At 44.6% G+C, this 70864-nt stretch overlaps 4 protein-coding genes across 17 annotated transcripts in view; 2 read left to right on the plus strand and 2 right to left on the minus strand.

Moving 5' to 3' along the window:
* Positions 1–1909: 1909 nt before the first annotated feature.
* Positions 1910–28525, minus strand: kif26bb (kinesin family member 26Bb). 4 transcript variants are annotated; one of them, XM_082505755.1, is made up of 15 exons: positions 28300–28525; positions 27766–28110; positions 25479–25928; positions 23144–23265; positions 22863–23034; positions 14841–15050; positions 14403–14496; positions 11691–11962; positions 10819–10996; positions 10569–10707; positions 10079–10238; positions 6871–9958; positions 5816–5985; positions 4131–4281; positions 1910–2366 (listed from the first exon to the last, which is right to left on the minus strand). In XM_082505755.1, exons 1-15 carry the CDS (start codon positions 28360–28362, stop codon positions 2167–2169), a joined length of 5814 nt encoding a protein of 1937 aa, XP_082361881.1. In that variant the 5' UTR covers positions 28363–28525; the 3' UTR covers positions 1910–2166. The 4 variants fall into 4 exon arrangements, with proteins under 4 accessions (XP_082361881.1, XP_082361880.1, XP_082361883.1 ...); XM_082505754.1 differs by having other exon boundaries at positions 6871–9961; XM_082505756.1 differs by having other exon boundaries at positions 2225–2366; positions 5830–5985; positions 6871–9961.
* Positions 28526–32904: 4379 nt separating this feature from the next.
* Positions 32905–42211, plus strand: hnrnpub (heterogeneous nuclear ribonucleoprotein Ub). The gene is made up of 14 exons (XM_082504567.1): positions 32905–33512; positions 34743–34857; positions 36572–36651; positions 37221–37360; positions 37452–37551; positions 38028–38140; positions 38330–38593; positions 38699–38818; positions 38909–39037; positions 39117–39285; positions 39394–39675; positions 39758–40029; positions 40123–40236; positions 40317–42211. The coding sequence occupies exons 1-14, from the start codon at positions 33065–33067 to the stop codon at positions 40365–40367; spliced, it is 2397 nt and encodes a 798-aa protein (XP_082360693.1). The 5' UTR covers positions 32905–33064; the 3' UTR covers positions 40368–42211.
* Positions 42212–48198: 5987 nt separating this feature from the next.
* Positions 48199–50455, minus strand: lft1 (lefty1). The gene is made up of 4 exons (XM_082506501.1): positions 50098–50455; positions 49640–49886; positions 49272–49511; positions 48199–48856 (listed from the first exon to the last, which is right to left on the minus strand). Exons 1-4 carry the CDS (start codon positions 50360–50362, stop codon positions 48535–48537), a joined length of 1074 nt encoding a protein of 357 aa, XP_082362627.1. The 5' UTR covers positions 50363–50455; the 3' UTR covers positions 48199–48534.
* Positions 50456–57513: 7058 nt separating this feature from the next.
* The window catches only part of cdc42bpab (CDC42 binding protein kinase alpha (DMPK-like) b), a 72440-nt gene continuing 59089 nt past the window's right edge, over positions 57514–70864 (plus strand). For 2 of the 11 annotated variants that reach the window (XM_082504562.1, XM_082504563.1), the window contains exon 1: positions 58084–59408. In XM_082504562.1, coding sequence (XP_082360688.1) covers positions 59231–59408 — 178 coding nt within the window. In that variant the 5' untranslated portion in view covers positions 58084–59230. Of the gene's footprint in view, positions 57700–57763; positions 57952–58083; positions 59409–70864 lie in introns of those variants that run through there. The other 9 variants (XM_082504564.1, XM_082504566.1, XM_082504565.1 and 6 more) reach the window with 7 other exon arrangements.

The raw sequence follows: 70864 nt of genomic DNA on the forward strand, positions 1-70864 counted from the left end.
ACACACACATGCACTCACACACGCACTCACACACGCACTCACACATGCACACACACATGCACACACACACGCACTCACACACGCACTCACACACGCACTCACACATGCACACACACATGCACACACACACGCACTCACACACGCACTCACACACGCACACATGCACACACACATGCACTCACACACGCACTCACACACGCACTCACACACGCACACATGCACACACACATGCACTCACACACGCACTCACACACGCACTCACACACGCACACACACACACACGCACTCACACATGCACTCACACACGCACTCACACATGCACTCACACATGCACACACACATGCACTCACACACGCACACACACATGCACTCACACATGCACTCACACATGCACACACACATGCACTCACACACGCACTCACACATGCACTCACACATTCACACTTAAAAACAGGCTCTGGTGACCAGTAAGGACAAGATCCCAGATGTGATGGCAGCAGGAGCAGCACAGCACTTTTAATTTTTGCAAATCAAAGGATGCACAGTCTCTGCACACATGAAACATAATGGAGTGCTGTGCTCATTTATTCACAGTGACAACAACATGCTGATTAATACGATTCACAACAACAAACATCCAGCGTGTGTGCGTGTGTGCGATTCCCGTATATTTAAACGCATCGACCCAGGTAGACATCCCAGCACTGCTCACCGATCACTTTGGGTCGTGGCTCGGAGCCACAGGGCTCTTCAGACACCGTGACGTTATTCCTTTAAAGTAATTACTCCTCCATTACACTGTCAGTAGAATCTGCATTCTTTTATTCTACTTCCAATCACTTACTAATGTGTTTTACAGTCAGTGTATTGATCACCGACCTCTCTGTTGGTGTAACTTACACAAACACTACCGTTGTTCCCTTATGGCTCATTCAACAGTTCACTGAGATCCCTGCTAAACATTTACTTATTTACATTAGTTACAAATAAGGAAATGCACTACTTTTGTAGTTTTAGCACCAAAATCTATTTACACAATGGCATCATTGGTGGCATAATATTCCCTTTTTGTGAAAGCTGCACCGCCTTCTGCTCTACGATGGCTGATCACGTTGCTACTCAAAGACATCGTGTTGGCTGAGTACATGATTGGTTTGACCAATCAAATCAAGAAGAACAGCAAAGCACATGAAACTTGAAGAACATAATCGTCACGTTCAGTTGCATTTCCCTCGCTTTGCTCTGTTTGTTGTAGAAGGACAGTTTGAGGTATTGTAAATGTTTGCATCCAGTGGAACAGCTGTGGCTCAGGAGGTAGAGAGGCCAGTCCACTAATCGGACGATCATTGGAGCCTTGACTCCAGTCAGCATGTCAAAGCGTGCGATAGACAAAGACAATTGGAATAAAGCTTTGTGTGAAAATGGCTTTAAGAAAAGCACAATTTGGATCGTCCACTTATCACAGTTTCTCATTAATTGCTTAGCAGAGTACAAAAGTGCTTCATTTGGAGCTGTAGTTGCCTCCTGAGCCGTTTTGCACAGATGTGTAGATGGTATTCACATAAATGATATTGCTGAGCCTAAAGACTTCCCAGAGAACCAGGATCTAATCCCTCATTTCTACGGTCGCAGAGCCTTTTGAGAACCAGAGCACATTTTGACAGGTTTGAGTGCCAGTTGTTGTGTAGTGTTATTATCAGACGTGGAGTCATTTCTTTGAGAACCATGGCAGACACAGACTTTGGACTGCTTCTGTTTCATTACACATGATAGGCTCTCCCGTTGTCCAACATTGGAGCCAGCAGTTTTGTGGTACCGAGCTCGTTAGCACCAAAATATTTTAGCATTAGATGCTGCTTGAACGTGATGGCTTTAAATATACTGCCAAATGCTAAAAAAGTGCATAAACACACATCTTTATAGGTTATTTAACTGCAACTACTGTCTGGAAAACATGAAGTAAAGGTTAGTTGGATTTTTTTGAAAGTCTAAAATGCCGCAGAGGAATTCCCACCAGGGGACCGGAGGCAGTGTGCTACTTCAAAACATAACAAGTGTATACATGAGGTGATCTCACCTCTGTGTCTTGAGTGCCGAGATAACTTCATGGATAATCAACAAGTTCTACATAATAGTCTAAAAGAAACATATATGTCAGCCAGTAGGTCAGTATCTCTCTGTGAATCTATGATCTGCCGTTTTTCGCCGTCTCTTCTTACGCCGTCTCCCGGCGACACCATCAAAGCAGGTGACCATCATGACGTTGGCCTTGCAGAGGCTGACCTTGCGCTCCAGCCGCGCCGTCACCAACTCAAGTGCTTCCAGATGCTCCAGGGAGTCCACCTCGAACGTCTGCCATAGGTCGACTGGGGAAGGACAATAAGGGTCAGTGTGCCGCGTATACTTCTGTGTGTTACTGTATGAGCAAAAAGGAGGATGAATGAAATCGTGGAGGTCAAAGTTCACATGGTAGATTTTTCTCAGACCCACAAAAGTCATCATTGCATTACAAAACATTCTCATACTGTAAGAACTGCTTTGCCAGCAGGGCAGTTTGTTGGTGTGACAGCCTCTTATTCCTTAACAGCATCACGTGCTCTGTGATTAAAGCATAATATAAAATGTCACATGCTGGTGAGGGTATTACTAATGGTGCTAATGAGAAGTGTGGATGCTGCTCCTGTAAAAGGAGGCTACAGCCTGCTGCATATAACAAGCTGATTACTTGCTTATTCACTGAAGTGCGAGCTCAGATGATTAGTCATTGAACCAGTTAATCAGCTGATTGCTCATGTTTTAATCATTTCAGTCACCTTTCAAGCAAAATCACCCAGTTACAGAATTATGTCTTCATATTTATTTTATGGCTAAACTATACAGAAATGTTACAACAGGTCCTACAAAACGATACGATATGAGATGAGATGAGATGAGATGAGATGAGATGCTCTCCATCTGTGTGCAAGCCTAGTACGAGCCAGAACAGTAAAGTACATTTGTATTGTAGCCTGTGTTTTATAGCCTATAATGGCTGAGAGACCAGTGTATAAGCTGTGTACCAGTATGTCAGTATGTTGGCACCAGATTTGCCAGATACACATTGCATAGCTACGCTAGAGTTAGCTCGCTAACCAGCCCGGGTGTTTATTATGGTGTGAACACAGACTGTACATAAAAGATGAACATAGCTTCTGAGTCTAAAAAATGAAGCCATTGAGGAAGTGCCTTAAACCTGTATTACCTATCACGGCCAGCAGAGGCGTCCCTGTGGGTACATACATGTTATAATGAAGTCTTCTCTGTTCTCTTGCTCTAACACCATTAAATGTATTCTCCTGTTAATTATATGGACTCAGTTGCTACCAACAAGTCTTGATGACTTTAACACTATGGTCCTTCTCAGAGTCAGAAAGTAAAGTCCAGTGACTCAGGGTAAGCCCGGAGGCTAGCCTGAGTGTGCAGCGCTCCTCGATTTCACGGTCAGGTCGGCCACGCATAGCTTCTGGTTTCAAAAGTTAAGATGAAGGTAGTGAAAGGTTAAGGTTCACAACAGGACTTCATTGATACTGAGCGACTGCTGATGGATATGTCCGTGTTTTTATATCGCCTGTGTGAAGTTTTGCTACCTAACACCGTGGCTAGCTGGTTAAGCTCAGGACGCTTGCTCATTATCAGTGTCACTGGCAAAGTACTATGCAAAGATATATATACAGTCCTTAAACTGAAACGAGCTGTTTTACACCTGGAAAAAACCCAAAACAGAAATCAAAGTTCCAAACATGAACTCAGTGATGACGATGGCTCCACCGTAGTTGTTGATCACGCCAAAAATTGCCTGTTTCAGTTTGTTTTTAATGAACTTAATGCCCATTTCCTCCTCTTGCTTGTTGCCATTTTTCAACTGGTCTTAAGCTTTTGGGACTGTATATATTTGCTGGTGACCAGTGGACTCGTTTCTGTTAGATATTGTTGCTCATTGATGTCGCTGGAACTGAGAGAGACATTAATGGAAGGCAGGGAGAAGTGTGGAAGCCAAAGGCTGTTCGAGGAAGCTAAATCTAGATGACGACTACTCTTTTCAGATATTAGCAATAACAGTTACAGTTAGTTTTTAAAGAAACTCCACTGACACTCGTGGTTCCACGTGGCGGGCTCCAGCATGAGGCGGCGTTTGGCCAGCTCCAGCTCTCTCCTCAGGTTGTTGTATTTGGCTCGGACTTCGGAGATCCTCTGCTGACGGTGCTCCAGGAGCTTCAGCTTGGCGCTGAAGCATGTGGGCCCCTGAAAGCAGAAACACAACCCTTTTCACTTTTTTTATTTATTCAAAGATTTTTAAAACACAGCTGAAATTAAGTAAATTTAATTTACTCTCACCATTTAAACAATGAGCCCTGGAATACTGTATGTGAGTACTTTGTAGGTTTTAATGAAAAACAGCATCCACCTCTCAGCTGCTCTTCATATAAACATCATGTTAGGGCAGAGATGGGGGGAGCATGGCAGTCGTTTGGGGGTGGGGGGAGGGGGGGTCAATAAATCCATATTTACAGTTTTTAAAATCTGGTGTTTTACCTCCATTCTGCTCTGCTTGTTCTACGTCTTTGTTCGCCGCTGCAGCACTGACCCAGTTTACCCCATGTGGTCATTAAAATTGTATCAAAGTTGCCTGAGACTGGTGGAGACAGGGAGGCGTCTCACGGGGCCAGACCTCTCGTTGTGGGACATTACGTCACCACATGGACCCTGTTTTGCTATCAAGCGCATTTTAAATGCCAGACGGTCTTTTATGCGAGGTTTACACAGTCAGCTTATCAAGCATGCTCTTCTTCTGCAGCATCGTGCAAAAATACTCCCACGAGTGGGAGATGTTTGGTCTCCTAAGACATTTCTGTCTATGATTTACTCACGACGGACTCCTTTTGTATTTCTCTCCCATTTAATATGTTTACTGGATTCATATTCTTCGGACTACGTTGCAGAAGGAAAAAATGTGCCACATTTATCATCAATCATATAAGAAAACAAAGTTTTATGAGACACACATTACATTTAAAATGGGTGGAAATGAATATATGTTAAAGGTATGAAGACCTTGTAGCTGCTCAGTACAAACACAGGGTTAAATTGTGATTTGCTCAATAACTCGACTTCCAGTTTTTGGAATATAATTTTCATGAGTTAATCTATGACCTCGAGACACTGGAGGCACCTCATTATTACTGTCAGTAGTGCGTCGTTGTTGTTTTTAAGCACTTTTTGCTGTTTAAAAATACTGTAAAGTATTTGTGTTTCTTATGTTGTAAATTTGCTCGGGACTCTTATTCCTTGTTTATTCTAAGCTTTGTGGGAACCTGCACGCTGTCTGTCACTTTGCTGCTGTAACGCGTGAATTTCCCCAGTGAGGGACAATAAAGGATATTTCTATTTTATTTATCTTATTCTACTCTTATTCGCTGTGGTCTGTTAAGTTGACACCATAGCTGAGGTTTCTCGCCTCACAATATCTGCGGCGTCTCCTCAAATCTCTGCAACAGAGACGGCAGATCATTTCAATTTATTCCATTTAATATATCAAAAAATGATATTGTGGCAGCATTAACGCCGGTCCTTTTATTCCATAACAAAAAATGGTTACTTACCATTTCGAATACAAAAAGAGAACTAACTGAGTTCTACGTCACAAACAAAACAACAACCACAATCCTGTTTTTGTGGCTGTTCTCGCTCGTTGCTTGCAGAGGTTATAAAGGTCATACTGTTTATTATGTAATGCCCTTTAACCTCCAACAAAAAAAAATCAAAATAAACCCAGCACCTGTTTGCCAGCACCTGCTCTTTCCTGCATCCTCTGTACATTGTCGATCTCATAGACCTTGATCTCGTAGGCCTCTGGGATTCCTTGATCCATCCAGCGAGACCGCAGACCGCTAGCCGAGCGTCTCAGGGTCAGAGGTGAATCATGGGAAAGGTGGCGCTGCTGAGTACCTGGAGCCAAGAGCGCCAACACATGTAAGGCAGAAGCACATGTTAGTGGACTTTTCTTGGTTCTTAATGTGAGTGTTGAGCATTAAATAGAAAAGTCACAGTGAGTCACACATTTACAGACGAGGCAGCTACAGCAGGAAACGATTCATGAGCTGCCGTATGTGGTTCCTGCTGGAACAACAGTTTGCCTCGGGCCAAAGTGCAGCCGCAGAGCTGCCAGAAGTCAAGACCGGAGACACAATTACTGCAACTCTCAGTTTGAGTCAGTCTGCCAGTGCAGGAAAAGATAGTGAGTGCTTTATGTTTTCAAACTGTAGCTTTTAGTTACAGAAGAGGACACATGAGGACAAACTGAGCGCACGCACAAAAAGCAGTTAACAGTGTATTATTTCAGGGGACTATTTAAGAGTCATATACTTATTCAAGTCGTGTCTCCTCTGCTGTTCCATCATCATCACAACAGTGAGTGTGTTTGCAACATAACTCTGTTAGCGTGCATAATCACGCACACACCCCTCTGTGTAACACAACCACACAAACGTTTTCTGTTTCCATCAGTGAGAATCCTTCCTGGGTTCATGTATTAATGATGCGACTTCCTACACAATCTGGCTTTTAATGCCAGCGAGGAAACTGGGTCTGGCTGCGTCCAGCACACATGTCGTCTTTCATTAATGTCACATTAATATGTTATGCAGTCAGATTATGAGCCAGCCATGTCACCATGAAGCTGGCGTTGGCGAACAGCGGCGCTAACGTTTGCATAAGAACGTCTGCTTTGAGCTTCTGTTGGTTTGTTTTTGTTTGCTTTATAAATCAAACTTGAAAACTTTCCAAAAGTGAAAGTCATTTAATTCATTACATAAAAATCGTAGGCGCTCTCACCTGTACCACCTCGTCTCCGAGACGGCCGGCCGCTGCGAGCCGCGCTGAGGAGGGAGCCGCTCCTGTCGCTGACTGAGTCTCTGGCTGAGGTGCTGCTGCCTGTGGCCTCGCTGTCCCTCACCATGCTGTCATAGCCACTGCTCACCAAACTGTTTCTGTTAGAAAAATGCAGGGATGTCTTCCCCATAGCTGGTGGTAAATCGCCGCTCAACACGCTGGTGGTGTCACTTGCGTGCCCACTCAGGTGATCGGGCATGCGGGGAGATGTCAGTTGACTGTACGGGGAGGGCAGTGAGGTCGTTTGGTCCGATCCTCCTGTAGTGGGACTGGGGGCCCTCTCCTTGAGAAAGTCTGAGAGGCGACCGTTAACAAATCCCTGAATGGCAGATTTTGTGGATGAGGATGTGGAGCTCTGGCTTGGAGTCCGGCTGATAGAGCGATGAGACCGTGGAGGGGAAGAGGGGAAAAAGGAGGATGTGCGTTCGTGGCTGACTGTTTTACTGTCTGGAGACAGACTGGCACTATGATTGATGGAGTCCTGCAGGGTTTTGTGGGAGACGCCGGGGTTCTTGATGCTAGGAGCTGACGATCGACGGACTTTGGGGCTAGACGTCTTGAGCTTTCCCACAGCAGAAAGCTTGGAGTGGATATGCCTAGAAGACTGAGTCGCAGGGTTTTCAGACGGGAAAAAATGATGTTCAGACCGAGGATTTTTCCTCGGGCTCCTGCTGGCCCTCGGAAAGGTACAATCTCCCTCAAAATTGCCTTTATAGCCAGACTTACAAGCTCCTTCAGTACTTCCCCTGGAGCTTCCCCTGGAGCTCACAGAAGCGTTGCTGCCGCCTCTTTCTAGGGCTGGAAAGTCTCTTGGGATCCGCCCGAGAGAGCTCGTCCGTCTAGCCAGCTGCTGTAGTTTGGCACTGAAAAGCCTGCCACTCTCCTCCATCGGTGACCTGAGCCTCCTGCTTGTATTATCACGTTTTACTGCTGAAGTGGATTTATCAATCACAGATCCAATACCCTTCCTGAAAGTAGCACCAGGATCCTGTTTGAAGTCTGTTCCATATCTTTGAGGAGAGGAAATATAGAGGTTGTGGTTAGTAGGGGAGTGCTGCCTCGCCTTCCTCCTCTCGAGAGTTACCCTTGGGCTGCAGGGAGTGGATGATGTCAGCCCCCTTGAGTCTACGAGGTGGGCATCCTGGTGTTTGGCACTTTGCCATGCTCGAGGTAAGCTACCTGTTGAATAGGAGCAAAGGATGGTTTCTTGGCAACCAGGTGACTCACCAGTCCTCTTGGGTGTATCTCTGCATGTGATCTCAGTCCCCTCTGAAAGCTCTGCAGTGTTCGAGGAGTAAACATGCCCACGGTCTCTGGGGTGGGCCTTGTCTGTGTTTGTCTGCTCACACGTTTTGTTGTCTGGAGGTTTATTACAAAAACTCAAATGTTCTAAGACGACTGGCTCATAAGACATTTGGCTACAAGACTTGTCAGTCTTTTTGACATGTTTCTGAGAAGCCACAGGTGCACACTTCTCCTGAAGGACCTCCCTGTGTTCTGAACATCGAGCTGTATTTCTAATGGACTCTGATTCTGACCTGACTCCTGCTAAAGTTTCACAGTGACTTTCGTTGTCTTTGGCACAATCCAAGTCACAATCCAAGTCTGTATTAATCAACATGGGGTTAATAAATGAAGGCAACACCCTTTTCTCCCTTCTGACTTGATGCTGGGACTTTTCAGTGCCAGCAGGATGAGCAGCAGAGCTTTCGGGAGCACCAGAGGAGCCTGGAGCTGCAGATTCCTCGCTGACGTTGCTGATTATCTGGATTGGCTGAGAACTAGCCGAGTCTTCAGCGTGTGCCTGTGAATGAGCTCCGTCTCTGATGCAAATAATATTTCCACCTGTCCTTGCTCTGTCGTACGCTCCACTGATGGTCACCTCTTCTACCATAGAGAAAACCAGCTCATCTTGACCTTTTAAGTCCAGCGGCTGCTGAACGGTCACTGTGATCGTGGCTTTCATTTCCTTAACATCCTGTTTGGGGTGACTGTTTAGGACGTCTCCGAGTACAACACTTTTAGCCAGGGAGTGTGAAGAGGAGCACGTAGAAGAAGGAGATATGGGGGAGCTTTTGCCAACTGGTGAGGTCCTTTTGTCTGTTTTGAACCAATCAGCAGTTTCAGCTCTGTCCTGTTTGTGTGAAGGTTCAAGTGCAAGAGAACTGGCCCCTGCCGTGACCTTTGCATCCACATTAAAGCGCTTGGAAGAAACCCCATTACCTGACTTAAGAGTCCTGGTGTTAGAAGGCTCAGAGCGGCAGGTCGCGTTCAGACCCAGAGTTTGATTGAGCAGTTCCTCGCTGGAACTGGTGGCACTACACTCCTCACAGTCGTACAAACCCGAATCTTCTCTCTGAAAACTGTCTCCAGCACCGTCTGTTTGCTTTTCTCCAGCAGAGGTCTGACTGCAGCTCAGCCCCTTATTCAGCAGTGTCTGTGGAGCTTCAGTGTCTGCGCGTTTTACAGATTCCTCCGGGTGCTGTGACTTAACAGTGACATTATTTAAACAGGCACCTTTTAAGGAAGATCTGAGCACATCCATGGTCATTTCACTTCCATCGATGCACCCCAGACGTTCTTGAAGTTGAGCAAACGTGTCACATTTGAGACAGTCCCTCTCTGGTTGCTTCCTTTCTCCTTTCAAAACGTCGGTTTGCCCCAGAAGAGCTGACTCTGTCGTCTTTTCTACTTGCAGCTGAGGAATTCTCAGAAGCTCCTGGAGGAGAGCAGCAAACTCTGGGTCGTCCAAGTCCGCCTTGTTAGGGTGCAAAGACGGTATGATTGGTACAAACTCGGGCTGCGCCTGCCTCGGGGCTGATCTGGGGTGGACTGAGCCGTCTGAGTCTATCTGGATGACTGTGTCGCAAGACTGTTCACTACTGGAGCGTTCATCCAGTTCATCACGCAGGCGAAAAGGACGGATGTCGACGTCTACCTCATCGGTAGAGTGGAACGCCCGCAGGGAGAACGACTGCAGCCCTTTTTTTTCTCTAGTCAGACTCCTCGCACAAGGAGAACATGAGGTAGACTGCTGTCGGATGAAGGTGGATGATGCTATTAGATAAGTCTTATAAATCCAAAGCAACATTCAACAATTTTGGGGTGCTAGATAAAGAGTGACATGATTAGACTCTGTCATTTATACTACCTTCGTCCTCTTCTGTGTCCTGCGAAAACGAGAAGCAAGCTGGATGGTAGAGAAGTTCTCTTGAAGGTGTGTCAAAGAATCCATGATTTGAGCAATTACTGTAGTGTGGCAATTTGTGTGGCCCAGGGACTCTCGAAGGAGCAACGTCAACTTCCCAATCCTGCAGAAACAGTGCAACGTCATGTGAGTGTCTGTGGTCGCAGGTTTAACTGCACCAAAGTCAGAGTAAACTTTATTGTCATCTCTGCAAATCCAGTGCAGCATACGAGCCGACGAGGCTCCGGTTACATCAGCGCACAAAAAAAAAGCTAATAAATCGACATAAAAAGAGAAGAAAATAAATAAATATCAGAGCTCCAATAAGAATTTGCAGTTTGGGGTGGTTTACAGTGGCCTGTGTTGCAGCTTGTAAACCCGGAGTATAAATAGGTTAAAGAAAACAAAGTTTTTAATGAACAAACAATTTTCCTCCTTTGTTTTAGATTCTTACTTGTTTGCGGTGCTTTTCTGTCCACTTAGAAGAGACAGGACGATTGGGCCCAGCTCAGAATGGGGGGGTTTATTTTTGTTGACACCCCTCATACCACTACACACGTCTATCATGGTCAACTTGGTGGCGCCGCGGGAACCTACGGAAACGATACAGTTGGACTTTAGAGGAGGTAATGCAAAAAGATTAAAAGATGCAAATCATAAAATATCGAAATTCTAGAATCAGTTTCTGAATATTTCACTGCAACCTTTTCCAATGGTGCTGCTCTCTGTACGTGGAGGCTGCACGTGAAGGGTGAAGAACATGATGGAGCTGTCACACAGGTACGTAATAAAGTCACTGTGCCGACGTGCTGCGACGGCTGCATCCAGGAGGGAAGCAGCCCGCTCGGCAGTGGGGGCCTTCACCCGGTTGTGCTTGTGTAGCTGAAGGAGAGAAGAAGCAGATGCACATTTGCTGTAAAATCAGCCCTTTCATCTGTTACATTTATCCCACTGTTGCTGATCACTGTTCATTTTGAAACAGGTTCAATATTGTTAGAATGAATCTTGTGTCATTCGTCTCAGCAGCAAAACATTCGGGCTTCAGTCATTCTTCAAGTGTTGACTGAAAGAACAGAGAGGATGTGGCGCCCACACACAGACACAGTGTAATCAGATATAATGTGCTGTGCAGCATAATAGGTTTCCCTCCCAGCACCATTATCTTTTCCAACACAGTGCGGACCATTATTGTCTAAATAAAGATGAATAAAAGTTTCTCACATCCAGAGGGCACACACTCACGCCAGCTCGCAAGCACCACAGACAACTAATCTAACTAATCTAGTTGGCATGAACGTGTAACGTGAGAATACTGTCTCTTTTGAAACAATTAGAATAACTTTAAAAGGGGTTTTTGCTGCTGCTGTCTCCTATCTGCAGTAAACAGTATCACCTTTGCTCCCTGTTGTCTACTTTGGGTTTGTGTTTATGAAGATTTATTAGACTTTTATGCCAACAACAGTAACTCCACTACTACAGATGTGGGTCACTGGGCCACAGCGTGCCGATGCAGAGGTAAGGGAGGCACAGGAGTTTAACAATCCCTTCTCTTAATGGTAAAAACCTTCAGTTCTACCTGGACTCCGTAGACTGGGTCCTCCTGGAGTTTAATGTGGGCTTTCGGGCTGTCGTGGATGCTGCCTAATGATGGAACAACTTCCCCCAGCAGATCCCTCAGCGTGTCCTCCTCTCCGCAGCACAGTTCGATAGCAGACACTGACACACTGAGATCGGTCCACGTCCTCTCTCTGCGGCGCTCGATGGCGCTGTACAGCCAGGAGATGGCACAAGGAATCAAGCCGAGCTTCCCAATGTTCTCACCACTGCCCACCATGCTGGACCAGGACCCTGAGGTGGAAGGGGAACACATAGATGCACAGATTTTCTATATATAAAAATGAAGTTTTTGCAAGACTCGATTCGGTCTTATGAAAAATGAAGTGCACCCCAAGATTCGATGGCTTGCAGCTATTATAGACCATAATCATTCATTTAAACCAATTGATTTCTGTATGAGTGTATCAGCCTTCAATGTTGTGTAACAATTTTTGTCTTTACAACATTGCTTAAGTTCATTGAACTTTGCAGGCATTTGTTTATAAGTTCTACTGTGGGTCACCTTGACTGTTGGGGGTCATTGCCTGCTGCATGACACAGCTTTAGCTGGCTGAGCCTCACATTTGTCTCTAGGTTAGTTTGGAGTTTATGGTGATTATTTGACTACTCGGTTCCCAGGTGACTGCATAAGCCCAAATCCTCATACCTCCACCACCGTGCCTGACACTTGGTATCAGGTGTTTATACTGATCTGTTGTGTTTGTTTGGGTTTTGGCTCAAATGTTGCTGTGTGTTACAGCCAAGCACCAACATTTTGCTGTTGTCTGTTCAAAGGACACTGATCCTGAAAGCTAAGCCACGCTGCCATCCAAACAAGCTATATGTTTTCAGTCTTTCTAGCAGTGCCTTAATGAACTTTAACTTTAACATGCTAACTGAGGCTAACTGAAATGTAGCTCTTATGCACCGTCTAAGCATGGGTTACACACATTTGGGTGACCTTCTGTTAACCACACCTGAATGCTCCAAACCAGCAAACTGTCAAAATGTGCTCACACCTGCAGATCATCAATGAATCAGCTGCAACTGACTAACAGCACCTTCTTGCTAATTAGGGATCCCTCTGTGATTCTTTGGTGTGCACTTATTAAGAGTGTACTTAGTTGGACTGTGGGCCGCCTTGAGTCCTTTGAAAACCCTACTACATATGACATACATGAAGGTATGCATCCACACAATATATACTACATTCACAAATACACAGTCTGAGTGGCACAATCAGTTTTTATATTATTTATGTCTGAAAAATATACTAACCATATCAATGCAACGTGTTGCTGTCAGAAACAGTTTTTCTGGGCTGTTTAATAAATAAAATCACAGCTTCTGCTGTTCACGTGTGTAACAGGAGATACAAGTCGTTTATTCCACTTAGCAAGGGAACTATTTTTTTAATTTTCCAAAAAAAAGCATCATCAGCCAGAGTTAGTTTTTGGGTAGCTCAGCTAAAAATGATTGTACGTCTGGCTTCTGCACGTGTGCTACCAAACACAACGGGGCCATAGTCGTAGCTGAGGCCATGGGCTCAAAATAGTACACGCCAAATAATGAACATCGAACTGTAACATCTTAACACTGAAATAAAGGCAGGGGAGGAGGCGTGCTGAAAACAGCACATCACAGAGCACACGTTCACTTTCAATGCACTGCAGGCAGAAATGACTGAATAATAAAAGATTTCATATCAGTCATAAAAAATATCTGCAAGATTTTATATATGGATATATAGATAATCAGATTTATAGCAAAGTCTTGAAATGGGGCTAATTGCAGGAAAGCATTGGCACGAACAAAACACATCATATATAATCTCACAAGAATAGACAAATAAATGTTTTTATGGACCGATGCCATATTGTGTCTCTTTCTAGTGCACTTTTGCTCCACATTACTCTTGAGTTATGCGCTTGTTTCACCCTATCTCGTCTTATCCAAACTCTAATTGAATGAGGATAAGAGAATTGGTTTACTCCAATTAAAGGCCGAGCGGCCGTTATTCAGAGAGAATAGTATTCTGTGGAGGAGATTGATGCCCCCCTGGCCGTGGGCCACATGTAGTCTGTACTGGCCAACTAATTCAATCAGATTTACGGAGAGTGGCGTCATGTGAAAAAGCAGGTCCAAGGAGACCCTGTCCTTACCCTGTGTGTGTGTGTGTGTGTGTGTGTGTGTGTGTGTGTGTGTGTGTGTGTGTGCTACAAATCTATTAAACCCCTTTACCGCTAAGTGCAGGGCTCCATCTCTCTAATAGCAACATATCACAGTCCACTTTGTTTGCAGGCCCTTCTGCTCAGCGCTTCAGCAAAATGAAGTGAAATATTTGCCTAAAACGTCAAACAATGGGAAGCTTTTACAAACACATGCATGCTGTATAACTGATGATCAGGCTTTTATTTATAAAGTAACAGGTGAAGGATGAATAACTTAAAGGGAAATGTTTGTTTGTTGGTTTTTTTAAAGAGCAAAAAAGAGAAAACTGACTGGGAGAGGAGACAAAAGACACGAGGAGGCTGGAGATTTGTATCGAGAGGACAGAGGGAGTTTGAAGTGATAAAGAAAGGCTGAAAGATTGCAATGGGATAGAGGAGGAGGTGGGGCGGGGATGATAAAAGCATCCCATTCCCATCTTGAGATTTTAACCCATGGCCTCTCACAAGGACCGATTACTCACCCACATCAGCACAACCCAAGCCCAGGACACAGGCATCACTGCCGCTGAGCACACAGCGGATGACATCAGCCAAGACGCCTGCACACACCTCGGCCTGGTCGAGAGAACAAAGGACAGCGAGCAGCTTGTGAAGAAGCGCACTCGGTACAGAGCAAGAGCAAAGCAGAACGGGGATGCAGACTGATTCCCTTGGGCTCAGATACTGTAAGCAGAGCTTGGATAAGGCTGAATGTAATTGATGGACTGTGTAATTGTGGTGGCTATCCAGGGCCTATCAGTTTTCAGGTCATCAGACAGAGAGAGGGAACTAACAGTGTAGGATAAAGAGGAGGGAATATGTGCTGTATACATGTAATGCTACACAATCCACTGTCTGCCAACCTGATCACCATAGAAACAACTAAAGTCATATTTAAATGCTTTGCAACAGAGCCACACCTGGCTTGACTCCTGAGGATATGCACTGTCAAAGGTGAAGGTCTTCAGCTGACTTTTGCCATCCCTGCCCAGTGTCATGGTAGCACGCTGATGGCTTTTGGTGACCGGCTCCACTATGGTTACTCTCTTCTTGGACGGGTCGATCCGGAGAACAGGTGGTTGGCCTTGGCTCTCTGACAGCGATGGGTTCACCCTCAGCACGACTTTCACCTGTTCGCCAAAGGAAATGGAAACAGAGTCGTGATGAAATTTAGACACAGTACAGAACAAAATATCTGTCCAACTGAAAAATACTGTATGAAAAAATAACAGTAAGAACAGCTGTCATGAGATTGCAAAGAGCATGAGCTTAATCTCAAATTATTATTTACCCAAAAATGCAGTTTCCATCAGCTTTAGCTGCGCTCTGTGTTTGCTGTATGAACTGTACGCCCTGCTGTTTGTGGGAAATTATCAAATATCAGAGGAAGGTTGGACATACCCACTGCAGCATCAGCACCAACCCATTCTCACTCCCAGCTCATCAGATATGGGTGCTTTGTCAGAAAAGCCTTCCCATTCAATTATAGGAGGTTACACAGACTCAAATCACAGAGCAGAATTTAGAGTCATTTAACTGCTTTTATTTTACTTTCATTTTTAACCTGAGTTTGGGGGGAAACAGCCATTCGTGTAATGCTGCTTTGAAGTTTCCATTAATCAGGGAATCTATAATACCCGAGTAAGACTTCTAACCAGCCATCAGTACTGCATGTGAGAGCTTGTTGTAGCATTGTGAATATGGTAGCACGCTCTTGTTAATATTTGGTAAAGCAACACTACGGATGAGCAAGGCTTCATAGATCCTCTAGCTGTTTGTAGCGTAGTCTTGTTTACAACCTGATGGACTGAGCATAACGTCCAGGCTGGTCTTAGCCACAATTACAGCTAATTAACTAAAAGCCACATCACCTTGTGTTGTAGCTGATACAGTATGCCCCATGCCTAGCACAACGATTGCTGGTCACCTGCAGCCAATTTAGTATTTCCCGTGAACCTAACCTCAACAAGCATTTCTTTGGACTGTGGGTTTAAAAAACAACAACAAAAAGAGGTCTTTCTTGCTGCAGTGCTAGCCACCATATCATCATGGCATGACGCTACAGGCAAACTGTAAAATGTCTGTATTGTTTAATATTTAATGCTTTAACCTCATTATAATGGCATTATAATGTATTTGTTGCTACTGTCCAGTCTAAGCTAAAAAGCTGAACGCTAACATGATGCTAGCATGTAAATATACAGCGCTAAATGCTAGCAGGTACCAACAAAATGAGATCTTAATCTAAACGCCAATGAGGCAAGACTGAGCAGTACTATGTCGCACATGGAGCCTTTAGGAAAGAGTCAGACTGTTTTATCTGAAAACTCTACAGTTTATTAAATGCATAAAGGGACTAGATACTCTGCTTTTACTGTACAGCGTGTATGTATGCTAGCTGATTTATGTGCAGACCACAGACAGCAAACAGCAGCGATATGGTGTCTGTTCTGTTTATGCATTCATTTTTTTTTAAACGTATGATTACCAACAGAGGTTTTTGACTCCAAAAACAGCTGCTGAAGAGTAAAGGAAAAGTCAGACTTGTGCTCTGAGCCCCTGCTGTTCAACAACAGGCGGCTGAAATACTGTCTAAATCCTCAGCTGGAAAAGAGAAAACCTGGGCAGAACAAAGTGATAAATGTCAAAGAGTATTAGGGCATCTTTGAGATCCTGAAGCAATGGAGGTGAACTTTGTTGAGCTAAACAGACAAACTGTCTTTGGACAACCAGTCGCCTGTTTTGTAAGGACATCAAATATAAATGAACTGACAACCAAGAATAAAATGGTGAATTGAAACAAAAGCATATTACCTTTAGGCTGCAACACACCACATGATTCAGTCAGTGCAGCAACTACACAACCGCCTCATACATCATACATCAGCTGCATGACAATGCATTCCTCCTGCCGTATCTCTGCATGTCGTGACATTAATTCCTTAATGCACATCTCTGGAGGAAGTCTGAGATTTAGCGGCTTTAAGCTCTTAAATCGAGTTATATCCTGATTCTGACAGGCTCCTAACAAGGCTCACAGGTCTTGGTCTGCAGGAAAACAAGGCAGCATATACCAGACAGCGCACCCTATTAGGGCTTATAAGCCAATTATAAAATTGTTTTTTCTGAATTCAGGTCTGCAAGACTGCAAGTAGATGTATGTTCTGACACCCACTCAAATGTGGTTTTCCTGAAAATGCACAGGACTGCATTACACCATGATGAGATCATCCTACATTGACTGAATTTGAAAAGCCATTTTCCATCTGCCACATGAAGGATTTTTTTCCCTTCCTCATGATTTTAATACCTTACGCAAGAAGTGGTTTCTTAACCATATTGAACACCTGTCAAACTCTTTTTATGAGGGTTAAATTATTCAGGAGAACCATTTGCAAGCTGAGAAAATCCTCCTCGACTCGCACACGCATGCATATTCTTGCACGTTTAGATGTACAAAGCTGAGTGCTCAAGCAGGTGTGGCCGGCGGTGTGGTCTATTTGAGCCCTTATCTGTAACTCTAGACTACACCCAGGAGTCCATCTATGAGACGAGGGCAGGGCCCCCAGCCATATTGATCTCCCCGAGTTTCTCTCCCTGAGGAGGTGAGGAGAAGGGAGGAGGAGAACAAGATGGAGACATTAGCACCACATTACAGTGTATCACAACGGACGGGTGATATAGGATCTCGTCCAAATTGACTGAGATCTCCTTACCCCACAACACGGATGGTCAAAACACTTCCAAGATGGTGCCTGTGGGCTCTTTGTCAATCAGTCACCAGTCCAGGTTTATTCTATATATTTATACCTCACAATACAGGACACGTAGTTGCCCAGTGGCGTATTTCATAGTGAAACCTATATATATTTTCAATTCAATTTTTCAATTCAATTTTATTTATATAGCGCCAAATCACAACAAAAGTCGCCTCAAGGCGCTTCATAGATACAGAGAAAAACCCAACAATCATATGACCCCCTATGAGCAAGCACTTTGGCGACAGTGGGAAGGAAAAACTCCCTTTTAACAGGAAGAAACCTCCGGCAGAACCAGGCTCAGGGAGGGGCGGCCATCTGCTGCGACCGGTTGGGGTGAGAGAAGGAAGACAGGATAAAGACATGCTGTGGAAGAGAGACAGAGGTTAATAACAGATATGATTCAATGCAGAGAGGTCTATTAATACATAGTGAGTGAGAAAGGTGACTGGAAAGGAAAAACTCAATGCATCATGGGAATCCCCGGCAGCCTACATCTATTGCAGCATAACAAAGGGAGGATTCAGGGTCACCTGGTCCAGCCCTAACTATATGCTTTAGAAAAAAGGAAAGTTTTAAGCCTAATCTTAAAAGTAGAGATAGTGTCTGTCTCCCGAATCCAAACTGGAAGCTGGTTCCACAGAAGAGGGGCCTGAAAACTGAAGGCTCTCCCTCCCATTCTACTTTTAAATACTCTAGGAACAACAAGTAGGCCTGCAGAGCGAGAGCGGAGCGCTCTAATAGGGTGATATGGTACTACAAGGTCATTAAGATAAGATGGGGCCTGATTATTTAAGACCTTGTATGTGAGGAGCAGGATTTTGAATTCAATTCTGGATTTAACAGGAAGCCAATGAAGGGAAGCCAAAACAGGAGAAATATGCTCTCTCTTTCTAGTCCCTGTCAGGACTCTTGCTGCAGCATTTTGGATTAGCTGAAGGCTTTTCAGTGAGTTTTTTGGACATCCTGATAATAATGAATTACAGTAGTCCAGCCTGGAAGTAATAAATGCATGAACTAGTTTTTCAGCGTCACTCTGAGACAGGATATTTCTAATTTTAGAGATGTTGCACAAATGGAAGAAAGCAGTCTTACATATTTGTTTAATATGTGCATTGAAGGACATGTCCTGGTCAAAAATGACTCCAAGGTTCCTCACCGCGTTACTGGAGGCCAAGGTAATGCCATCCAGAGTAAGAATCTGATTAGATACCATATTTCTAAGATTTTCAGGGCCGAGTACAATAACCTCAGTTTTATCTGAATTAAGAAGCAGAAAGTTAGCGGCCATCCAGGTCTTTATGTCTTTAAGACATTCCTGCAGTTTAACTCATTGGTGTGTGTTATCTGGCTTCATGGACAGATAGAGCTGGGTGTCATCTGCATAGCAGTGTAAATGTATGCTATGTCTTCTAATGATACTGCCTAAGGGAAGCATGTATAATGTAAACAGAATTGGTCCTAGCACTGAACCCTGTGGAACTCCATAATTAACCTCAGTGTGTGAAGAGGACTCTCCATTTACATGCACGAATTGGAGTCTATTAGATAGATATGATACAAACCACTGCAGTGCAGTACTTGTAATACCTACAGCATGTTCTAATCGCTCTAATAGGATATTATGATCAACAGTATCGAACGCTGCACTGAGGTCTAGCAGGACAAGCACAGAGATGAGTCCACTGTCAGAGGCCATAAGAAGATCATTTGTAACCTTCACTAAAGCTGTTTCTGTGCTGTGCTGAGCTCTGAAACCTGACTGAAACTCTTCAAATAAACCATTCCTCTGCAGATGATCTGTTAGCTGTTTGACAACTACTCTTTCAAGGATTTTTGATATGAAAGGAAGGTTGGAGATTGGCCTATAATTAGCTAAGACTGCTGGGTCTAGAGATGGCTTTTTGAGTAAAGGTTTAACTACAGCCAGCTTGAAGGCCTGTGGTACATAGCCGATTATTAGAGATAGGTTGATCATATTTAAGATCGAAGAATTAATTAATGGCAGGACTTCTTTGAGCAGTTTTGTAGGAATGGGGTCTAAAAGACACGTTGAGGGTTTGGAGGAAGTAATTATTGAAGTTAACTCAGAAAGATCAATTGGAGAAAAAGAGTCTAACTTAATATCAATGGTACTAAGAGTAGCTGTAGATAATATTACATCTGTGGGATGATTATTGGTAATTTTTTCTCTAATGATAAAAATTTTATTTGTGAAGAAGTTCATGAAGTCATTACTAGTTAACGTTAAAGGGATGGTTGGCTCAAAAGAGCTCTGACTGTTTGTCAGCCTGGCTACAGAGCTGAAGAGAAACCTGGGGTTGTTCTTATTTTCTTCAATCAGTGATGAATAGTAAGATGTTCTGGCTTTGCAGAGGGCTTTCTTATAAAGCAGCAAACTATTTCTCCAGGCTAAATGATGATCCTCTAGATTTGTGACACGCCATTTCCTCTCCAGATTACGAGTCATCTGCTTTAGGGTACGTGTTTCAGAATTATACCACGGAGTCAGGTACTTCTGATTTGAGGCCTTAGTTTTCACAGGAGCTACAGTATCCAGAGTCGTACGTAGTGAGGAGGTGAAATTATTAACAAGATAATCGACCTCTGTTGGGGTAGCGTTCAGATAGCTGCTTTGCTCTGTGTTGGTACAGGGCATTGGAGATGATAACAGTGGGTGGATTATATTCTTAAACTTAGTTACAGCGCTTTCAGAAAGACATCTACTTTGATAAACGTCTACTCTTCACCGCTGTGTAATCAATTATTGTAAAAGCATGCATTATTTTCCTTTTTAAATAATGCATGCAGGATGTCTGTGTGTATTATAAAGCAGTCAGTAGATGCTGCACATTATATCCAGTGGTGGCCGTCAGTTGATTTATAGCACTGCATTAAATCCATCATGTTAGCCTGATGTGCAGAATTCTAAGTACACATTATAGCAAAGCAGAGCACAATTTTTGTGATTGATCCTATTGCTAGTAATATGCCATGAAAACACTGTACACTGATCAGGATAACACTTGAGTGAGCGAAAAATCTTATTGACTGTAATTGTAGCTTGCTTAAAATGATGAGCCAGTATTCTGCCAGTGATCCATGTATGATGACTAACCCTTACTGTGCACTTCACATGTTACACCTCGTCGGTAGTGGGTTGGACCCCCTTTTCCCTTCAGAACTGCCTTAATTCTTCCTTGTAGATTTAATAAAGTGCTGGAAATACTTTGGTCCATAATACCAGGATAGATAGGCTCTATTAAGTTGATAGCTGGAGACTGTTGAGGCCATCTGAGTGAGCTCATGGTCAAGAAACCAGCTTTAGATTATTTGAGTGCGCTATCCTGCTGAGGATACTGCAGGGATGGACGTGGTCAGCAACGATACGTGTGTCGCCCGTAGTGTTCAGACAATGGTCACTTGGTGCTATTTGGACAGAGAGTTGAAGAGAATATCCCCCACAGCACGGACTGAACCACTGATACAAGGCAGGACAGATCCATGCTTTCGTGTTGTTTATGCCAAATTCAGACCCTACCATGCGACTGCTGGAGCAGACACTGAGACTCATCAGACTGGACAATATTTGTCCAATCTTCTGTTAAGGAACATCACTGATTCCATGTGAACTGTAGTCTCAGTTTCCTATTCTTAGCTGACAGGAGTGGCACCCAGTCTGCTGCTTTAGCTCGTCTGCTCAAAGGTACATTGTTAGTTACTGTTCTTACTGTCTTGGAGCAACTGTGACCACGTCATTTCCTCTGGGATTAAAAATATATTCTGATGTTGTAGGTTCAGAGAGGATTTTCAACCATTGCAACCAAGATATCGAAGATATCGAAGATATCTTGGTTGCTGAGGTACTGTTACCGTTCTATCCACTCTGTGCAACTGAAATGCCACTGGTTGGATATTTTCTCTTTTTGGGACCATTTCCTGTAAACCCAGATATGTTTGTGAGGGAAACTCCCAGCAGAGTTTCTGAAATACTCAGACAAGCCCGTCTGGCGCCAACGACAATGTCCGAAATCGCCAACATTGCCTAAGTCATCTTTCTCGCCCGTTCTGATGTTCACTTTGAACTTCACCAAGTTGACCTCACCGTGTTTACATGCCTGAATGCATTAGCTGCTGGAATGTGATTGGCTGACTAGATATTTCCGTTAGTGATCAACTAAACAAATGAAGTTCCCGGAGACTTTAGACTGTTTTCCAGTCTTTCTCCCTTCGCAGTGCTGATGCAACTGTTGTTCAACGAGATTACCTCAGTTTGACATATTGTGACGGAACAACGCAGACACATCGAAGCATAAATGCAAACAATGACATCGACCACTACGGCGTAGGCTGCTCCACTCCATTAATAATAATAATAATGGAGTGGATTTATATAGCGCTTTTCAAGGCACCCAAATCACTTTACAATGCCACTATTCATTCACTCTCACATTCACACACTGGTGGAGGCAGCTACAGTCGTAGCCACAGCTGCCCTGGGGCAGACTGACAGAAGCGAGGCTGCCATATCGCGCCATCGGCCCCTCTGGCCAACACCAGTAGGTTCTTGCCCAAGGACACAACGACTAGGACAGAGGACCCGGGGATCAAACCGGTGACCTTCCGGTTACAGATGCGCTTCCCGACCCCCTGAGCCACGGTTAAGATAAGGACTATAAATTAAGCATGGCTACTGCTCTGACAACCACACCGCCAGTGCTGAAGCCTTTTGGTGGTCTATACTAGAACAACAGCGGTTGTTAGCAGAACATTACGGTTGGGGAACCTTTTATCTAAGGCTCACACATGTACACATTTAAATTCTGATTCTCTTGTGAACTTTCTTTTTTAGCAACAATTAATGAGTGGCTGGTTACAGTTTTACATTTTTTAGTCAGACCTGCATAAGCAAATTATAAAATGCATTTAGGCCTGCAGCAGCGTGTCATCGAGGGAAAATAAATAAATAGGCAGGCGTGCATTTTTATCCAACCCCAGTGTAAGTAATGGTCTCCAGCCTGGTGATCACTAAAATTTCTGCTTTGTTTTTGCTTCATGACACATTTTAGTAAGTGCCTAAATTATGTTCTCTCCTCCAAGTATCATAATTGATGGGATTTCTGAGCAGTTAATGTGTTTCAGTGTAGTACAGATCAATTTGATGTGCTAGAATTTGAAGTCTACCTTGCCAACGCTGGGCGAGTCCTTGGTTCTAGTGGCAGCTTGCAGCAGGCAGGTGGGGACGGGCGGTGGGTTTTTCTGGATGATTTCCCTGAAGCAGGTGGAGAGTTGAGAGGGAGCTGGATCAGAAGCATGGCCCTTTTTCCTCAGTGTCAGGCTGAGCTTCTCAGCTGCCCTACGGGAAAGAAGTGAGGGGGTGTGTCATTGCACGGAAACTCCTGGTGCAGCCAGTACAGATCCTTTTCAAACACTTGCCGTTATTTGGTGTGCATATATTGGCTTACCTAGTCAGAAAGGACATAGCTGCAGTGTTGGCGATGGACACCACTCTGGATATGTGCGGGATCTTAGAGGTGGTCTGTACAGCCCCGACATCCCTGCAGCTCTGATAGGCATCATCTGTAGCCTGCAGGGGGAAAAAGCTCATTAAAAAATCCAAATGTGTAATTGCACTGCAGCACCCACTCCAAAAGGGGCTATTATCACGGGAATTACTCTGGGGAGGAACATGAGGTGGGCGTCTGTGTAAGTAGGGCACGCAGGCTGAGAGGAGCACGCTGGGTTAACATACACCGTTAGTCATATTACAGATGCAGCCAACTGCATTTGGAGTGTGAAGGATAGTTTGTGAAGGCTGCAGTGACTGCAAAACGTGATTCAGATGTGACACATAGTCACATCATCACTCAAGCAGCCTTACACGAACATATTCCAACACTCCAACGCTCCAGCGTGGGCGTTTAGGGTTCATTCATGAGTTCACAGTGTGTGTGTGAGCGGCGTGGTCGACTCTGCACGCAGCTCGATGTGAACTCGTGCTGCAGGCCTCTGAGCCAGCAGCGGCTCAGCTCGTTCTTAAGGCAAGATAACAAAGTCAACTTTTGTTAGCATCACAAACGCAAAGTGCCAATTAGTGCCAGAGGAAATTGTCGGGAATGAGGAAGCCAGAGATAATATGGATAATGCACACTTCCCCGAACCCTCCTGCTTTCTGCTTTTTGACTCGCGTCTTCTGTCGTAATCTTTTTTTTATCGCTTCACTTTCCCTTGCTCCAATTCCTCATGCGGTCTTTTATGATGTCTTGTTTTCCCCTCTCCTTCCTCGTTGCCCTTCCTTCCCTTCAACCCTTTCATTCCTTGCCTCCAATCTTGCACACTTCATTTCCTTCTCTCCTCTTCTTCCTTTCTCCCTCTGCCCTTCTTTGCGTCTCCTCACTTCTCGTCCTACGCTTTCGCTTTCACCGAAGCTGTAAAAACCTCAGTTGATCTGCTCTCAAACTGAAACACGTACGAATCATTTCTTCCACAGCCGTGCACAGTACAGGAGCGCTGTTATTGTCACATTTGATTAGACGTGCCTTCAAAATAACAGTTTTTAAAAGAATCTCTGAAGACTCCTTTGGTCCATTTAAGCACTCCTTAGTATTCTCACATAGTGATAACACGGGCTGATAAATTGAAATTCTCAGTCATTTTTCAAACAATGGCTCTGTTATTTCAGACAAAAGTACACAAAGCAGACTTTCTTCCTGGATGGTGACTGCCACTTTTGACAACTGCTGCTAGCAGATTTTTATCAGCTAGCTAACTCCGGTAGTGCTAACTCTCAGAGTTGAGTGAAAATGCAATCTAGAGCTGACTCCGTTTTTTAAAATGGTAAATCTTTTAAAAGGACCTTACACAGATGCTTATGATGTTAAGAAGGATTCTAAAAATGTGTGCTATCAGCATGTAAGATCACACTTTATTTTATGCTAACATTATACTCAGATCCTTAAAAGCTCAAGCTGCCCCGTGTCTGCAGTTCACTAAGTATATATCAAGAGCTTATTATCAGTACCAGAAGCAGGACTAAGTTTAGATTTTACGATTAGTGAATGGAAATCAATTTTTAGCTTTGGCAGAGACAAAGCGTGACAGGGATGCTAATGTTAGGAATAGCTCCTTTAGTGAATATGCTAGCATGAAATTGTCCTTGTCCCTGAGCTGTTTGAGAGAGCTCCCGGTAAACCTCCACCCTTGAAGCAATTTTACACTGTAGACACCCTCCTAAGATATATCTATATGCAGTTTACAATAACATTGTGGTTCAGCAAAATGAAAACTGTGATGCCTACACATATTATCTGTCAACCAGGTCAAATATAGTCCTAGAATCTGTCACTAACTACATTAAATGAAGGATTTGGGGTATTTTTAGTTGTTGGCTTACAGAGAAGATGAGCCAACTGAGTAAAGAAAAGTCAGTTCTCAGTCACCTTGTACAGGTTTATAATCTTTTTTTATTGGGGACTTGGGAAGGACACGCTCAACCACCTTCTATCACACTAATGCATATTTCGCCAGCCGCAGTGTTTAATACGACCGTCGCTCTATTGATCACAAGTGCTTTTCGACCGGCCGGCTCTTGCGACAGAGGTAAATCATGACCCAATTCCATTCCATTAGCAAAAGTACTTTTGAACAACACACTCAGCCACGGGATCGAAATAGGCTCTGATTAGGCCCTATGAATCACTGGCTCGCTGACACGTGCACCCGTAAAGGCACACATTACCCATATAGCTCGTTAGGAGGGTATGTGAGATTCAATGCTAAGAAAAGGGCTCATAGTGGTACCTGACGGTAAGGGTTTGTGGTGACACCATTAGCTCTGGATGCAGATTTAGAAGCCACCAGCTGCTGCTGCTCCTCCACCCAGCGGCCCATATCAGGGTTGGGGAGCTTGGGCCCCCTTCGTCTGAGGGTCTGTGGGGTCCTTTGAGGCGTCCTGGGGCTGCGTGGGCTCTGAGGAGTGTGGCTTTGATCCAGAGCCTCCCTCGAAGCCCTGTCTCCTCGCTTTGCTTCAATTTGTCCAAACAGTGAGCCAGTGCTGAGGCTGGCTTCAAAAGAAGGCTTGGCTAATGCCTGACCCCGGCTCAGAGCCACATGGATGGCCTCTTGCTTGAGCTGGTACAGGTTTGTACCGCAGGCTCCACACTCCCCCTGGTCTCTTTCTCTGAAGTCCGTGGTGGACCGACTATGGACCCGGAGGTTTTCATGAAGAAATGCCGACAGGTCACTCAAGTCCTGCACAAGTGAGAGAACATGGCAACAGGAGTTACAGACAGGAAAAACCTTTGCTGTTTATAGTACCTTTTTATTATTGCACAACACTCGCCTGTAATTGACTGACAAAATAAGATAAGTCGAGCGCAATCTTCACATTAGGACACAGTAACAGTCTAATCTGCTCTGTTTGATATCTGGCTGTATGAATGATCACTGAGTATACGAGAACAGAGTCACGGGAAGCCACTTTCTACATGGAGGTATTGATTAACACTGTCTTTATGATCTTTAACAGCCCAGTGAAAAAACTGTGTTTACTGCATCTCACGAGTGGATGGAACATGTCATAAATCTCAATTCACTGGAAACTCTCGGAGACTAGCATGTCATCCTGGAAGAAGGGCTTTTTTTGTCTGAAACAAAACAGGAAAAGCGAGACGTCAGTGTTTGTGTGTCTTTTTTCAGCCAATATTAGCATTTTGCTGAATGTCATGTCATCACTGTGTTACTGTAATAGACAGCTGCTATCTGGATTGGATGTAAAAAATCCAATTTAATTTGGAAAAATCTGACAACAGGAGGTTAGAACAAGTAAAATCGTGCTACTTTAAAACAGAGATTTTGACACCTGAGGTTCAGGTCTGGCCCGGCTGTCACAGCTAACAAGAAGGAATCAAAAACCATCATCTTGTTTTTCATCCTGAGAAAGACACACACAGCAGCATCCAGCACGCACTGTTTCTCCTTCCCTCCTACACACTACAATGACCGATGTTCCCTCACAGGAGTTCAACAGGAGCTCTTAAATGTTGCAAAATTTCACTCAAAGCCTAAACGTGCTGAAACAGCTGGTGCTAAATAAACTTCCCTCATAAATAATATATAGGGATAATAATCCTGATGTATCAAAGAGGCAAAAATAAGCCAGACTGAATTTCAGGTTAGACTGATGACAGATAGAGTATAAGGTGCTGCAGAGACAGCAGCAACTCCATCTTAACAGATGACGTTATACACCCATGATGCTACTGAGAAATCACGCTTGGATCAATAAACCTGCGAGCAGCTAGATCTGGCTTATCAGATTTCTACTGACCACGTCTGTGGCCGCACGGTGCCTCCCATCTTCCTCCTGCTCTCCCTGTGGTCTCCAAAAACATGACACACCCCATCCCACTTAAGAGGACAAAAATAAATAGCCTTCCCTCAATGGAGAGAACTGTGGAGATGACACAGGGATGTCGCCATGAAATATTCATGGCCATTTAAAACCACTGGCGCAGGAATGTCACTGGTTTACTTTGGCGAATGATGGATTTTGGTGGTGATGAATGTGCAAACGTGCACGCTTCTAAAAGGAAGCACCGAAGGTCCCACATGAGCCTTAGAACACTTGTTAAGCATCACCACTATAGCCTCAAAAGGAACTACCAGTTATGCTTCTGTGTGACATAAGTGTCATAAAATGTTTTCACAGCAGGTTTATTAGAGTTTATCGGCCCTCGCTGAAGCATTCATGTCTGCTTTTAACATTTTTCATGCATATTTATTCTTTCAATTCACAATATTCATACCCAAAGAGGTTATTTGAGAGGAAAAAGCAAGTTTGTGAATACTTTTGTCACTAAATTGCATCACAAAAAATATGAATGTGCATTTCTTTTAATTAATGTAACAAATATACACCAGTACCACCTGCTGATAAGCATCCATATGCTTTCAGCTCCTGTTTCATTTCAGTTACGTGTTGTCTGTTGAGTCCAAACACGAAATTTTATATAGACTGCTTCGAAAGCACACGGCTGCACTGTCACGACTGCCACTTGATCCCCATCACAGTATCATTGTCACTGACCTTGCAGGAGAAGTGATGGTGAACAGCCAGGCTAAGGGCTTGTTTCTTCAGAGCAACAAGGGTCGCTGAGCACTTCTCGCAACGAGCAACTTTCCGATCGGACCTCCCAAAGCCGGGATTCGCCGACATGGAGCCTCCTCTACATATAGTCCTAAAGGACATGGTTGTCCGGATGCGGTCTCCTACAGATCCAGGGAGGGACTTGTAAGACGGGACATCGTCTGCTCTCTGGCACATATTCCGATATGGGTCGCCCCTGGACCCTCCGGCACCCACAGGAGAGGGGCGCTCCTTGGGCTGGCGGTCCTTCCCTGCGGTCTCAAAGTGATGCTGCACTTCTGCGCTCTGAGAAATAAATCATGATAAATAAGGATGTATGTGGGCTTTGGCAGGGGGAAATTAAATATCAATCGACTTGGACTACTGTAACCACACCCAAGTGTTTTGTTTTTTCTAGTGCAACAGTACTCTCAAGAAACTCTAAACCCCACAAATGCTAACAAATTTTGCCCAAAACGAACAAATCGGACTTACCCAGAGACCTCCTCTGATCGAGGCTGGAAACCCCTCTCTTCCTCTTCCAGTCAGAGATGACATGACAACTTGTAAATATTTAAAAAGATATCCGAACAAAGGCGGGGGGCATTTTCTGTTATTGTTGCCAATCCTGGACCTGGTGCAAAAATATCCACTGACGTGAACGCCTAAAAAAACAAACTACAACAAGCTGAAATGCTGGGCACAGTCTCTAAGATGTGGAGTGATGGCAGTGGCACAGTGGAGAATGAGTGAGAGCGCACGGGAGAACACTTCATGAAGTCACTTGGCTATTTATTATAAGCTCCTCAGGGAGGCAGCACGGAGCAGCTGCTCGGAGAAACCTTAAAAAAGGAGCAGGCGGCTGAGTGTTTGTATTTCTTGACGTGATTCATGTCCTACATACTGTCGCTGTCCCGCAAATGTCACTGCACCTTCTTACAACGGAACAGTCCGACAACATGCCTGAATAGACGTGTGCGGAAATATCTATCCACATTATTCTTACAATGTTTGTTTTCACCTTAGCAGCAATGGTATCAACGAGAAACTGCAAATATAGCTACAATATTTCCAAATAACTGAAATCCATGTCTCAGAAATGTATTTATTAATTTATTAATACATGATAAGTTAGTGTTTACTTAATACCTATTTTACTGTAAGTGCTTTAAGCAAAGAAAAGTCATGTATGTGTAACAAGTCCAGCTAACAGAAACGTTATTTTTCTTTTCATTTTATTCTTTCAATGGAAAAACAGCTTTTGGAATACTGGGACAAAGTTCATTAGTCAACGTTTTGTGTGATTTATTATTTATTTATTTATTATTATTAGTGAACTTTAAAATGTGTGTTTGTCCTCTTCTTCTGTCTGCTTGCTGTAGGGGTCACCAGATCATCTGCCTAAACTAAAGTCATCAGTGTTGTTACAGGTTAATCCATTTTTTAAATAAATTGAACAATATTAAGCAATAAATTGCAAAAAATAAATAAATACATAAATACATTTTAAAAAAAATAAAACCTGTGCATTGAAATCTTTTTTCTAATCTTTAAGACCTCGTAGTACCCTGTCAACCCAAGAACAGTTTGCTCTCACACTTATTTGTGGTTCCTAGAGTATAAAGCAGCGCCCCTCCCTGAGCAAGGTTGTGCCGGAGGTTTCTTCCTGTTAAAAGAGGATTTTTCCTTCCCACTGTCGCCAAATACTTGCTCATAGGGGATTGTTGGGGTTTTCTCTCAGTTATTCTCAGTCTTTACCTTAAAATATAAAGTATCTGTTGTTGCGATTTGGCGCTATATAAATAAAATTGTTTTTTTGGTTTTTTTTTATTTGACAGCAGATTCAATAAACAATTTAGTTTTAAAAAATAATTTTCTGGCAATTATTTCATAGTTTACATAGCTTACTTAGGCTTTACGGGATTAAGTAGTGGTACAGGGTGGGTCATTTATATGGATACCCCGCAATAACATGGGAATGGTTGGTGATATTAAAGTCCTGTTTGTGGCACATTAGTATATGTGAGGGGGCAAACTCCTCCAGATGGGTGGTGACCATGGTGGCCATGTAGAAGTCGGCCATTGTCTTTAGTTTTTTTCAATAGGAAGAGGGTCATGTGACACATCAAACTTATTGGTAATGTCACAAGAACAACAATGGTGTGCTTGGTTTCAACGTAACTTTATTCTGTCATGAGTTATTTACAAGTTTCTCTTTGTTCACAGCCATTGACATGTCGAAGAGGTTAACATGTGAGGAGCGAAATTGTGTTGATATCTGGTGAACGCAGTAACCGGGTCATTGCAGCAGATTTCAATGCAAGACACCCTACGAGACCACCCATCTCCCATGCTACAGTTAGCAAACTGCTTGCTAAGTTTGGTGAAACTGGTTCAGTGTTGGATTTGCCAAAATGTGGACGCAAGAAAACTGTCACTAATGAAGAAACATCAGTGGCTGTCCTAGCTTCATTCAGCAAGAGCCCACAGCGTAGCACTCGCCGCATGTCACTGGAGAGTGGCATTAGTCGAACATCCCTTCGGCGGATATTAGCTACTCACAAATGGCACCCTTACAAACTCCAGCTGCTGCAGCATCTCGACGAGGATGACCCAGATCGGCCACAGAATTTGCAGAATGGGCAAAACAAAAACTGGAACAGGACCCTCAGATCACGCAGAAGATTTTGTTCAGTGATGAGGCAAACTTTTATGTGAATGGTGTTAACAAACAAAATCACCGCTATTGGTCTGACACTAACCCACAGTGGATGGATCCCTCCAAGACTGTTGGAACAACAAAAGTGATGGTTTGGTGTGGTATATGGGAACAACGACAGTGGGTCCATTCTTCATCAATGGAAACCTCAAGGCCACTGGATATTTGAAATTGCTACATGATGATGTGTTTCCCTCTTTATGCACTGAAGCTGGCACGTTCCCTGAGTTTTTCCAGCAAGATGGTGCACCACCACATTATGGGTGCAGGTCCGAGCATTCCTAGATGAACAGTTTCCTGGAAAGTGGATTGGTCGTCGTGGGCCAGTTGAATGGTCCCCAAGGTCTCCCGATCTGACCCCCTTAGACTTTTATCTTTGGGGTCATCTAAAGGCAATTGTCTATGATGTGAAGATACGAGATGTGCAGCACCTGAAACTACGGATACTGGATGCCTGTGCTGGCATTTCTCCTGCGGTGTTGCTATCAGTGTGTGAAGAGTGGGAGAAGAGGGTTGCATTGACAATCCAACACAATGGGCAGCACATTGAACACATTTTATAAGTGGTCAGAAACTTGTAAATAACTCATGACAGAATAAAGTTACGTTGAAACCAAGCACACCATTGTTTTTCTTGTGACATTACCAATAAGTTTGATGTGTCACATGGTCCTCTTCCTATTGAAAAACAAAAGTTGTATCCAAGATGGCCGACTTCTACATGGCCACCATGGTCACCGCCCATCTGGAGGAGTTTGCCCCCTCACATATACTAATGTGCCACAAACAGGACTTTAATATCACCAACCATTCCCATGTTATTGCGGTGGATCCATACAAACGGCCCGCCCTGTATTAATAATGAGCGTCTCCATCTCAACTGCTCAAATGTCAACACAAACTACCTTTTTAATTGTAACCAATCGGGTTAGAAACCCAAGGACTTGAAAAGCTAATTCCCTCTGGAAGATCCAGAAGGACAATTGTTTTGAAGTGTTATTTGCATGAACTTTAATTTCAGTGATCACCAGGATCTAAAAAGCTGTATGTGCAAAAACGAAAGTTTTTCAGTCGTACAGTCTTTTCCAGATAAACTATGTGCACAATTCTGAAAACTACATAATACAGTTACAGTAATTTTGTTATTTTTCATTAATTTCACATATAAATGTGTGTTGTGATAGATATGGCATTGTGTGGGACGTATTGTAAGCATTCAGCATTATTTGGAGCTCTTAGTTCTGGTATTGGAGGCATGTTTAGTCTTGTTACGTTTTGTTATCTGGTCTCTGTTGGTGTTCAGTCGTGTTTAGATTAATCGAGTCTTCCCTGTATCCTGCTGTGTATTGTTCAGTCTTCTTATCTGTTTGTGATTCCTTGCTTCGTTGTTTCCTGTTTTATTTTGACAGCGGTTATTCTCCGTGTCTTATTTTAACTTCTTATTTTGACTCATTAGGTTAATCCAGATACAATCTTCTAAACTAATTATTATTTGACTCGTAGGCACGATTTAGTTTTCTTTCATTTTGAAAAATATCAGTTTACCATTTATTAGTGATATTAACTGTAATGCCCTTCACAGTTTGACAATGCCAGGTATCAAAACAAAGAGGTACGTCATCTTACGTCTTTAGACTGAAAACAAAGAGATTTTAAAAGTTTGGATGTGACTTTCTATCGCAAAAACATCTCAAACCTAAGGAAACTCTGATGATGTAACCAAGGCTGAGCTTTGCGGCCACTGAAGCTCTTTATGTGAAATCGGTGTGCGCTGCTTTAAAGGAGAATAACAAAGAGTTGGCAAATCACCAAAGTGCTTTCCAGAAGAGTCCACGGAGTTATGTGTTGTTTAGAAGTGCATGGACATTTTCAACATCAACTCTGAAAACTCTACAATTGACAGATATGACAAAAAGGAATTTTTAAACAGCTGTTTTCGTTACACGGGAGAGCGATAACGCGTATTCAGAAAGACGTGTCGGCGTAGTTAAACGATATCACATTTGTGCCTCTTCTTGGATTTTATAAAATTGAAAAAGGGGCGAGAAGAGAGATATCTTTGTACTGCATTGTTTCTAGCTTACCGATATTGATTATTAGCGTTGCACATTACGCAACATGTGTGCCTTTATTCTACTGTCCTGACCTGTCTTAAACTCACTACCTAGTTAAACAGCCCTCTGTAAAATGCGTTTTGTTAAATAATGACAAACTAATTAATAACGTTCGCGCTCTTTACTGGAACCATCTTTTCGTGTACTATCTGTCCCGCTTTTCCACAACAATGGTTTCTGAAAGGAACGTTTAGCTGCAGTGACAGATGGCCACAGGCTGCATAACTAAGCTGCGCCTCTCTCTGGGCAGTTACGGTAGGAGACGACTCCTCCCCCACACAGCAGGCTCGCGCAGCTCTGTGCCTGCAAAGGATTGGTTGTACAGCGGGTGCCGTTTGGCGCAGTTTTGAGCTACATCCGTTAACAAAGGGCGTCCATTTATTTATTTCCCGTCTTATTTTAGCGCGTTCGCCGTCAAACATTCACCATGAGCACAATTAACGTCAAAAAGCTTAAAGTTAACGAGCTCAAAGACGAGCTGAAAAAGCGTAATCTTTCGGACAAGGGGCTGAAGGCCGAGCTGATGGACCGCCTGCAGGCCGCGCTGGACGAGGAGGCCCTCGCTTCTCCGCAGGAGCAGGCAGCTGAGGCGGATGACGGTTTCGAGCAGGCCGCCGACCAAGAAGGTATGGCAGAGGAGGAAGAAGGAGAGGGGGAGGGAGAAGGCCCTATTGAAGAAAGCATGGAGGCCAACGAGGAGGAAGAGCCGGAGAGTGGGGGCGACGGCAATGGCGTTGCCGTGGACGAAGAAATGGGCGAGGGAGAAGAGGAAGGAGACGAGGACGATGAGATGGACCCCATGCTCAAGGGAGACGTGGACGACATGGAGAAAATAGATACGGAAGACGGTGAGCCGGGAGAGCAGGCTGCCGAGGGTGAGTCGACAGAATCGCTTATGTAAATGCGGCTGGTTGGATGTGTCGGGTTTTTTTGAGAAAGCGCTAGCGGTGAGGAAATTATTAAATTTGAATGCGTTACCGCACAGCAGAGCGTCCATGTTGAGAGAGAGAGAGATAGCGTGACCTCACTACTAAGCTAGCCAGCGTTAGCACCGGTCTGCAGCTTGGTTAGCAGTCGTGTCGTGACCTTAAGTAGCCACAGTCCAGCCTACTAAAGAGACCTTTAGCGTCACATTGAGAGACGTCGACTAAAATTACTAAAGCGGCTCTAATAAGAAATCTGCTACCGAATTTAGCTTAGTCTGGATTTAAGTTTCGGTTTGGTTAGCGTGTTAGCTTGCCAGCTAGCGTCAGTTTCTTTGTGTCTGTTGTGCAGCGCCAACTAGCTGTTCAACCGGTTAGCTAATTCAGAGGTTCCCGTTGTTCCAGCTGGGGGCGTTGGAGAACATTTGCTTTCACATCCCATTTTAGAATGGATCGACGTGAAAACACAATGTTAGAAATGGCCACTGCAGTGGGCTGTCTTGCCACCCTTTCCGCCTTAATTGTACTGACATCGTGTTTTAGGGTCGTGGCGTTTGCCTTTAAAGGTTGCCGGGAACATCTGAATTAGCTAATCCCAAGATGTGCTGAGAAAAAGAAGGGCGCCGCACTGCTTGTTTAGGTAGGACGTGGGTAGTTTTTTTTCCGTGGTTTTTATAGATAGTGTTGGATGGTCATAGAAATTATGAATCTAGGCAATTCAGTGCAATGTCTCGGGGAGGGGGGTGTAAATCAAGGTCTAAGTAGGCTTTCCCGTTTCCCTGCATGATGCATTTGTCCCTGGCAGCAGTAGATTTGCCCTCCTTTTAATGACATAGATTTGTATCAAAAGCAGTATCTTTTAAGCCCTTTACTGCAGGATAGTAACACTTTACTTATTAGAGACTTGTTTATCCAGCCCCATTCACAATGTTTATACGGGCCAGCTTATATTGTAATTACTACCTGGTCTTTCAAAGCTGTTACAGTTTCCACAGTATGATTGTCTTGTTTTAAGTGTAACGATGAGGTGTTGCCTCCAAGTAACCTTAATACAAATGATAATGGTCGACACACAATGTAACTAATGAACGGGCTTTGTGGGCCAGAACCCCACTGCCAGTCCGACCTCTCTCTCCCAGAAAAAGGAGCACCTCATTCTATATCTTTGTTCTATTTTCAAAGGGGATGCGGACAAAGACACGAATGCTGATCAGAAGAATAAGAAGGGTGTTAAGAGACGCCGGGAGGAACATGGAAGGGGCTACTTTGAATTTATTGAAGAGAACAAATACAGCTGGTAAGGATGGGACAGAGCGAAAATGGCCTTCAGCATCCCTGAAGCGCCATCTATAGCTTTGTTGAATTGTATTGGCTTTAAGTGCCAATGCACATAACTAGCAAGAGGAAAACCCTCATTTTTTTCAAGTATTATACTACTTGTAACATTATTTTCACACACATGCTTTGAGGGTCATCCCTGACTACTTAAAGAACCTTACCATTTACCTTTTTACAGTGCCCACTCACACTGTTTCTTTAATCGACTGCATTCTGTAGCAGAAGTGCATCTATCAAGTCTCTATGAATTCTCACACCTGTTCCTTATGCCAAGTACTGTTTTGGAAAGCCTGTTGTGTCCCCAAGGTGAAACAAGGCTGCTCAAAGGGGAACCCAGAGCAACGTAGCAGATGTGCAATTTTCAGTGGATGGGTGGGGAGAAACTAGCTCGGATTTGTGGAAGAAGGGGTCCACTGCCGCAGGGTAGCAAAAAAGAAAGAAAGAAAGAAAGCCTCCAACGTCTGTTTGGAACGTCCACGGAGAAGCTCGCTATTGACCGTCCATCGTTACGCCTCGCAATGGTCTATTCTTTTTTTTTCTTTTTTCGTTTTGTTTTTTATTTCACTGGTTGTATGATGTCGAAATGCTATTTCTGTCTCATGTATCATGTCCTGTGTGTGTCTGTTTTCATGGTGTGGGTGTGTGTGCATTTGCAAAGTTCTTTCTACCCCTGCTAGGTGACATCATGCATGGGGTGTGTGTGTGTATCTTGGTCAGTGTTTTGTTTTCATTGCGATGTCGATGCACTGAGGATCAACAGGCATATAATGGAATAACTTTTTTAAAATTATTATTTTGGGAGAACCCTCGTCATGAATGTTTAGGCCAGGGCAGCAGAGCTGTTAGCACACCGAAGTATTGCTGCTCCATCGCTTTTCACCCCCAGTTAAACCTTCAGAGCTTAGCTCCATGTAGACGACTACAAGTTCCACCTCAGGCACTGTGTTGTCCACCAGCACCGTAAATCTCCCCACGGCAGCTGTTTGTACGGCATTCTGGGCTCTTTGGGGACAGTTGTGACACATCGAGCTGTAGATAAGAAAGGAGTGATGAGCCCCGCAGTGGTTTCCTTCTCCTAAATGATTAGGAGTTGCACCATAGTTGGATGATGGCAGGTGAAGTGATGCTAAAGCATCATCCTTAATATTTAGAGATTCCTGAACTACAGAGTTGGTAAGTTGCTGTAGTTTTGACTACACTGGTTTCTCTTAAAACATGCTTTCAATGTATTCTGCTTAGCAACACAGTCAAAAGTTAGTGGTGACCTTTTCATCTAGAAGTCAACACGGTGAGGTTAAATATAACTTGCCCCATATCAGTTCTGGAGGCACAAACACGCACTTATCTGACAGTGGAGAGGTCTGCTTGTAGTTTATCACTGTGACTCTCACATAGCCTTGCATACTAGAACAGGTGGACGTGCTTCTCTCTGTGTATCTTTCACATTTTAGATTTCGCTGGATTCTGCAAGGTAAGTGTCTGCTGAGGCCTACAATACAGCCAACATCCAGAAAGTCTGGAGGCTCGCTCAGTTATTTGCTTTCCCCTCTGTCTGTTTCTTCTCCTGTCTACCTAAAATATTCTTCACCAAGTGGTACCCAAGGCATCTATATTTTCCATGCAGTTAAAGTGACGCAAACCTTCTTATACTGACTCTTGGTATCTGTTTTCAGTGCCTCGTCCAAGTCACCTGTTCCCCCGTTGGAGGAAGAAGACGAAGACAATGATGACACAAAAGTCTGCCTGGATAGCTGTATGTTTGCTACTTTTGTACAGGATGTTTTTAGACTTGTCAGCTTCCTTCTGTAAACGACTGCTTAGAAACATTCCTGGAAAACGGCTTCAGAATTGAGCTTGTTCTAATGGACAAATGTAGACATGTTATATTTGATTAACTTCAATGTCACATTTTCAGCATAGCTGAATCGTGCATAACATGGCAGGCACAAGCCGTCTCAGCTTTCTTACACGTTGCTCTGAGTTGTGGCGTTGCCAGGTGTTCATTTCCTAAAGTCTTATAAATGGGCCCGTTGTCTTCTCCGTGGTGGTTGTAGTATTCGCAGTCCTGAAGCACGACCTGTACGTCAGTGCTGGTGTAGTCATCAAAACGTTTTGGGTTTTTCCTCCCCAGATGTTGAGTTAACCAACAGCAGTGTGGTTAGTAAAACGAGTGTTACTTTACCTGACTAGTTTTTCTGCTCCCTACTAATGAAGGCAGCAGAGGTGATCTAGCTCACCAGTCCCTCCATCCTCAGGATGTATAAATGTGTACCGTCTTGTCCAAGAGTCGTGTCTCAATTTGTACTTTTTCTGCCCGTTCAGACAACTCTGACCTGCACTTTAAGGTGTCGCGGGACCGCTACAGCGCCTCGTCTCTCACCATGGAGAGCTTTGCTTACCTGTGGTCCGGGGGAAAGGCTACATACGGTGTGAACAAAGGCAAAGCCTGCTTTGAGATGAAGGTACGGTAACGATGCTCACATCTTGCACAAATCTCTGAATGGCTCAGTGAGGTCAGTGGAAACGAGTGGTAATGCTTTTCTGTGTGTGCAGATCACTGAGAAGATTCCAGTGAAGCATATTTCCAGCAAGAACATGGAGATTCATGACGTCCAAGTCGGATGGTCCCTGGAAACGGGCACACTGCTGCTGGGTCAGTGCAATGTTTGCCGCAACTCTGTAAACGCCACACTGACTCAGTGTTGGCGGAGCCCGCTGTAACTTTCCATTTTACTCATGGCACAATGCATTCCCAGGATCACTGGATGTACTGGTGTGCTGTAATGTTTTGGCCTCTGAAGGCTGCCAGCATCTTAGGGCAGCAGCTATTTGCTGTGACTCATACAGGCTGAATACCGCTGGGTTAAACATTTACATCAGTTCAGCCCACCAGAGGGTGAACTTTGTATTGAAACACAAACAAACCGAACTGTACTGGGTGTATCCATTTACAGGAAGGTCGTGTCTCTAGGGGTCCCTCTGGTGGCCAGTTGGCTTCATGACACCTTTGTACAAAATGGCTTCAGCTCTGGCTGCGTCACAGCAGCGCTGCGTGGCCTAGTGCCAGCCCAATGATTCACACACCACCTCCACTCTGTATTAATCCAGAAGTGTTTGTCATGTGTTTAGGTGAGGAAGAGCATTCCTATGCCTACTCCGGAAAAGCCAAGAAAACCACCAACTGTGTGACCGAGGAGTTTGGAGAGACCTACGAGGAGAATGATGTCATCTGCTGTCTAATTGTAAGATATGAGATTGTTGTTTGTTTTTAATTTTCCCCTTTGTGTGCAGATGGAAGAACAGTAATGTATGGAAGAGGCAAAGAGCGTTAAACAGAATCATGAGAGTATTAGTTTGACTCTTTTTCCCTTTCTGCTGAGGCAAATGTCTTTGTTACACACTAAAGCTGGAGTGTTGCTCTATTCATGCAGGACTTTGAAGGTGAGGAGGTGGTGCTGTCCTACTCCAAGAACGGAGGCGAGCCAGCTGTCGCTTTCCAAGTCGGCAAGGACTCCCTGAACGGCCGGGCCCTTTTCCCCCACGTCATCTGCCGCAACTGCGCTGTGGAGTTCAACTTTGGCCAGCTGGAGACGCCATATTTCCCCCAGCCGCAGGGCTACACCTTCCTGCAGCAGATTCCTGTCAGTGATCGAGTCCGTGCACTCAAAGGGCCGCAGACCAAGGCTGACTGTGAGGTGAGTAAAAGAGTTTAGGAGCGTTTTTCATTCATGAATGCAAAAGTGCAACGCTGCGGTATCAAAGTTCTCCATATAGTGATCTCAATTTTCTCTCTTTTCCAGATCATAGTCATGGTTGGTCTGCCGGGCTCAGGGAAGACCACGTGGGTGAATAAGCATATCCAAGAGAACCCTGGGAAGTACTACATCCTGGGCAGTGACACGATTGTGGAAAAGATGATGGTCAGTACTCAGACCAACGTTACAGCGTCCCAGAAATAGTTGCTGCTTCTCCCTGTTGGTAGGAAAATGCTCTTTTCTTCTTTCGTGCAGATCGGCAGCATGAAGCGTCAGTCCAAGGACATCACAAAGTTGACTGCCATTTCCCAGCGTGCACCGCTCTTCTTGGGAAAATTCATTGAGATTGCTGCTCGCAAGAAGAGGAACTACATCCTGGACCATGTAAGTGGCTCTTGCTGAGTGTGGTCACAACCATGTCTTTGATGATAGATTGATCAAATGAGCCTCTTTGTCTTTGCAGACCAACCTGTCTGCTCCGGGCCAGAAGAGGAAGATGTGTTTGTTCGCAGGCTTCCAACGCAAGGCTGTAGTCGTCTGCCCGTCTGATGAAGACTACAAGCAGAGAGTCCAGAAGAAAGTTGAGACTGATGGCAAGGAAGTGCCTGAGCATGCTTTACTCAAAATGAAAGGTAAAAGCTTTACCGTTGTCTTTACCCTGTTACAGTCCATCACACACTTGGACAGAAGCTATTCCTGGGTGCTGCTTCTCTTATTGAATCGTTTCCGTTCCATTACAGGCTTCTTCTCTCTGCCCGAGGAGGGCGAGAGCTTCAATGAGGTCATCTACGCCGAGCTGCAGAAAGATGATGCTGCCAAGCTCCTGGAGCAGTACAAAGAGGAAAGCAAGACGGCTCTGCCTGCCGAGAAAAAGCCCAACCAGGGGAGCACGACGCCTAAACAGCGCGGTGGACAGCGCGGTGCTGGACGCGGTGGCAAAAACCAGTTTGCCCGTGGTGGCGGACCTGGGCAGAGAGGTGGCAGCCGTGGAGGCTTCCAGAACAGAGGCAACTTCAGAGGAGGTGGGATTGATGGGTGGGAAATGAATGCTCCTTAACGGCACAGTTGATGCTCAAGCTTACCTTTACCCTGGTCTGTCTGCAGCTCCCGGGCCTCGCGGGGGGTTCAACCGTCCTCCTCGCGGCTTTCTGCCGCCCCCAGCCTTCAGAGGAGGATTCCCCAATCGTGGAAACTTTAACCGTGGTGGCGGCCCCATTCCTAGCCTGGGTGGATCCCCCAGGGGCGGCCCGATGAGGGGCAACATGGGACACAGAGGAGGACCCATGAGCAGAGGCGGTCCAGTGAACAGAGGGAACATGAGCAGAGGAGGCGGAGCTAGCATGGGTCGTGGTGGAAACAGGGGTCATCCCCATCAGGTTGGTTTCAAAATGACTCCTGATCAAATTATTGCTCCTCTGACGTCCGTTGATGCATAATCAACTTTTTTTTTCTTTGTTTTTCCTGCACAGTTTCAGCAGAGAGGGGGGGGCCGTGGCAACTTTGGCAACAAGAACAGCAACTATGGAGGCAACAGGAACGGCATGGATAAAGCCCAGGCCTTCAACCAGAGCTGGCAGCAAGGGGTCAGTGTTTGTGCATCTGCCGTTTGTAGTTGTTACACATAAATCAGGGGATCAAAGTGTTAATGTTCTGTTCTGTGCAGTTCTGGAACCAGAAGCCGTGGAGCCAGCAGTACCAGCCTGGATATTACTGAGACATTTGTTCTAATGGACTGGTGGGCGACACTGGGATCCACCGCTAGCCACGGAGCATCATCCACTCCAACGTTTGCTTACTTTCCTTTAGAACCCACTTTTACTAATGATCGTAAAACTCACGACTGATAACGAGACTAAAGCTAAACGGAGCGACGACATTCCATCGGAGGAGAGCAGGCAGCACGACTGTAACTGAAGCTCTGTATCGTCACACAGATGTACACAGTGTGGGTTCATCCTCATTCAGCCATCTTTTGTTGTTGTTGTATATTTTACCCTCCTCCACCTTTTTAAATGCTTTTAAAACATGTTTGTAATTTCAGGAACCAGAAACGATTAGTCGGCCCAGCAGGCTTTGAAGAGATTTTCTTTTTTCAGGGTTGTGCATTTTATCTGTGCTGTGGTTTTTGTTTTGTTTTTCTTTTTGTATTACAAATTGTAAATATTTTTTTTATGCGTAGTTTGCATAAAGGTTTAAGGAACGTGATGATTTGATTGGAACTTTGGCTTCTTTACAGGAAGCGTTGGTAGCTGGTTGGCCTGTACCTGTCTGTAGAGTCAAACAGCCAGACTGAAGCTTTTCTTTTTGTTCCCACGATCAATCCTGTAACATAAACTCCACAGAGCTACAATAAACACATCGTTGGCTTTTTTACATTCTTCTCGGCTTGTGATTTTTGACTTGGTTCAAAGGTGTGTAAATGACCTTTGAACGGGCCGTGGCCTGGTTTGCTATCAGCCCTGCTAAACACCTCATTGGTTAATAAATAACCTCAAGTGTCTTGTCTTTGATATGTTGTTTCCGGTCCTTCAGCTGTTCAGTACTTTTAATTTGAAAACGTGTTTTGGCCAAGCCATCTTTAAGGACAGAAGGAAGCCATGTTGGTCATACATTATGCTTTTTAAGGTCTTTATTAAAATATTAAAGTTAGAGCACTGACGTTCTCAGGAGATCGTTTGTTTCCTAGATTGTCTTGATTAACGGTTCCTTTTAGTGCAGTAGACTTCTGAGAAACGCCGAGCACTGACCAGTTATAAACGTCTCCACGGTAACGACTTCCCTTTTCTTCCTCGTACTGGTGATTCGTGTAAACCTCGCTCTCTCAGTTTTGATGGTGCCAGTTTAGCACAGAAAGTGGTTTTTAAAAGGAGGCCGGATTGCTCATTTTCACCAGCAAACCTAGAAAGGGCTGCACAGTTTGATGGCTGACCGCCCGAACCGACCTTTCAACTCTGACGGCGCCGTGTTTTGTTTTTTTTTTTTAAATGCTCTGGTGTTGGTGACTGTGTGGCCCAGCAATAACGGCAGCTCCACATATACTGTCTCCACGTCGACCTGGTACCCGGATCATGTTTGACACTAGATTGACTTTTTAACGTTACAATAGATCTGATCAATCCAACAGTTTCTTTAGATTTGTTTTGGTTTGCCCGTCTTATTTAATAAACATGTAAATACTAAATGCATCACTAATCCAGCCATGCACGAATGTTCATGAATTAATAAATGTGTTGTGATAAAGAAAGTATTAGTTTGCCACGTACTGCTGTGTGATGAACTATTTAAATGTCTGGAGAGTTTGACCTTTTATTATACTGGATATTAAAATCGAGCAGAATGCAAGCTTTGGGTTTACAGTATAATCTATAATACAACAGACACTATATTTTTATCGCTTTGTGTTGCAGGTTGTATATCAGGTCTTTTATTAAACCAACAGTGCAAAAGCTCTGAGCTTTTTCAGATTTGTTGTCTTTTCTATCTGACAGTTTTTAATATTTGTGTTTGAAAAATTGGGATTGTATTTTTTTTTGTCTCTATTAAAGTTAAAGAAGCTGGTATGCAGTGACCGTGTGTTTTGTTACAGTTCCTGTAAAATGTTTCCCTGCTTTTCTTTAGAGATAACAGAAAGAAAATCCCCGCTCGCGCCTGCGGCCGGTCTCTCCTTCAAGCTCGGGTCCTCTGCCAGAGGCCTGAGGGTCCTGCAGCATCCCAGCTGTTCCCAGGACTGCGCTCTTCTGCACAGAGATCTCCGATGTTCCCGGGATCTGCTGGAGCCACTGGGACCACCGTACCTCAGATTATTGTAATGCCTTGTTTACCAGCCTGGACAAATCATGTCTTTCTCGCCTCCAAGCTGTACAAAATGCAGCGGCCAGGCTACTAACACATTCTAGCAAGCGAGCTCGCATCACTCCCATTTTATATTCTTTACATCGGCTCCCAACAGATTTTAGAATTTGCTTTAAAATTCTTGTTCTAACATACAGAGCACTCAATGGCCCCAGATTATTTATCCAAGCTTCTTTTAAAATTCACTGCTGCTCGTTGTCTCCGCTCAGAGTTTGTTGGTTTTTCCCCGTACACGACTGAAGACGAAAAGAGGCGGAGCCTTTCAGTCTGTGGCACCAAGGCTGTGGTTCACGTTTGGTTGACTCTGTGGAAACTTTGTTTAAACAGGCCTTCTGTTAATCAACACTTTATATTCTCTATTTTATTACTTAATGTTTTCTTTCTTTTAACCTTTGTGTGCAGCGCTTTGTGACTGCCTGTCTACGAAAAGCACTTAATAAACCTGACTTACTTCACCCTCCACATCCTCTCGAGCTCTTCTCTGAGCCCTTGGTATTTCTCCAGCTTCTCGTGTTCCTTCTTCCTGATGTTGCTGTCACTGGGAACCGCTACATCGATCACTACGGCCGTCTTCTTCTGCTTGTCTACCACCGCTATGTCCGGTTGGTTAGCCACCACCATTTGTCTGTCAGGTATTCACTGAGCACTCGGTTAGTTGGGGCCATCTTCGTGATGTATTCGTGAATGTTCGTTGTCTCATCCTGGATCGTGGTGCTCACACTCACCAGTCCCCGGCCTCCTTCCTTCACTTAGCGTACAGCCTCAGTGTGCTGGACTTGGGGTGAAACCCTCCGTGCATGGTCAGGAGCTTCTATCGCCTCCTTTGGCCAGCTTATTATCCCAGCAGGGTACCTGATCACGGCCAGGGCGTAGGTGTTGATGGATCTTGTTCTTCCCATTCAGCTGACTCCTCAGGACTTGCCTGACCCTCTGCAGGTACTTGGTGGTTGCAGCTTTTCTAGTGACTACACTTCTCCAGTCCGAACGACATCCCGATGTCATCGCTGTATAGCCTGGTAGTGTGGATCAGTGAATCGATGTCTCATTCAGTCTTGGCATACAGCTTGATGTCATCCATGTACAGGAGGTGGCTGACAACTGCTCCGTTCCTTAGTCGGTATCTGTAGCCAGTCTGGTCACTGACCTCACTGAGGGGTTCAGGCCTGTGCAGAGCAGCAGTGGGCACAGAGCATCTCCTCGGTAGATCCCGCACTTGATGGTGACTTATGCTATGGGCTTGAATGTGGCCCATTGTTGTGCGCCACATCCCCATTGAGTTCCTGATGAAGGCTCTGCAACGACTCACAGCCTTGGCCAGCCGCTTGAAGAGGTACACCAGAGAGATAGAAGGCAGGAGAATAAACCAGCTGTTCTCCACAGAACCAGCAAAGGTGTACTCTCAGTGGCAAGGGAACAATAAGAGAACAGCACCACCAAGGCTGGAGACGGAGCAATACTGGAAGAGCATATGGGAGAAGGATGCAACCCATAACGGCAATGCTCAGTGGCTAGAGGATCTGAGGGCAGACCACAGCGACCTCCCTGAACAGGGTCAGTAACCATCACAGTGGCAGATATCCAAGAAAGGGTCTCCAGTATGAAGAGTTGGACAGCACCAGGGCCCGACATGGTTCACGCCTACTGGCTAAAGAAGCTGACTGCACTCCACGAGCGTCTGGCAGCACAAATGAACCAGCTGCTAGTTAACGAGAGACACCCGGAATGGCTAACCGAAGGCCGGACGGTCCTGATCCCCAAGGACCCCAAGAAGGGACCGGTCCCCTCCAACTACCGACCAATAACCTGCCTCAGCAACACGTGGAAGCTCCTGTCAGGCATCGTAGCGGCTAAGATGAACAGGCACATGGATCAATACATGAGTGGGGCACAGAAAGGGATGGGCAAGAATACCAGAGGCGCAAAACACCAGCTACTGGTAGACCAAGCAAGACCAGACTGACCAACCTGTGCACTGCCTGGACTGACCCTAAGAATATATATATATAATCTAACATAAGTCATTTAGTGGTTACCTTTGGCTTTATGTTTGCACCCACTGTCCTGCTAGAAATGACATCCTTGACTGGCAGTTTTGTGCAGACCATCTTGCACAAAACTGCAAAAACAGTTTTGTTCAGCTTGTAGGTGTTTGTAATAAGAGCTTTAGCAAAGCAGGATTCTCAAAGTGAAAAACTGGAAACAACCATCAAGCTAACAACATTCACTTTGTGAACACATGCAATGACTGCACAAACTACTTATTCTGCAGCAAAGACAACTTTTAACACATTTACCAAAAAGTGCCTGAAACAGACCAGAGTCTAGCTAATACTGTTGCAGGAAATGTGTTATGAATCTTATGCACCATAAGTAACAGCTGACAGGTTTACAGTAATAGTGAAAGCCATCTTGGCTTTCTTGCTGCAGCCCGTCCTCTCCTCACAGCTGAAACTGAGACTTACTATGACCACGATGACTCTGTGCCTGAAGCTGCTGTGCTGTGAGTAAGTAAAATGTATTTATATAGCGCTTCTCGCAGATAAAAATCACAAAGTGCTTTACAACAAAGAAGATGAAAAGAATGGAAATACGACAAATAACAATGTGAAACAGTAAAATACAACCAATTAATTAGAAGCTTGCCGATATAAAAATGTCTTCAGCTGCTTTTTAACAGAATCAAAAACATAAATAATAAAACCAGTGGGAGTGCTGCACTGGCTGAAAGGCCGATTACCACGAGTTTTAAATCGAGTGCGTGGGGCCACCAACAGTCTCTGATCTGATGACCTCAGAGCTCAGGAAGCAGAATGGCGTTTCAGCAGGGCAGATATGTACTGGGGAGCCTGACCATGTAGGACCCTAAAGGTTAAAACTAAAACCTAAAACTTACAGTCAACCAGTGAAGGGAGGCCAAAACTGGAGTGATATGAGATCTTCGCTTGGTGCCTGTTAAAAGTCGTGCTGCATATTTCTGCACAGTCTGAAGATGATTTAAAGCTGATTAAAACAAGTAAAAAGACCATTACAGAGTCTAAACGTCAAGAAATAAAAGCATGGATAATCATCTCAAGTTCAGCTTTGGACACCATTAGTCCGAGTTTAGAAACATTCCTTAAATGATAAAAACGGTTCTGCTCAAGGATGCAGTGAGCCGCCCATCACACCGGCTGCTGTCCTCTGACTCAGGCGTGTCTTTGGCTCTGCAGACATCTTCCTGTCACACTTTGTTTCTGAGTGACTTTGATGCTGAAGGAAACTGGACTCGCTCACACTGTGACGTTCCTACTTTTCTGTGGCGGTCTGTGTCTCTTCCACGGTTAATTCCCTTTTTCTCACCATTTCTGTGCCAACACTTTCTGCAGTACAATACTGCTCAGCTGATGCTGTCCAGGGTCTGGTACCACAGTGTGCTCCAACACTACAGGCAGAGGGGCTGAAGTGATCCAGGAAAGTTGGAGCAGCAGCTTTCAAGGCCGTATCAACCTCCTTTACTGCAGCTTCAAACAGTTAACCCATGTTGTTCCCTGAAAAAGGTCTTTTTGTATCGTTCTGAAACGGACATTGTGTTTCAGTTTTGGGATCATTTGTTTTAAACCTGTGGTGTTTCACCACTTACCTTTGTACCAGTTCAAGCTGTTCACTGGACCGAATGACTTCAACTGCAATAAATTACTGGACAAATGTTCTAAAACGCTGGAGCGTATGCCACATCGGGCATACACAGTAAACGTATTCCTTATTTGGAAATGAATTTTCTAGACAGTTTTTTTCTTATTGACACCAAATTTACTTTTTATTTGCATTTCCATAACATGTATGATAATCATAACTTTTGCTGGTTTTATTTAACAACAAAACTGTTTGTTTGTTTTTTGCATTGAACAAATATGCATGCTGAAAATGTAAACAAAAATCCTGCTTCATATTGGAAGTACTTTCAACAACTTAGTGCAGAAATCTGAACATCAGATTCATATAAATGGGAAAAATGAAAATATTGTTTTAAAACAAGAGAAATGAAAATCATGTAAGATCAGCATGTGCATTAACAACACCGAGCACGATGCTTTGCCAGAACAGGTACAGATACCACCTCCGTGACATCATGTGGTACTTGTACCTTGCAGTGCAGACATCAAGGAGTGTTGTGCTCCTCCACAAAAGCTTTGTGTGATTTGCTCCAGCGTTGCAGCTCGTCCTGAGGCTCAGTTGCAGATCTTACCATTTAGCTCAGACGAAACAGACATGCTGTCACACGTCAGTCTTATATTTGTTTAAATATACTTGAATCAAATGATTAGGTCATTATCAGGTCTCTGGAGAACTTCAAGACATGTTGAGGAGCTCATTTAGCCGTTTAAATCAGCTGACACATCTAAAACCTGCGGGACACCGGGACCCTCGAGGCCTGGAGTTCCCCACCCCCGGGTTACACCAATCGTAAAGTTTACCCGTGCTGGCCAAAAGCTCCTGTTTTAGTGTAGGATGTACCTTTGTGCTGACAAAGTCTTCCCGGCTTCTTAGTGATTACAAGCAGGCAACATCTGACATCTGTCCCGAGCTGCAAAACACGAGCAGCCAGAAACTGCAAACCTCCAGCAAGAAAACCATCTCCCCCAGACTCACCAGCATGTGAGACGCTGCATCCATCATGACTTCATCCTGATGTTGTCTTAAGAACAAGACAGTTTCTTCCACTTTTTCTTCTTTCACTGTAATGTATTGTTGTGTGGCCGATTTTGACTTTTCGCACAGCGCTAATGACATGAAAGGAAAACATGCACCATCCACGTGTATGTGAATGTGAAAGGCAAGGTTGAGCCACCACTGCTCACAATCACTTAAAATGACTGACAGTGATCGTGTCTCCTTTCCTGTAAACTTCACTATATAAAATTACTTGCAGAATCTTTTTTTTCTGTAAAAGGTTGAATTGTTACCCCCGTATCTACTGGGAAGGACTTTTGTGGTTATGTCATCATTTAAAGTGACATTTAATTCCAGCAGAATGGCACCATTGGTGAAGGACCACATCATGAAGCACCACCAAAGGTCCCGATAACTGCTGACCGAGTAATCCGGCCAAGAAAAAGACTGAATGAACAACAGAAGCATCTCAGAGGTGAGGCCGATACTGCATAAGTACTATTAAACATGTTTATATGCACATGTGAAGCATGTGTGGTCTTTCCTGTACCACCCGTGTTTCCTTTTCTTTTCCTGCTGAGGTGCGTGATAGATATTCACTCAGACAGCCAGCTGCTTGTCTTTGCAGCATGTTTACCCACATCAGCAGCATATTAGCGAATGACAAGACCTCCCAGTCAGGCAGCAAACAGTGCATTAGCTATTGGCTCTGATTAGTAATGTTTGGCCCTCTAAGCCTGCTGTAAACGCACGAGCTTCATGTGAATAGACTTCATGTTTCTCTGTAAGCACCCACGTAGCTCCTTCCCACTGCAAATAAAGCTCGTTTGACCTACATGACAGCGTGGCCTCAGTGTAACAGGTGTTATAAGTCATTAGCCAAATGATTTGCTCCGCATTACAACTTCCTATAAGTGCAAACAACAAGGCGAAAGACACAGGCAGCTGTATGTAACTACATTTGAATGTGATCATGAATGTGAATGGAGCCAGAGAGACGTGCCCGACAGCAGGGAGGAGGAGCAGCGACCAGGAGCTTTAAGTGAGACAAAATATTTTAATTTTCTAAACATAAACTCATTCATATTATTTACAGGTGGAAAATATAACACATCAAACAGAATTTGAATGACTCAACGCAGCTCACACAAATTCAAGTATAAAAAAAGGAAAAAACTATCAAAATGTACAAAATATATCAAAGTGCTTGTAGATGGAGTTTAGGCAGGAGTACTGAAACTCCGGGTAAAGGTCCTTTTAAATATAAAGTATCAGGTGTGCATTAAATATATCAACACTTCATTGAAAACAACACCACGCGTGTACTCAGAACACATCCCCGCCCCCAGTCTGGATTCTTACGAGCCTTTCCCGTGACTTCATACTATCGAGATGTTGTCCAAAGTGCACGCGCACCTTTCTACGATCATATTGGGAAATTCAGCCACCTCTATCTCGGTGTAGTCCCCTTTCTTCACCAGGTACATGATGGGTAAAGGCGCACTCTCGGACACCGTGCACCGCCGCTCGCCGTACCCGAAGTTGCGCTTGGGCTGCTTGCAGCCACCGGCGCACCTGAAAGCCTGGTACCCAGCCGGCTCAATGATCCAGTACTGTGTCCATGTCAGTGCGCGGAAGTTGATGAAGTACTCCTCTCTGCAGCAGGTGTCTTTGTTTTGGTTGTCGCAGTCACCGCGAGAGCTGAGGACGAAAAACAAGGAAAGTTAGCTGACAGCTGCTAGCATTAGCAGTAATGCGATTTAATTGATTTGTTTTGCGGGGGGGGGGGGGGTCAGGTGCTCCAAAAGCTGTCAAAGGCCCCAAATTTCTTAGCTACACCCGTGCTTGCTATGCAGTGGTCAATTTATAGACTGGTTTGTGTTTTCGGTTATATTACTTCAAATGACTTTGGATCATTCGTGATAGAGAGCATATGGTGCTCTTCAGTGCCAGTCTGTAATTTGCTGCTAGATTTCTCTGAAGCACGAGAATCTGTAAACCTCCGCCCCTTTGCCACCACGCAACACTTCTATTAACGAATGCAAATGCTGACAGGTAAAAACAGCACAGGGTTAATTGTCACACTGACACAATATCCTGTATTTCGCGCCCTTACCCGTACTCTTCGAGGTTGAGTGTGTAGAGGACGAGCTCGGGCTTTCCCAAGGTGTTGTCCGTCTGCTCCTGGGTGGTAAAGCGGACACTCTTGGCCATCTCTGCCGCATAACTGCCAGGTCTCTCGCCCTCGATCCACACCTCCAGGTGCATAGGTGTCTTCTGCTGTGTCTTGGACCAATAGTGCACCGCCTGGGTGACATCAAAGCTCTTCCAGCCTGTCTCGTGAATGGGGATCAACCTGTAAACGCGATGGGGGCAATTCATTAAAGTGAGCTCCAACTGATAACTAGCGGAGAAGAATACCGCTGTCTTTTAATTAAGATAGCAAGTTGATGGGGGGGGGGGCTAATTTAACGGATCCCTTACCGCGAATCTACCAGCGACGTCCGGTTGGATCCGTTGGGCAGCACCTCCACCCAGTAGATGCTGACCCTGGCGTTGCTGACGGGCCGGTGGCTCTTCCTCTCCACCGTGAATCGTTTGTGGTGGGAAGCCCGCTGGTAGAGCTTCAGCTCGGCCATGGTCACCTCACTATTATCCGGGATCCTCGCCTCCATGTCGAACATCACGCGTTGCCGACTGGTGTCAGAGTAGACGTACTCCCCGGAAATATCTAAGACACAAACCATTTCCAGCTTTTTAGTCAATTTCGCCTCTTGCGAAGGTTAAAATGACGTTTTTCATGAATATACACTGGTGCGTAAAAGTGCACCGGGTGTTAGGCCTACAGCTATTATGCACGTAAAATACTCTACAGCAAAATCGTTTTCTTTTCTCTTTTTGAATCTGCATGCTCCATTTGTTAAACATTTAAAAGTGCCTACCTGCATTGCCGGGGATTCCTTTCAGGATGCCCGCAAGACTAGGCAACGATCTGCGCCTCCTGCTGTGGTGCATCTTCAGCATGCTCGTGTACTTATTTCTTATATGCGCCGGAATCACGAGATTTTCCACATCCCTTTTATGGATTCTAGGAACTTCATCCATCCCAAGCTTCTGTAGCAGTGCGTCCTTCATATCCTGATGCGTAAAAGCCTTAACGAGACCGAAGAGAGCGGCGAAAAGGACACAAGCCCGAAGGAAATCCATGACGAAAGAGAGAGAGAAGGAAACTTCAGTGTGACAGACGGCAGCACAGTAGCGCAGGAGAGACAGAGTGTGTCCCTCTGACACTCCTCTGGTCCCTTATATTGTTGCGGGTCCTCCCCGTCTTTCGCACTTTGTCGATGGGGGCAGGGACCCTTATCAGAACAAAGGTGCGACAATACAGCCCCATCCTAAACAGGATATCTAAGTGGCCATACTTCAAACAGCAACAATTAAGACTTGAGGGCCATCCGTGTAATTTCACCGCAGTTATGTTTGATGTGGCCAGAAGGAGGATTTCTTTAAAATCCGTTTCTTGCTGTGTATTTAAGTGACAAGACAATCACGTGATCTTTGTTTTATGTGCTTATATTTTTGCTTTTACTTGATTTTGAAAAGAAGAACACTGTGGAGAAGAAGGGTTTTATTTGTAGCAAGCTTGTCGTATTTGAAGTGCTGAAGAGCTTTTTTGGTTAAGTTGAATAAATGACCGTTGCTGTCTTTATCTGGACACTAATTTCTCTTAAATTGGAATACTGTCCTCCCACGGTGTGTCCTATGCAGCTACATATGTGCCTCAGACAGACATTACTTGACCCTGTGAACCTGAAGTGCCCTCTCCTCCTTAGCACCCTTGTCTGCACACACACACACACACATACACACTCTGATGTGTACATTCCACTGGACAATGTCAGCCTGGGCCCAGTCTGGCAGCAGTTTGTCACACGATGGGCTTAACTTCTGTCTGGATGGCTGCAGAACCTTTTTTATCCAGCAAAAGGGTCTAAAACCAAGCAGCATGTTCACCTTGAGTCTATAACAAGCAAGGGAGTGAGTGGGTGGGGGGTCCATGGAGAAGGAGTGCAGGGCCTCGAGGGAGGAGGGGACGCTAGGGGATTAGATGTTTATTCGGACCCCTGTAACCCATTCTAGGTCCACTCCAGCAGATTAAAATTATTAGCCAAACAGACAGTTTAATCCAGGGGCTGTATGAGAAAGGGAGTGTGTGTGGGGGGAGGCAGGGGGTGGATGTGGATTGGGGCAGGCTCTTCACAAGTTGGTGATTATCTGATTCCATTGCGAGGATTTGCCTTGCCTTTTTTGTCACACAAACATTAGAGGGTTGCTCTCACTGGCTGCCCAGAAGCTCCAGGCTCTGGTTGTGTATTGGCCGTGTTTGCTTAGAGATGTCAGACAGACTGAAGGAGCACACAGGAAGAGCAAATGACAGATGACTGCCAGACCCGCTTGTAGCAGCTCGAGAGGTTGCATCTGCCCAGTAAAGACAAATTATTAATTAGTGGCAGAGCCCCAGTAGCACATGACACGGTGCACGTGTGTTGTAATCTTTGAAATGCATTTATTGGAAACGGGCTCGGCGTGGCTGCGTGTGTGCAAAGGTAAAGTACGTGTAAGTGTGCAGAGGGATAATCAGCGGGTAACAAATAGATGTGATCCATCCTGTTTATTTCAGTTATACTAAAAACGTGCGTCTGTGTCGGGATCCTGCATTGCAGCTGGTTGTAAGTCAGCATCAGAAGCCTTTGGCAGGGTCCGTGTGCGCCTGTGTTTGTGTTCTGATTTTGATGAAGGTCAGGTTTGCAGTTCGGTTTGCTCCTGATTTGATTTTATCCTTAAAAAATGTTCTTTTGTGCACTTTTTTCATTATTATATATGTATGTGTGGTATTTGTCACACTGTGAGAGTTCATCGCTTCAGAATGGCACTGTGGTATAACAATACAATACAAACGTGTGCACGGTCATGCACATATCCAAAATCCCAATAAGCAGATATTTTATTAAAGTTAGCTTTAGAAGTTCACCGTATCACTTCCTGTAGTTTTTCTTTTGCTTTATTCTAAACTCTAAAAAATTCAGTTTGTTTAATAAAAAAGAAACTCGCTTAATTTTAGTTCATTCTAACAGCGTCAGTCTTTGGTTTCATGATATTTAATATGTATATATAGATATTGTGTTTTTGGTTGGGACATTTGACGTCTGTGGCATTCTTACAACCCAATTAGTGGAAACAACATTAGTCACCAGACACTTTGTTCATTTTATTCATTTAAACGATGAGACTCGTTAATTAGGCTTTAATCAACAGTCTAAAGAGACCATGTTCAGCCATTACCCCAAACTACATGTTGTTAACTCTTTGAGGTCTCAGTGAGGATTACAAGTAACCCCGACTAACCTGAACTCAGCCTAGACTCCAATAGTCCAACATCTGAGCCACAGAGGGGTGACGTCTTGTATTCGTCTTCTCTGGCACGCTTTAAAAACTATTTGAAATTGTTTGTTTCCCCAAAATATGAAATGCTTTTTTGTTTTCTTCAAAGATTACAGCTGGGATTAAATTAAAAATAAAAAGCATGCCCAAAATGCTGACTTAAAGTAATTTGATTACATGTACCTGTAAATGTTCCATGCCATTGGATAAATATACATTCAGTTTATGCCAAGCATGGTTTCCTTGACAATTCATTAACAAACAAACCTTTGACTTCATTTTTTTAATTTCAGTTGCATTTTAATCAAAAAATGTAATTTGTGTTTATCAGGGTTATGACTCATCACAGACTGTTACAGGGATCTTGAACATAAAATAAAGTGGTGTTGTTCGTGCACACTGATGGTATACTGTTACTTCTGTTTTCCTTCAAACACCGAAGGAAGGATAAAGCTGCTCAAAAGTGTATGCTAATGATAATAATCAGCGCATCCTCCATAACAAAGAGCCACGGGTGAGGTCCAAACCTGTAGACTGTCTGTGGTCAGCAGACATGTAAATTCCAAGCAAATCTTGTCCAGTCCAGCCAGATGCCAGTCTAAGTGCCTGCTCTCCACAGCCTAAAATACTCTGCTGTCCGCTCTGCCTCACATTACAACCCCTAATTTGGGAAATTAAGATGGCCTTTGTGTGATATTTCTCAGTCCTCCTTCCTTCCCATGACGCTCAGAGACGAGCTGCCTAGTTCAAAGCCGCATCTCATACACTCATAGGTGCCATTTCTTTTCAATCAAAGGCCCAACGAGCTCCTTCAATCCACAACGCAGGTGTTAATTAGTATCCGCCCATTTGCATTCAAAAGCAGTCCAATTTATAGGTCAATCCGTTCCATTTGCGCAGCATCAGACCTCCCTGTTTCTGCTTTGAATGCGTATACAGGAAGAGGGCAGAGGCGCAGTTTGGTTTGCGCATTATGTTGTAGCATCTCATTATTACGCGTCTCCCTGGGAACAAGGCGGAGCTGCTGCATGCTCCAAAAAGTCAATATTGAACTTGTGTTGGTGGTCACGGCAAAAGCCCCATTATGATGCGCTCGAGCATTGTCAAGCACTGCTACTGGCCGCCTTATCTCCACGCCAAATATTTGGAGAAATGAACCGCACTAGTTTGCACATTAATGGTCCACACCAGCTCTTCTCTTTCAGCTCCCGCAGACGCGTCTGGATCTAAAGCTGGCTGCCAATAATCATCGATCAGTGCGTGACAAAGACGAAGCGCTAGACCCGTGCAGGGCAATACTGTTACTGCCCTCCGCGATGTCGACCAACCGCAGGACGGTTTAATTGCATTTCGCACAGCGAATGACGGATCAGTCAGCGCAGACATGCGCGTTGACCCCGCTGCAGACAAATGGGATCAGACACGTTTAATTAGGACTATCAGTACATATTTTCATTGGCTTTTAATTCATCGACAGTTGTGATGGACTGAACCATCGTGGCTCCTAGGAAATATTTCAAAATCTACAACCCGATGAGGGAAAATCTCACGCAAGAAATTCAACAGCTCTGTTGTGCAACTTACAAAAAGGCTCGTGGCTTTCAGTAGCTGTGCTGAAACGGTTTGTACAGCAGAGGACGCCGTGCGCAAGCGCGTAGAGGCTTTAAAGGAAACTTCCACCCCGAAACCCCCATTTGCGCTGTGCTACGTTCAAAAGATCCGATAATCATGACGACGTTAAATAGATAGCAGGAAGGCAACATCGACACTTGGATTGATAGCATCATCGAGGAAATAAATATATGAATAAATGTACACTTAGATCTCTTTATTGCCCTTATTGCTTTGTCCTATTCTAATTAGACCACTTGTGAACATAACAGTTGAACTGAATTGTTCATTGTACGTGACTTTTAACAGGATACTTGCAGTGCTTAAATTTATTAACCTCCTTGTCAAAAAACAAGAAAAATATCTCAGAAATCTGTCAAGCACTTGTTTAAAATGACCTTATTTATTTTATTTTATTAAGAGTAAATGTGAAAATTCATGGATAACAGCAATAATTGTAGTTTGGCATTAAAAGCAGCATTTTGATTTAACAGCTTGCGCACACTGGTCGATTAACCATTACAGAAATATCAGGAATGACTTTGGTCACTGTGACACTTTAGAGCAGAGATGCTGACTCGTTTTACATCAAGGGCCACAGGTAACCCACAGTGATCTGAAGTGGGCTGGAGGAGTCAAACTAGCCTTTCTGTGACATTTAACCACATTTAATCCCAGAGATATGTGCATAGAACATAAAGAATTTCAACAGCACACGTCCGTTTTTCTACATGAAAGATGTGTAAAATCACTGAAAACGATCATATTTATATAACACAGTTTTTGTTCATTCACAGAAAATGTTCTTTCCCCCCCAAAGTGTCCACAGTACACAGCGAAAAACAGGAAGTTGTCTGCCATTTATTTGTTTATGCATTACTTAAATACTTTGGTGTAGCATGAATGGCCATGCAGGAATCTTAGTCAGCAGAAAACGTCATATAAAAGTTATAAATACACAGTTTAAAGTCCAAAAATCCATCCTCGCAGTCAAAGTCGTCCCTGCAGTCGGATTGGAGGCTTTGGCGGGCAGATTCTGGCCCCGGGCCCTATGTTTAGCACCACTGATTTCAAGTAAGTGTTGCATAAACCTTACATGGGCTGGTGTTCTAATAGATGTGTAAAGCACTGTACGCCGTGAGCAACCATCACTGCTGTTTTACATGATATTCATTCTTTCACGACAAAATGACACCGGATTGATGCGAGGACAAAAAGAGTCCGAGTGTCGACCAGGAAGGATTTCACATTTCTACGAACTTTCAAGACCCATGTCACACAAACTCTGATGTGATCAAGTCTGCTGAAGGACAGAAGCATTTAAAAGCATTTAAAACTAACTATAGACGCTTTACATGAACATAATTCACCTACCAAACACGTTTTTACGATATTAATGAGGACTGAGTGTCGTATCAGACTGATTAGATCCTGTTCATCACATACTTCTAAACTACCAGTGCAGGAAGTGACAATTTTGGAAAGAGAAATAATAACAATCCTTCCACGTTAAAGTGTTGTAATACAAATACACCTCAGTATATGCAGTGAACGCACCGAGACCGAAGGCGCTCGGTTTCACTGGGTTTGGCAAAAAGATTGCGAAGCGCTCAGAGCGACCTGTGACAGGATTATCTCAGCAGACGCCACATGATTTCTGCTTTCTCACCACACATCGTTTCATTTTCATGGTCGAGCTGCTCGCTGTCCTGAAGCATTTGGTGCTGTGTGTTTTTGAACTTTACTGATAAAATGTGCTTACTTGTGAAGATTGAACATGCATCGATAAAATGGCAAACGGACGCGTTCAACGTGAAATGTCCTGATCACATGATCCACATTTGAATGTAATATCCACGCGGACACACGAGACCCGTTTCCAGCAACCATCACGCCTGCTGGAAGTGAAGGTTGTGTGTACTCCTCCCTTTCACAGCCAAACTGGGCCAAGAGTGCAGAGCTGTGCAGAGTAACACTGATGATTGGCTCTCTGATGGACTCGGTTAACTGTTCAATCCAACAAGGGTGATGAACATCTCCAAACAATCAACAATGAAAACTCAATCAAAGCACAGCAGTCTCAGTGCAGGCTGACAAACAGAAGCAAACACAGCAAGTGTGTTGGAAATATAGCAACAACACTTGTGCGAGGAATTGTGTCTAATAACAAAAGCACTCAGACGTAACTGCACTGCTTCAGAATCAGAATCTTTATTGACATCGTGCTTTCAAACAATGAAAATAGTTTGGAAAAATAGTGAAAAGAGGGCACTTTTAAGTGTTGTGTACAAGAATATAAGATAAGACTTTATTGATCCCACAACGGGGACATTTTTGCGTCACCTCAGCTCAGGTACAGATATCAGAAGGAAATACAAAAATACAAATAAGTACAATCAGTGAAAAAAGTAAGATAACACACTACATACAATGGTAGCATACACAGTATGTGATTATGGATATGGCTGGAAATATGGAAGACATAAACTATATAGCTTGATATAGCTATTGTACCACTACTATATGACATCAGAGTTGATTTCCCTTTAATCAGGTGACTGCGTCTTATATGGCACGTTGTTGTGCGCTTACTTCATCACATCTCGTGTCTTTCTTCTACAGTCAGGGGGCCCTGAACTATTTATTTTCTTAAGTATGGAAGTTTTATGTTCCCCTTTGTTGGGGTGTGTGGCCTCAAACACCTTCTCCTTCTCTCTCCGTCTCCCTTCCCCCAAACATTCAGCTGCTTAGGCCGTTATTGATTACTGGGTGCACTTTGAGCAGTGATAAGCACTAAAGGGATCATTTCCAAACAAGGAATGATCAGTTCAGACTCTGAACTACATGAAACCCCATGCACTGTTTCTATGCAAATAGGGAGCGAGAGCGTGCCACACAGACCCTTTTTGTGTCAGACATTTAAGGTGTGACTGTGAATGCAAAAGCGAGACACATTTGGTAGATTGCATAATGGTTTGTGGGGAATCTGACTGTCATATTTGATGCATGTGGCTGTGTGAGGTGGCTCACTGTCACAGCTAGCTGGACTCGACACAGTTGCACTGACGCAGGCTGGACTGTATCTCGTTTAAGTGCTGTGTTTGCGGTCGGTTACAGGGACAGCAGTCATTGTTACTCCCGCGTGAAGAAAAAGACGCCACCAGCACACAGCCCGCAGTTCCCATTCACAATATTGACAACACCCCCTCCCATCAACACCCCCCCGCCTCTCCCATTCGCACAGCAGATGCTGTGACGGGCGCCATGATGATGATCTGGGATTTTGCCTGCAGCAGCGACCAGAGACGTTAGAACAGTGGTAGATAGGCCGCGAGCTATAGAGGACGTCTCGAGACACGGGAAACATGGCGGATTAACGAGCATGCGTGGAAGTTGGAAACTGTAAACGCGTTACCTAACATCACAGACTGATAACCTTTTTTTGGACAGCGTCGAAACGTGTTCAGAGACACCGTGTTCAAATCAAACTGGTAAGACGAGACTGAAATATCCGCGAGATATCCACAACAGCAAACACGGTGGTAGAAGTATAACGTCCAAAGAAAAAAACAACAACCTAACTAAAAACGTGATAATTAATAATTTTACTTTTTACTTAAAGTAATTTAATAAAATTTCAAAAATAATTCCCCAAATAACAGCCCAGAAACATTAGTCCGGATGATTGGTCGCATACTGGAGAGACTTACTTCTAGAAGGATCTTCTATGGTTAAAAAAGAAGGTACGTATTTATCAATAACTCATAATTACGTTTCTGACGAGAGCTATTTGTAAGCCATTCATAATTTCCAGCAGAGCCACTTTTCCCACAATGCAGCGCGGTGCTGCAGCGCACCAGAGCAGTGTATAGTGGGTTATCTTTTCAGTTTAAAGCCTCTGGCATCGAGCCGCTGGTAGCTGACTGAGGAAAGACGGCAAAGCAGCGAACGACCGGCGGTGCAAAGGGAAGGACGGGGGGGAATTTAGGCAGTGTCCCGTATTTGGAATAAGCGAGGCTAGAGAATACAGCTTCCCCCTGACGTGAAACGAGCTTTTCTGCAACCTTCATAAGAGAAAAAAAGGAGCCGCATTTTTCTCCTTTGACGGCTAACTTACAGGCTGGTTGGAACTCTTGGCTAACCATCGCGTTTGAACTGTGAAGAAACTAAAGAGACGTTGACGAAGATTGGGATTTAAAGAACATATCTCCCAGCAGTGAGTTGTGAAAACAAGGGGATATTTTGCAGTTAGATAAAAAAAAAAATATATATATATATACACATTGTCAGAGACAGACGGCATTTGGTTGAGACGTGTTAACGCTGCGTGTTACATGTCAACTCCCGGGAAAAGGGGGAAGTTGTGGCATCAAGGAACGGAGAAAAGTAGCGTTAACGTTAGCTCCCTGGTTAGCTGAACAGCTAACCTAGCAGGCTGCTAAGCTGCTGTCGCCCTTCCATTCCTGGAGCAGAGGAGGGGCGCTGGGGCTTTGTAGCATTGCAGATCTGGTTTGCATTTTTTGGATTGCTGCAAGAATGGAGAATCCCAAATATCTGTCTCAACTCAGGGAGAGGTTCTGAACGGCTTCGACTAGGTTATTTTAAATATATATATATATTCTCTTAACGCCAGAGGAGAGCAGAAAACTGCCTGCTAACGCTGCGATTCCAACAAAATCAGCCGGCCCGGAGCAGCCAGGGTCTGTTACAGGCTTACTTCTTTTCTTATGCACCCTTTGAGGGGTTGGGGGGATAGGTATTAAAAAATGGGGAAGTGCTGCACGTCTCACCCAGCTTCAAGATACTGGCTCTCGAGAGGAAGGTCATGATTAGGCGCATTTTATCGCTTATTTAGCACCGGCTTGGCCTCAACGCGCAAAAGTTTGATTATTTTTCGAGACGTGCAGTGGCGAGAACTTTTCAAGGCCCCCCTCTGCGCTGACTTCCAGGCCGAGGAGGTGTTTGCTCGTCCAACCCCATCCATCACCATTGCTTCAAAAGGCCAACAGTAAGGAATAGAACATGTCGGGAGAGGTGCGTTTGAAGAAGCTGGAGAAGCTGATCCTGGACGGGCCGGCTCAGTCTAATGGCCAGTGCCTGAGTGTGGAGACGCTGCTGGATATCCTGGTGTGCCTCTATGATGAGTGCAACAACTCCCCCCTCAGAAGGGAGAAAAACGTCCTGGAGTTTTTGGAATGGGGTATGTATTCTTCTTATTTACTCCATTTTCCCTTTCTTTCTTTGGTAAGATGATCAAGCTAATAATACTGTTGGCGCAGTGGCCCTCCCTTTCTCCCATCACATTCCTTTTATAGAAGCAGCAGGGCTCACTTTGGCCTCCTCTTAACACACTGGCTCGCACTAAAAACTAAAGAGAGAAGGGGCCAAGCAAGGCCACTTTACTCTCCTGTAGTTAAATGTTTTATGTGTTTTGGAAAAAAACAAAAGCATGTTGGAGGGTTAGACATTAAAACAGAAGGTGCCAGTTTATTACCAAAAACAGAGATGCTGTAAAATACCAAGCTGACAATGATAAAAGAGGATGTATCGGCTGGTGAGCAGGCCTGTTCGGATTTGAAATGCTTCCGGGACGGGTCCAATAAAGATGTTCTCTCCCCTGCAGGCCGCCATGTATTCCAGTGGGAATGCACTTAATGTGAAGTAGATGGCTTTCCTGTCATCACGGCTACTTTGCATGTCAGTTTGCTTGGGTTTGTATGCACGTGAAGGGTAGAGTTGTCCCATCAGACAGAAATCACTTGCACACGCCCATGCTTTGATTAGTTTCTACAGAGGGGGGGGGGGGTTCTGCCTTTTTCTGGCTGTTTTGTAACTTTAAGACTCCCTAAGGTTAGAGAAAGGGAGAACAGCAGGAAGACCACACACACCAACAAGAGAAGGTGTGTGTGTGTGTGTGTGTGACATTGGGGTTTGGTTTGTGCATGAAGCAGGAATGTGAGCGACTCACCTTTTTTTGTTATGTAGGGCAGAGGCCCAGCTAGCTGCCGGAGCATGCCTGGCTGCCTGGACTGCGCTGTCTTTTACAGCCCTGAGAGAAGGGTGGCAGTGCAGGAGCAAATCATTGACCTCACAGCAGAAATGTGGATTAAAACAAAAGGCAATGAGGCGACATATTAGAAGGAAAGCGCTTGTGTGTCATATCTGCAGGAATCTTTTTGTCTATGTTTCTAAAAATACAAAAAACCCCTCTACAGACAGACTAGCCGTTTGGCCCGTCAGTGAGTGACTGTGTCACAGACAGACAGGATGGCAGTTAAACACGTGTTAAATCTTTTGCCTGTGGCTGCTAAGTTCATCTACCCCACCAGCCACCATCTGGCCAACCTATTCTGTGCTAAAAACGCAGTTGTGCAGGCTGGAAGTGGCTGGATTTGGCCATTGTTCATGTTTTTTGGGGGAGTCTGCATGAGGATGACGAGGTACTTTTGTGCCTCTGCTGAAACATGTTTCCTTTAGGACAATCAGTTGTTGCCCCCCTTTGCTAGTTCTCAGCTGATGTGCTGCATCAAGTTGGCTTTGCAACAATGCCAGTGAGCCCAAGCCTTTAAGGAGAGGCGCCTGAGTGCCAAGTGGTGACCTCATCGTGACATTTCCCTGTGTTGTCACTAGAAACTGAGCTCTAGCAGACACAACATGCAGATTCAAGCTGTCATAATTGCCTGGAGGTCCCGTGTTGCTGCTTGTTATTTACCACTCCAAAGGCACTGATATTGAATCCTCCAAATTTATGCATTTTAATAATGTAAGTTGAAATGGCTGCTCAAACAAAGCTACGGTGTCCTTTCCAGAATAGAAATGTGCCTTAATTGTAAAGTTCTAATTAAAAAGGGCCTTTCAACAAAATCCATTCAAAGGTAGCTCTTAAGATTGTTCTCATCCTCTGCCGCACACGTACAGTTACCACGGTGGACCCGGCAGTTGTTCTACTCTGGGCTCTGAAGGATGTCACTCAGAGAAGATATGACCTTACATGGTTCTGTCATGCAGCGCTGTCGTTGGCAGAGAATATCTACCCACGTGCAGTTCCATCCTTCTGTTTGCAAGTGGCATCCAATCAGCTAAAGCAGCGGACTCGGGCCTCGTACCGGTACCGGTCCGTGAGTCGTTTGGTATCGGGCCGCGAGAGTTGAGGCTCAGGTGTGAAATGTGTGGTTTTCAGGGTTTTTATCGTTTTCAGCGTTATTTTGTCATCGTTTTTATCGTTAACTCTGTTTCCCTGGGTCTTTTCACGTGTGTTATGAATAAATCTTGTTTTTTTCGGTACCGGTACTAGCTTTATTTTGTTGTATTTATCCGCGACACCTTAAAGGCCGGTCCGTGAAAATATTGTCGGGCATAAAAAGGTTGGAGACCGCTGGACTAAAGGGATGGAAAAAGCAGATAAAATGGCTGGTTTCAGACACTGGTCGGTTGTGCACCAGGCTAAGTATATAAATAAGAATTATTTGGACTTGTGAACAATCTTCTGGCACAATTCTTGCTGGATTGCTTAATTTAAACAAGTTGATTTCCTAGCATGGACTTGGCTTTTAAGCGTAGTCTTCAAATTTTCAGTTTGCGTGAGACCGAGGGCTTGGCAAGGCCAGTCCAGAAGCTTAATGGTAGCGTGCGCTGACCATTTCAAAACTCGTTTTGCTGTTTATTTGGAATCGCCGTCCTGTTGGGACACCCAGCTTTGTCCAGATTTCAGTGTCTAGCAGTTGAGTTGAAGTTGAAAAATTTGGATTCCATCCACTTTATGCAGTGTAGCAGAATAAGGCTATTACCATAGTGCAAGGGACAGCGGCCTCACACGTGGTTGTCCAAGCATCTCTCTCGTCTATAAAACGTTTTCTTTTTTTCCAGAAGACATCTGAGCTGAAAATTTCAGTTGAGCTTGAAGGTGTTGAGTTTGGAGCCGAGGCGTCTTTCTTGGTTGGCGCCCTGTCAGTCCACGCTGATGTGAAACTTGCTTCACTGTGGACGGTTTCCAGTTCGTGGCCCGGGTGAGCCTCGGTGGTTCCCAGGCTCTTATATTTGAGCCTGCGTGGATCAGATGAGATCCGACACTATTCGCGGTATGATGACTTGTATGTAAACGACTGACGAGCACTGTAAATATGCCAGTGTGTGACTGCAGAAGACATTGTGGACTTTGGTCAAACCAGTTTGCCCCAGTGGTAAACGGCTAGGGAAATCCTGTCCAGACAGATGTCCAGGATGTGTCCCTTATCTGCCTGTCGTGCTCATCTGCAGCTCTGATATATAAACAATTAAACATGTAGCGCGATACTCAGGGATTCTTTTCCTGCATAGAATAACTAACATTTCCCCAATCATGTGCTGTCCAGAGCCGAAGGCGTCGAGCGCTGTAACAAAATAATTTCTGTAACTATTTTTGTGAATTTGGGGTTAAAATGTTAGTTTGGACATTTTGTGTCTGAGATGATCAGAAGTAACAGATTTGCAGCACTGACAGGTTCAGCTTATTTGCAGTGTTACTGCCCAAAGGCTTTTCTGAACCAGAAGAAACACCCTGCTGCTGGACGCACTAGGACAGCAAATAATCACGTTTCTTACATTTGTGTCATATTTCATATGTACTTCACAGCTGCTGCTGGTTAATTTCACTCAACATTTCAGCAGCTCAGGTTTCAGTGTTTCCCACAATAAGACTTGGTCTGGTCAGCGCGTTGGTGGTTTTTGTGTCAATTATGATTTCCTCACAGCCCGTAACCGTTCAAACTGGGGCTTGAAGCGTGCCAGACTAGCTGAACTGGAGGTGTTTTATCCGAGTGGTGGTACGGGAATAATAACAGTCGGCTAGATCATTGCTGCATCTACATGATTTGCCATATTTGAACTGTGTTGGTGTTGAATCAGCTCATCCTTATGAAATCCAAAGGGCTGCTGCGTGACCACATCAATGAATGACACCTTTCAGTCTTTAACTATATTTATATTTTTAAGAGTTATTCAGTGAAGAGCTCAGGGCCAAGAAGAAACCATTATAAACTGCCTCCCAGATGGTCTTTTATTATGGACAAGATGGACCAGTGAAAGTGATTCAGTTCAGCTTTTGTAGTTAAAAACAGCGGCGTAACAGTGAGCCAGTCCAGACAATAGTTCTTCCCTCTCGGTGGAAGGAATCTGCGTGTAAGGTTTTAGCCCTGTGATAACGCGCGTCCACGGCAGCAGACCACACCTCTGTGGCATAGCTGCACACAAAAAGTATAGTAGCACTGAGGTCAAGTCTCGTCTTGTCCTCAAAGGTTTTGTGAGCGCCACCACTCCCATGTTTTTCTTCTTCTTGGCAGAAAACCCAGCCACAGGGTCAAAGGAAAAAAGCACACCTGCTGCACATGTAGTGCGGTTCTCAGGATTTGGACACTTATTAGCTAAATGCTAACCAGAGTAGTGACACAGTGCTGTTATAGCTCCTTATTTGTACTTCAGCAGAGGAGCCAAAGTGCACGTGACCAACAGGAGTCTCTATAGGAAACAGACTGGAACAGAAAGATGGTGTTAACACGTACTCAAAACACGGTTTAATCCTACATGCAGAAAAATGGTTCAAGATGGGCCCAGTGAAACCTAAGACCCCCTCAGCCTGTGAGCACTCGGCCTTTGTGCGGCACACAGAGGCTGCACCTTCGCAGCTGCCCTTTGTAGCCACGCTGCAGCGCCTGCGCGCCTTTTTGCTAATGCAGCACAGCCGTGACAAAGGTGCAGCAGTGTTCCCCTTTCTTCCCAACGATGTTTATGAAGCGAAGAAGAGGACAAACACGTGGAATGGGTTTGCTTTTCGTCTTGTTGGGTGACCTCATTCCAACTGAAATGGAGACCCCAACATGACCTGCAGCCACCGGGAACACGGGAAAGCACGCTGCATATTGCAGCATTTCCTGGGTCTAGCAGCTCAGGCCTGCGCGTGTGTTTATTCACTTGAAGCTGAAACTCGGTCTGAGCCAGCAACTCTTCACCCACACTTATTTTAAATTAATTACGCTGAAATATTTCTGATTAAGCTGATTAAGAGTTAACTTGAAGAAAACGCTCCTCCTCTTCTTTCTCAGCAGCTGAGCTACACCTACGGTCTTTTTCATGGAGCAAGCAGGAGATGAATAACGGATCAGTTTAGTTTCACATTGATCTGTGGCTTACGTAGGCAGGCGCCAACCCACCCATGATGGTGATCTTTCCAATCTCACCGCGCGCTCGATCTTTTTCTCCCATCGTCGCCTCCTTTGTGTTTAGCACCAGTCTCACTCCCCGGTTTGGCTGGCAGCTGAATGAGAGTGGGCGGCATTGCCAGGCCACAGTTGGCAAACACTGTGGAGGCTTCCTGACCTTTTCTCAGTCCAGACTCGATGTTAGCCTGCAGTGGCCAGCTGTTCAGCTGCAGCTGATGTGTGCTCCACCCTGCAAGGCTTTGGCAGCGTGTAACACACACTGCTCGCAGTGGAGGCGTGTACACACACACACACACACACACACACACACACACACTCTTATTATTGTGGGTTTTTTTTGCCTAACTAGGCTATCTCATAGTGCACAGACCTGAGTTCTTCCCTGTTTTTCCGCTGTTAAAGAAAGAGCCGCCACTTAAATCACGCTGCTTCCAAAGAAGAATTTTTGGATCACATAGTTTAAAGTTGTGTCCACCACACCAAAAACAACCATGTTCACAACACTTTCTAAGCCTCTGCGTTTATACACTCGGTCCCTTCCACCGCTGCAGGTTGGGACCAAACATGCTCAGACTGCAACCTCTGCATTAAAGATCAGCGTCGAGTTGGAGTCGCGCATAAAGGCCAACTCATCCTGGGGTTTTTCCCCTCAGTCAGGAGTGACCATATATAGATAAGAGGAGGGAGTGCTGAGTTATCAGCTTATTACTAAGGTATAAACAAGGCCAGGATTTGTTCTGCCCTACATTTTGTTAACTGAGGCTTCATTTACTTGAGTCACAGTTTGTTTATTAAATGATAAGTAACAGTACAGTCCTCACGCCCCCTCACAGACCCGTGCAGAGCTGGTAGAAGTACTTTGGAAAGTAATCACTGTCCATTAGGATGAACTTGGTTGGCAAAGCTAGTTCGGTGACTTGGATTAGCAGCATTCAAAATGAGAGACCACAGTGATGCAATAAAGAGAATCATCCTCTGTACAGTTTTCATGAAGCAGGAAATTAGCTTTTGAGACTGAAACTAGTTTGTGTGCAAAATGGGTATTTGGGCTAAGAGGTGTCGTTTTAACACGGGAAACTACGGTTGTGGAGACTGCCTCTGGTGGCCAATTGAGGGATTGCAGTTTTCAGCACTTCATTTTTAGGCCTGGAGGTTTCTACAGAGCAACATAAACTAAGCTATTGCAAGCTGCTGTTCCAGCTGTGCTGCAGTAGCTGGCCTTATTCACGCACAGGAAATGTACGTTTGTAATTTACTTTACGATCCATCACCTGCGTGGTGGATCGTAAAGACAGAGCAGTGATTTATTGTGTGCAGATGATCTGGGTTTGGGTCTTTGACATTATGAAGAATCAATAAACGAAGTAACAGAAAAGGTTGCTGAAGAAGAATTTGAGATAAATTGTAATTGGGTGAGAAAATATTTGACCCTCAGGAGTGATGTGGAGAAAATGCATTTTATAACTCAAGTTCCCTAATCTGTATCAAATGTCAGTGTTTGTGTCAGATATTAAAATCGTGTTTGGCCTCGATCAGCAGCTGTTCTGCCGTTTCCTGTCTGGCTGCCCGGTGGCTTTGGCGGGCACAGTGAACAGGAAGGAACCATAACCGCTCGGTGAGGCGCTCCGGACCCAGCGGGTACATGATGTCATACGAGGAAGCGGGGACATCTGTATCGCATTGTGTCATTGTGTGCTCTGTGGCTCGTTTTGGTGTTTTGGACGCAGCAAGGTCACGCTGTTTATTTCCTTTCTGCTGAATTCCTTTTTCACAGCGACATGCCTGTTTGCTCGCTCTCATCAGCTCTTAGCGTTTCTGTCACTTTTTCACGTGATCACAAATGCCAGCACGTGTCTGGAAAGGACAGATGATGGAGAGGCCTGCCCTGTCCTGCTGTCTGCAGCTTAGTTTTTGGACCCAAAGGGGAAACCGCTTACCCTTTCTTAGACCACGTATCCTTGTTCTCCACGTTTAATTTACTCCTCGTCTGAATTAAATGTGGAGCAGTTCAAAAACAGAATTCCCTTGCGCCTGAAACATGGCAGCTTTGTATACGCAGCTAAATTTGCTCTGCTGCTGAAAGTTACATTTTCAGATCATTCTTGGGTAACTCGAAAGCACCTCCTCCAACCAGTTAGCTTAACGTCAGCCGGGTCTGTTGTATGCACAGGAGGTCCAAGATTCCTGTTCTGTCTACTGAATATTGTTCCTGACTTTGGTTAGATTAAGCAAAGCTAACAAAATGTTAAATCGTCATCATGTCATAGTGATGTCATTTCTGCCATTTTTGGCGAGTGGAAGTTCTACATTTTACAGAGCCCCTCTGATGACATGGTCCAAAAAAATAAATAAATTGCAGCCACAAAATACTATTTCGTGCCCTCGAAATACTTATTTGTGGCCACGAAATGCTAGTTTGAGGGCACGAATTGGGTATAACGTGGCAACGAAATAGATAACGTGCACACATCATATTGATACAATTCCTGGACTGCTGTGTAGAGACATAAGCATGAGAGTAGGCTAAACCTACACACCGTGGACAGAGACGGTATGATTGGGTTTTATTTTAGGCTGGGGATGAGCTACAAATGCATTTTGAAAAATCTGCAATGCAAGGAACCATTATTACGGAGAGGCATTTAAACAGGATACTGCGAGCCCAGCTTACAGACGTAAGCACGACCTGGACGCCGGGATAGATTTTATTGTCAACCAACTGCAAGGGCCTGGGAAGGATCACGGTTATCGGTCAAGTGTTTCGTGCCCACAAATTAGCATTTCGTGCCCTCGAAATAGTATTTTGGACCATGTCATCAGAGGAGCTCCGTAACATTTACATTTCATTGCTAACTGATGTCTTGCTTTAACTTTATCCGTTTCATTAATGGGGAGATTCACCTTACCTGTGATAGCAAAGCTGGCTTTTGTTTTCATTTGGAGTCCACTCTGGGGGAATTCACCAGGGTAACACATGTGAAATTGTACATTTTCAGCATATTCACAGTTGGCCTTTGAAACACTTGGTTAATCTGTTGGGAGCGTTGTAGGCAGAGAAATGCCTGTTGGTAGTTGTGTCATCAGAGAGTGGCAGGGGAAGGCTTCCCAGAGGACGGGCATGGAGCTTATCAGCCTGCCTCTCAGGATCCCCGGGGTCTGACTGCACATGCTCCCCCCCTGCCCTTCTCTCTCCTTTTTCCACTTTTCTCCACCTTCATTTCTCCTCATTTTCACATCTTTTCCTTTCTTCTGTTCCTCCCCTCACAGTGGCTGCTAGTTGGCTTTGGCTGACCTCCCCATTCAGCTGTCTGTCCATCACTGCAGCCAGTGTTTGCAGACTAAATGAAAATGAAGCTGTTCGGCTTTTGGCTCATCATGTTTCTTTTCCTGCTGGACCTGGAGTGCAGCCTTTCTTGCATTAGCACAAAATAAGTCATCATTTCCATCTTTTTAGGAATCGCGTCTTATACTTGGTACATAGTGCTCAGATAACCTCATTCAGGGCTTTTACTTAAGTAATTGCTGCCAGTTTGAAGCTGAGAGGAGTTTGTTGAGACTTCAGTGTGACTCGATGCTTTATTGTTATTCTGTGCATGCTGAGGGGAACAAGTTGGTCTCCTCCTGTAATGACTCTTAATCTCAGAGGAGCAATTAGTCAGCAACAGCGAGACTTACCGAGCGGACAGCAGTCACACTCATCAACGCCACACACTGACCAACAGTGTGTTCCCCTTTTTCTTTGTTTTTTTATTGAAATGTCGTCAAAGGATGAATTTGGGGAAAACTGCTCGCCCCCTTTCAGCCCATTCAGCTGAGACGGTCCCATCGCCAGCTGGCGAAGGCGCTCGCTTGCATAGTTTTGTCTTTTCCCATACTCACTCACTGAACTGGAATTGTGTCACCGGCCTTACTGAGGAAACAAAACCATTTTGCAGTGATATTGGAAAAAAGGTCTTAGAGAGGCGCATTTCAAAGACTAGTTCATTAAAACCACACGGAGTGTTTATGTGAAGGATTTTGAAAGTCTCTTCATGTCTTACATTAACTGTGGATGTTGTTCAGTGCACTCGAACGACACTGCTGTTCTTCTGTGCTGTGATAGACCTTTGATGTGAAACCTTCTGGAGAAAACGTCACCTTTAACCACCATAAAGTCGATGCACAATAGCCACAGTTTGGCCTCAATGCATTTTCTGCTCAGTCCAGCTCAAACTGTTTGTACACTGTGTTGTATGATTTATGTAATATTTAAGGAAGGTGTTGGTGTTCTTCTGTATACGTATTCAGCATGGTCGGATTCTCAAAGAGGGAAAAGTTCAACTCTGAGGTGCAAGTAGCCTAAAATCATCGTTCTTCGTTGTTGTTCTTTTAAACCCACATGTTCCTGTCAGCTGGCTGATGTGCCAGCAGCTTGACCCTCCACTGCCTCAGACCTCAGGTCAAAATCAGAATCAGAATCAGAATACTTTATTCATCCCGAGGGAAATTAGGGGTTACAGCAGGCAGCACGCTAATGGCGCATGCGCACTCACAAAGGAACCTTCTGACCAACTTTACACAAACATCACATTGGGGAGACATGTCAGAAAGGTAGGCTGATAGGAAAAACAACGAAAATACACTACATGAGGTAAGAGGAGGAGAAAAAAAACTCCACTCAGACTGAGCTCCTGGTGGGAGAACAGTTTGATAACAGAAAAAACACCTCAGCACAAAAGCACATGACTATCAATACACCATAGAAACACCTCTTAGTTTAACCTCAGCTGCCTTGTCACTGCTTACTAGTTCACAAACATGGGAGAAAATTGCAGCGTATGATCTTCCCTGGACCTTTGTTTTTTCCTCCTCGTACAGAATCTTTCTCTGACATCCAGACGAGGAGCCAGACGATTTGGCCTAAAATCTCATCATGGTACAGGCAGATGCCAAGAGCCTCTGCTTGTCCAGGCTTGAACTAGCTGCCAGCAGGGAAACGATTCTTTCTTCTTAAGAGTTTATTTGACATTGGCTCTGCTAATGGGAACGTGTTCCTAATTTATATTTCCTATTATCTCGTAGTTTGGATGTAACGTAACATCGGCATTTGTCGCGTCCCAGTAAGAATTCATTCCAACCAGATGGGCATCCAAACTCAGGCATGTGATATGTTTTTTTTTCTTCAGTTATTGGGATGTTATTTATTGGTTATTGCACCAGCTGTGGCAGGAGGAACAATTAGGCAATCAGTGCCATGACGAGAGTCCCGCCACTGCACGTCACAAGTTGTGTTTCGGTGACGCTGCGGACTAGTTTTCAGTCGTCCCTGAGGTATTGCTAGTGTAGTTTTTATTTTGCTCTGCTGCTGTGTTACAACCCGGCGTGGCTCTTGATATGGCCACCAGTCGATGTCGTGGAACCCCCCGCTGCGTGGATAATGTGGAGGCTGTCTCTGACTTGTGATGTAAACACTGTCAGGGGTTAGCTCGATCATTTTAAATATCGTCAAGCCCCAATTTTTACTATTGTTGTCAGTACCTTTGACTTTGATGCATCGTTTGCAGCATTATTTAATTTTACGTGTGTGAATGTGAGTGTGTGTGAATGGATGGACGACTGAATGTAGTGTAAAGTGCTTTGGGGTCCTTGGGGTCTAAGTAAAGCGCTACACAAATACAGGCTATTTACCTTTTATGTAATGGTACTACAGCATTAGTAGCTGAAAATGTAATTTTGATGCAATAATTGGAGTTTAAAAAGCTTTTCGTTGGTTATTTCATGAAAAACCAAATGAAATCAGTTGATGGTTCGAGTGCAGCACCTTTGACTAACGTGGCTGCTGCAGGACTCTGTTGTCCCCCGGCTGCTTTGAGCAGAGGGCTCAGCTCTGTGTAAAAAGCGCTGACTCAGGCCCCAGCCCCTCACGGCCGGGCTGCCTGTGGAATTTGGAGCTGAGGTGCAACGTTGGGGAGAGCGGCAGCTGTTTCGATGAAGCCAGGTCTGGCTTTTTGTCCACCAGCACCACTCGCACATTCGCTCTGCTCCCCTCTCTCTGTCAGCTCTCACTTTCTTTCACTGCTTTATTCAGTCCAGTGCTCCACACTTTTACAGCACAATATTCCCTTTGCCTCAGTATCCTCTCCTCTTTTCCTCACCTCCTGTTTCTCGCCCTGTTTGCTCTTTCCTCCCCCCCAGACTGCTGCATCCCAGCTTTGCCTGGTGACAGAGACTGCTGGCTTTGCTTGTGTCTGTGCAGGGCAGCAGTGCTACGCGCTGTGCATATTTGTTCATACTCCTCTCTTTCTCAGGATATGTTTGCACACTTTACCTTAACATGAAGTGCATAAAGCACCACATGTGTAGAAGCTGACAATGTAGACAACCTTCAGCATCTTGACAGGACGGAGCCGAGCTGCATCCCTGCTAAAGCACACACTTTGATCCTTTATTGCATGCTGTCATATTTGTAAAAGGGGACTTCATG

The sequence above is a fragment of the Aulonocara stuartgranti genome (assembly GCF_965226115.1).
Source record: "Aulonocara stuartgranti genome assembly, chromosome: 15".
NCBI classification, from domain to species: Eukaryota; Metazoa; Chordata; class Actinopteri; order Cichliformes; family Cichlidae; genus Aulonocara; species Aulonocara stuartgranti.

Bases quoted from the DNA above. Each gene is read 5' to 3' on its own strand.
- hnrnpub (XM_082504567.1), top strand. From the start codon at position 33,065: ATGAGCACAATTAACGTCAAAAAGCTTAAAGTTAACGAGCTCAAAGAC. The intron at 37,361-37,451 runs GTACGGTAACGA...CTGTGTGTGCAG, and splicing joins AAGCCTGCTTTGAGATGAAG to ATCACTGAGAAGATTCCAGT. The intron at 40,030-40,122 runs GTTGGTTTCAAA...TTTCCTGCACAG, and splicing joins ACAGGGGTCATCCCCATCAG to TTTCAGCAGAGAGGGGGGGG.
- lft1 (XM_082506501.1), bottom strand. From the start codon at position 50,362: ATGGATTTCCTTCGGGCTTGTGTCCTTTTCGCCGCTCTCTTCGGTCTC. The intron at 49,887-50,097 runs GTAGGCACTTTT...TTTGTGTCTTAG, and splicing joins AGGAATCCCCGGCAATGCAG to ATATTTCCGGGGAGTACGTC. The intron at 48,857-49,271 runs GTAAGGGCGCGA...TTTCGTCCTCAG, and splicing joins CTCAACCTCGAAGAGTACGG to CTCTCGCGGTGACTGCGACA.
- kif26bb (XM_082505754.1), bottom strand. From the start codon at position 28,362: ATGTCATCTCTGACTGGAAGAGGAAGAGAGGGGTTTCCAGCCTCGATC. The intron at 25,929-27,765 runs GTCAGTGACAAT...TCACTTGTGCAG, and splicing joins ACCATCACTTCTCCTGCAAG to GACTTGAGTGACCTGTCGGC. The intron at 4,282-5,815 runs GTGCTGGGTTTA...TTCTGCTTTCAG, and splicing joins GAGCAGGTGCTGGCAAACAG to GGGCCCACATGCTTCAGCGC.